This window comes from Lepisma saccharinum, chromosome 15 (genome assembly GCF_977018435.1).
Source record: "Lepisma saccharinum chromosome 15, izLepSacc3.1, whole genome shotgun sequence".
NCBI classification, from domain to species: Eukaryota; Metazoa; Arthropoda; class Insecta; order Zygentoma; family Lepismatidae; genus Lepisma; species Lepisma saccharinum.
Genome location: NC_139243.1, coordinates 62671616 through 62743704, shown reverse-complemented (window position 1 = coordinate 62743704; position 72089 = coordinate 62671616). Strand labels below are relative to the sequence as shown.

Genomic DNA, 72089 nt, shown 5'->3' with positions numbered 1-72089 from the left:
TAGACAGCTATTTGTCTCAGTCTTTGTCGAAAAGCGAATGAATCATCATGAATTCGCAGACCGAATATTACAGTAACCAAATCCGTGGAGGAATTGGCCCCATCTACCGTTCAACTAGAAATCAAAAAGGGAGAGGATTGGGGTCACTTTTCGCAGGACTGTTTAGAATGGTGAAACCTCTACTCTGGAGCGGTGCAAAGGCGATCGGAAGAGAAGCTTTAAAAACAGGCGCTAACATTATCACCGACATTGCAACAAACCAACAAACTCCGAAAACTATTGTTCGTCAACGGGTACGTGAAGCGGGTCAAAATCTTCAAAGTAAAGCACAACGGAAAATCGACTCTCTGGTAGGTTCTGGTATAAGAACAAAACCTGCAACAAGAATTGCTCAGTTGATGTTAAAACGTTCAGCCACCCGTATTAGAACATCTACGATCCGTAAAAAACGAGCATCCAAAAAACGAAGGAAAACATCAGCAAAATCTAGGAGAACACGTAAAAGAAAAATCAAACAGAAGGTCTCAGGGAAAGATATTTTTGGATAATGATGGAGGATAACATGTGCATGATCTCGCAGTTCGACCTCTTCCGGAAAAAACCTATTCAGCAAAATGTGGAAAAAACGTACACAGCCACCTACAAACCTATCGCTTCCATCGATAATCAGAATATAATTCAGTTTGTCATACCGGGGGCAGGAACTGATTTTCTCGATCTTTCATCTGCCTATCTCCGTCTGCAAACGCAAATGGTTAAACAGGATGGAAGTCCCATGAGTGCTTCCCAAACAGAAAATGCCCTCACAAAAAACTGCGGGGTCGTGAATTATCTTCTCCATTCACTTTTTTCCCAATGTACAGTGACTCTCAACGGCATTGCTGTAACAACCGCCGATAACAATTACGCATATAAAGCGATCTTCGAAGCAGCTATCAATTACGGAAGCGATGCCGCAAACACGCATCTCACGAATGCCCTGTGGTATTTGGACACACCTGAACATCAAGATGAAATCACTGCCGACAACACAGGTTTCACCACAAGGAAAAAATGTTTCCAGTATGTTCCGACGACAGGCAATCCTACGGAAGTGACAGCCGTGGTCGACCTTATGGGAAAACTTCACATAGATTTCTTCCACCAGTCTAAATACCTGCTCAACGGTGTTGAAGTACGCATAGATCTAGCTAGATCACGTGACGCTTTTTACATCTGGGGAGACCAGACATCACCTACAGTCAGAATAAAAATTTTAAAGGCTGTTCTCGAAATAAATCACATCATTCCTACTCCTACCACCAGTTTGGCCATAGACAGAGCACTCACTTACGCTCCTGCTCATTATCCGTTCACCAGAAGCATCATCAAAGCTTATTCTTACGTCGCCGGAACGCAGCAGATTTCGATCGATAATGCTTTTCAAGGTCCTTTTCCGAATGTTGTTCTTTTTGCTATGGTATCCACCGCCAGCTTTCTCGGAGACAGTAAGAAAAATCCGTTTGACTTTAGAAGTTTTAACCTATCTTCTTTCCATCTTGTGAAAAATGGAGAACTCGTACCTTCCGAACCTTTACGAATCACCACAGGAGGAAACAGCGGATTGATAACACGTGCCTATCAAACTCTATTTTCCGGTACAGGCATTCACCACGCCAATTACGGACACCAGATCACACGGAAAATGTTCGAGAACGGATTCTTTTTCCTGATTTACGACATAACGCCAGACTCTTCAGGAAACGACACGCACACAAGTCTCCAGGAACAAGGCATCATCGGAGCCGAGATGCAGTTTTCTCCCCCGCTGTCGGAAAATATAACATGCCTTTTGTATGCTGAATTTGAATCTGCAGTAGATATACCTAAAGATAGAAGTGTCATCCTCCATCAGTGAGGCCGAATTTTCCATAAATATGTGTGCCTGTGTTTCTGACTCACAGTGTTACCGAAACAGCTCCGATGTAAACATTATACTGCTTGTGATGGAAAAACCCACCAAAGTGATAACCCGTACTATTAAGCATAGTAGTGTTTCTTCGAAAGTGACAACTTCAAAACCTGTGAACATACAATCGTTTCCCGAACTACTTGACAGCAGCCCTGGAAGCATAGAAATGACCAAAGACAGAAATATTATTATGAACATATGAAAACATATGTAACGTGAGATGGGAAAACTCATCGAACTGATAACCTGTGATGATATTTATAATAGTGATTCTTTGGAAGTACTGTCTGCCAAACCTGTTGATACGCAACCGTCCCCCCAATTATTAGAAGAATATCGTCTTGAGAGTATAGAAATAACAGAACGCTATACTCTCATTTTCCGTTTTCGAAAACATAGGCAGCATGAACACGTCGCAGATCAGGGAGATTCTATCTCGAAACTGTTCCACCAAGAACATTTTCTACGGTGTTTACTCGAGAGATCTTTTACCTCGGACGTTTCCTACCCCTGCCTTGATAATCGCAAACACCGATACTTCCAACTTCCAGGGTACACACTGGGTGGCCTTCTATTTTGGCAAAAACAATACGGCTGAATATTTCGATTCATACGGATTTCATCCTTTCTATCAAGAATTCGTAAATTTCCTGAACAGTCATTCCTCGGTATGGACTTACAACAACATTCCCTTACAGGGGATATTGGCCACAACATGCGGTCATTACTGTTGCGTGTATGCTTATTACAAAGCACGTCACGTTACAACCAAGGATTTCATCCACACATTTCCACCAGGTATCAGTAAAGATGGATATATCCTGCACCGTTTTCGTCAGATCTTCAAATGTTTACCACATTCCAAGTGTTCCAGAGGGGAACAAACGTGTTGTTCTATCCACACCATGCAGGCTCGCGTCATGAAGAAATCTATTTAAAATGTGTGCTGCCGTATCTTTCTCTCAGTGCCATCGAGACAGTTCTAGTGAACACACCATGGAACCTACTGCGGCTTCTATAATGGAGAAACACGACAAACTTGTGACACGCATGACCCATAAGGATGATGTTTCCAAACGTAAACCTCGCAAACGTGTGCAACCTATTAAATTAGAAACCGTTACTATCAAGAACGAGACGGCTGACGAGGGAATGGATGTGACTACGGACTGTGATTTCATAAAGAGACGTAGGGAAATTGGTTTTTCCACAGACAAAATCGAGTGTCCTAAACTACATGACGTAGATGCATGTTTAGATCTCTATCTTGCAAACACATATTTTCTGAACAAGGAAAAAAACAAGTACGTAGCCATAGGATTCGAAAAGGAATCCCCTTTCAATTTGGTGTGGGAGTTTTCGCAACAGGGGAGATCACCCGTACGCATCGATTCTAAACAGATTAGAGAACTGTGTGCTTTAAAATCTGACTTACTGAATTACGTCGACACTGGTCGACGATTCAATTATTTGGTTACTGGAAATATCACCGTTAGTGGTGTAAATTTTTTCGGGAAACGTTGCATCTCGATGTATCAACATCATTCACCGGATGCTTTCATTTTCACAGCCTCTGAACTACATTTATTTATGTGTAATCTTTTTAGACCTCTGCAAAAATTAATGAACGAACGTTATCATAAATTACAACCCGAAATGGAGGCTTTTGTATATTGTATAAAAAAGAATATGGTTTCAGAAAAAAAAGAAGTACCAGATGTATTGAACTATTTTTATGTACTTTGGTACAACGAACTGATGATTGAAATATATCTTGAGAACAATCTTGGACACACATTGATATTGTAAATAAGTTATGTTATGTATCTGATGCTGTAAAGTATCCATTGTAAATCTATTCCATATTGTATTCCATTGTTATTTTTATGTATTGTAAATCAGTCTTTGTTATTTTATGTATTGTAAATCAGTCTTTTTTATTTTATGTATTGTAATATAACCCTTCAGGTATTGTAAACCTTCCATATCATCAATTGGAAATAAAATATTTGTGTTATTCTATATCCATACTATCAATTATAAATAAAACATTTGTATATTTTGAACATTTCTTTTATTTATTACAATAAAAAGTGTACATTTTCCAGACATTTTCAACTGCACAGGTTTTTTCACCTTTACCATGTTCTTTACATTTTAAACTTTCTGAACTGTTTTTGACACTGCTTAACTTTGGACATTCAAGTTCTTCGATATTGCATACAGTCATCTTACCCTCACCTTTTTTCCCCACTAATGTTTTCACCCATTCCATTTTCTCCGTACCTTTAACATAAACTTGCTGATTCATAAGCACTAAATACAGAAGATCTTCTAATTTCTCGTACGGTAGCCATCCATCATTCCAATCCAGACCATGTTTGTTGGTACGGAGCCAGTAATTCACTCGGCGATACTTTTCACTCAACAAGTGTAAACCATATGGAGGTTTCACTAAACAGTCAAATGCACTGTCGAAAGGAAATTTTAAAATTCCTACTTCTTTACACACAAATTCTCCTTCGACTCCTCGAAAACCTTGAATGTCCAAAAAACAGGCATCCATTTTGTTCAACAGGTGAACACTGTCAATGTATCATCAATACTGCCCCGACATACCGCACACTTGTCCAATTGAGAGGCACAGAGACCACAGGCTACAAAATGTCGACACGGAAGAATTACCACACTGCGAGAGTTTTCAAAACATATTTTACAGAGTAGCACAGAATCCACACTCTTTTTATCGGATGTTTTTTCAGTAGTTTCCACACTGTCGCAATATTTGCAACTTTTCGAATCACTGTGTAACGCTGCAACACTCTGTATGTAACTACAGGCTGGTATTGCCTGGTAATGTTGTAGAATCGGGCAATCTTCGGATGTCCAATCACACACTCCGTACCCACAATGGAAACATATTACCCTATCACTGAATCCTGAATAATAAAAACCTGCAGTGACTAATTCTTCAGCAGTCTGACGTAATCCTATTGGCCACTTTCTGTAAGTCTTGTATCTCGCATTCACCGACATATAATCGGTGGTAAAAGGACCGCCTGCTATCAGACGAGTATGGTAAGTATACACTCTCATATGTCGAACAAAGAAAACTCGTCTGATACTGTAGGTGACGGGGTCCTTGGTATCGGCGATAAAGGTTCAGCCAGAATATCCTCAGGATCGTCGGGGAACAGCCGTCTGCGAAAATCGAAACCTTCGGGAGGAACCACAGGGAAACAAGGATGACCTTCTAAGTTAAGTAACAATGGACGATCACAGCCAGAACACCACACGGAATTTCTGTCTGCCAACAAAGAAAGCCACTCTTTCACTCTCTTCTTCAAAGCTTCGCCAAACTCTTCCTTCCTGCGACGTAGTTCGCACATACACCCGTGACTTGGAAATCCTGTTCTCTCGTCACTTCTTCTATTCCTCTCTTCTATCTCCTTCAAAGTCTCGCAGCGACGGTGAATTCCTTTTCCTAATCCGTTGACCAGGTAACATCCACACCAGGGAGATTCAGGTATCGCTACATACATAAACGGGAAATAACTCAGCAACCGATCCAGGGTCGTTCGATCGCTGTCCAGATCGCCGCAAGACCGAACAAGTTCCCAGAACTCTTCGTAGCTGATCTCGTAGAAATTCACACCATTATCAGACAAACGTGTACCGCTTACATCCATCCTCACATGATACTAAGATCCTCTTTCCTTTCTATTTATACCCTTTTCCCTCCTACGTCACCATTTCCGTTAAACAGACTTAAAACTACAAGGCTACGCCAAAAACATGTTCGGGCATGTTCACACAGAACCGTTACACCACCCAGAAATTGCAAATTCATCCAAACCTACGCCCAAAACATGTTCGGACATGTTCTATTCAGACAGAAAACCGTTACACCCATTTCCAGGAATCTCAGACTCATCAACGGTCTCAAACGGGAAACGCCCCCCAAAAATAGCCACCCATCTCATCAACAACCGGAAACCCATATCAATCACTCATTAACAACACATCAACGCCATCTGTTTTCAAACACCGGAAACACGTACTCCAATTTATATATGACGTGACACGCCAAAATAGCGTAACAAAAACAAAATGGCGTCACAGAAATTAAAACAATTCGTAATAATAATATAATAATATTTAAATTAATAATAATTTAATAATATAATCTGGTCACGTGACTTCCATTTTGTGACGTCACAGTCACGTGACTCCCAGAAATTGCAAATTCATCCAAACCTACGCCCAAAACATGTTCGGACATGTTCTATTCAGACAGAAAACCGTTACACCCATTTCCAGGAATCTCAGACTTATCAACGGTCTCAAACGGGAAACGCCCCCCCCCCAAAAAAAAAATACCCACCCATCTCATCAACAACCTAAAACCCTTATCAAGCCCTCATTAACAACAGGAAACACTTCCCGCAAACTTATCAAAGCCACCGAAAACGCCCCCCGTTTATCAACTCCAGACCGGAAACACTTATCAATCTCCTCAACACTTATCAATCTCCTCATTAACAACAGGAAGTCCATATCATTAAGCCCCGCCCCTTTTCCCCCATCAACCAATCAAAACGCTCAAAACACCCACCCTTGCTTGCCCACACTGCTTGGTCATCAATTGATCTTTGATCGATCTTTTCCAATCAATTGATTTATCGGACTCTACGCGGGTGCATAACTACTATGGCTCCTAACAATGAGCATACTTACTTGTCCTGCATTTAAAAAGTTTGGACACCCCTGTGTTGATTTTTTATAGTTCGGTACCTAGACGGCGGCGGCAGCACCATTCCACTTGCCCGTTCCTCATTGGCCAATTTGTTTCAAAATTTCTGACGTCATCTCAAGCCGTCTGCTAAAATGTTTCCATTGTAAGGATAGGGAGTTATTTCTCTCCCCTAATCTTATTCTCTTTGCTGAACACTCTAGCTGTTCCCTCAGAGAGATATTGCTGATTCGCTTTTCTTCCAGTTTTTGCTATGTGCTGAAGTTTAATCGCGTCACAAGTAATACATTTGAGTGTAGAAAGTCTATAACTTCCTAATCTCGTTGAGAACTTGCGTCTGACATTCATAACGAACTGGAAAAATCTTCTACAGTGTAAGCGTCTGCTAAATGCCTTAGCTAAACGCTGGGAAATAGCTTCCGAGGGAACAGCTCACATCCACCTGTTCCACCAACCCCAAGACCAAAGTTTCAAGGCATGCAGTGGCAGGACAAGAGGAAAATGTTGCGAGTGTTGTATGATCGACCGGCTGAGGACGAAAGCCTTTAGTTCATTCAACTTTGCAGAAAATACAACAAACCAACACACATCCTAACTGAATTAAAAACTAAAACGAAATCATACACAGAGCATTTTCAAACGAGTTACTACAACTCTGTAAATTATTAACTGAATATTCTTCCAGTGGCAAATTATATTGTTGTCCTTGTTTAATCCTGAGAAGGGAGTCTGGAACATGTCGGGTTTTGTCACATTAACAACTTCTACTAACAGGGTGGCTACTCACCGGGAATTTCTTGAATTCCGGGAATTATGCGTGAATTATTGGCTCCGGGAATTGTGTGTGAATTCTGCTTGAAATTTTCTCTGTAGACATGAAAAATTGCAACTTTTTAAAATCCCAATTCCATTGAATTTATACATATTTATTAATGACCTGAAACAAGTTTTTCACAGTTTAGGTTTTATTTTTATTGAGGAAGGTAAATAAAGCTGCGTGGAAAATAAAACAGAATTCTCTCAATCCATTTGCTTTGTTAGTGTTCTTTGAAGAACAATCCATCTGATAGACTGAAGATTATTGCAAGATAAAATATCTTGAAGTTGATTAGGTAAATTTAAAATTCTTATAGAATTAACAATTTTTCGTAGATTACTATTTCCCGTAACATATGTGACTTGTGTTTGTAGATGTATTTATAGTCCCGAGTAGCAGTGGCGTGCCCAAGATTTTTGTAAGGGAGGGGTTACCTATACTTTTTCTCGGTAGTCCGCCCTCATTTTGTCATATTTTCCTACCATTGATGTTCTTTTTTTTAGGAATATTGGGCCAAAGAGGGGGTATAACCCCTACCAACCCCTCCTTGGGCACGCCACTGCCGAGTAGCTATGTGAAATGACAAATGTAAACTCCGCACCTTAAATTATATATATGTACCGTCCAAGTGAATTAGAATTATTGGATTCATTGGAATCGCACAAACCATATATTGTTAATATAAGTATTTGTTTGTGTGTATGTGTGTGGGTGGTGAGAGACTGTAAAACCTTAGTTTGAAATAGAGAAAACATCTGCTTGAATTTTTGTAAAGTTCGCTTTGAAAACCGGGAATTATACTTGAATTTTACTATGGTCCTACAGTAGCCACCCTGACTAATCAAGCGAACGTCATGAAAAACTCAACCATCTGTGTGCCATTATTGGATTGAGAAAGTTTGAATTACAAGAATACTCAACTCTATGAAAAAACGTCAACTTAATCTACGAATAAAGAGATGAAACAGGTCACGACAAAATATTATTTTCTTTCTCTGATGACTCATAAATTTATATTATCAAATTTTTCTTTGTTGCCCATCAATAATTTTATTTTTAATGTTTTCTTTATATTATATCACATTTGCTTTAAAATTATTATTGTCATATAATTTTAAGCCTCATGTTTGTCACTTCTGACATTTCAATAAGGGTTGAATTTTACTTGATCTATTGTATTATATTAAGACACCCATGCGATGGGGAGCAAGTGCAGGTGACCTGTTCCCCTGCCTGATTTATCACCGCACGCCACTGATTTCACGGCATGGTCCACTGCGTTCTTTCACCTCGTGTCAGTTCAAATGTGTGTGATCTTCCTTTGAGACAAGTGTTTCGGAAAGCAGTGTCTGTCGAAGATTTGTAAACTGAAAAGTGGCGACGATATCAGCAGAAAGAGGAAACGGTGCTACTCCCGGCTCCCGAGAAAGAAATCCCGACAAGCTTCTGTACTTCGGGCATATTGGCAAACCCACAGGTAAGTGAACATTGTTAAACTTTTCTTTATTATAATTGTAGCATTTTAAGAATATGGCATGGTGCAATCACGTATCAGAATTACAATTATACTAAATTCATTCTGAGAATATACAGTCACCGCAAGAATTCCCAGCAATTAAAGAACAGAATATTTACAATAAAACTGAATTCTTTGATGGAACGTGTAACAGGATGAAAATTGAGAAATCCTGGGATTTGATTCTGTGTGTTCGTCCCTCATCTAATTCTTTAATTCACCATCACCAAGCGAAATGTGTCCTTGCAGTCCAGACTTTCCATTCCATTCGACACGTGTGAATATCTGTAATAAAAAAAAAAACGAAATCTTAGTATTTTTATAAAAAGAAAAATACAATTACAATCACAGTATATATTATAAAATAAATTCAATAACAGAGCAGCCTACGGCTGAACCTCGCCCGCTAAATAAAGGAATTATTATTATTATGTATTTAGTGAATTACCATCAAACCACTTTTAACAAGCTTGAATTTAAAAAAATAATAATAATTTGAGCAATAAAGGCAAAGAAAATAATTAAAGATATAGAAAGATTCAAAATAATACCAGCACTTTTAATTTTAGTACAAATATGTGGTCAATTTATCTAAATACCATGTGTGCGTTGTAATGTTTATTTGGTTTCCCCATTTCTTTCAATGATAAATTTGGTCTCACTTGTCTGTGCACACACATCATTTTATTTTCCACCCATGAAAGTATATATATATCCCCATTTCATACATTTGCTTAATTTGTTGTTACATAGGAATTAAATACACGTGAAGCAAGCAACTACACACACAGATACGTACCTCTCTCTTATATAGTATCCATAGCTTTTTTCCAGCATATTCGGTCAAACATCATTACAAACTGCTTCAAATAATTATCTATCTTCATAGTTTCAATTTTTGACAACATTAACCCGAACTCGAACGAATTATGATACTCTAGTTCGACGTCAACGGTAGCAGGCAGCCTGCACTCAACGAAACCAGGCCGGATCAACCGGACAATCGTTATTTCAAATTCGAGTACACTCACGCGATGCTGCAATCATTTGTTAATAGTAGAGCGCATGTTAGTTCACTAATGCCTTACGTAATAAATAGAATTGTCGTATTCGTAGATAAACGTATTCTTGCATAGACATGGACTAGGGCAAAAAAACTTCCAGGGGGTGAAAAATGAAGGTTACCAGTACGTCCTGAAGCATGAAACATATTTACGGATCATTTTGATTTCTTGTTATTTCGCGTCGCTTTTAATCCAGTTTTGGCTAATCGCGAAAATGAGGATGAGTGATGATATTGTGAAATTGATGAAGGCACAATCACAAAGAACATCCATGCTCAGGCCGGGATTCGAACCCAGGACCCATGGCGTCGTAGAGCGCTGTGCCAACCACTCCGCCACGGTTGCAGGCCAATAAGAGAAATATAAGTTAACACAGACATGCAGATACATAATACATAACACACTTATGGAGGTGCATGTATGTATGTGGAGTTAAAATAAATACAATTTTCGTATTTTATTTTCCACTTTACTGCTATTGTGTGATTATGCATACACGCGTATGTAATATTATTGTTAGTACGATATTTGGGGCATGAAAATCTGCTTTTAAACAAATTTTTCAGTGTTCCTCTTTTGAGAGTAATTTTTTTTAATTTAGTAAAACTATTTAGGTTTTGGCCTAAAGTTAGAATGTGTAACGAAACCATGCATATGCCATTTCTATTTAAATGCTTTGAGAAGGTAACACTGTTAATTCAAGCTAAACGTTATATTTTATGTGACTCAGATGTTTTATACTCTTGCGACCATGAAACATTGATTTAATTGCATTTTATGCATAGTAAAGCTAATCGGGACTGGGCCTACAGCTTAAAGTGGGATCCGAACTACTATGTGTCTCCACCGGTTATTAAACCAGGGACGCCTTGATTACAAGGCGATGAAGATAACAATGTGCCATCGGGGAGAATCCTCCACCACGGAACAAAACAATATATTGGTCGTTGTTGAAATATTTTTGAAATTGAAATTGATTTAGCGCAATTGATCTGTATCCTTGGGAATATGCCGCCGCCCGCAGCCCCTCCTTGCCGGAAGCACTGTTTGCAGCACAGTAATTTCATATTCCACACTAAACGAATATACACTATCTGCGATTATTCTGTTTCTATTCATCAAACGTTTGCTCCGAAACTTCCCGTCCACAATTTAGAAAAAGAAATACCAAGATTGATCTTGAGGGGTCTTTCCCCTGTTACATATATCCGAAACCCAGGGGGTGCTCGTTCGGCGGCGCAGATCGTATGCGCAGTTGTCCGTGGATGCATGACGTCACCATCGAAGCACTCGGCACGGAAAAGGCTGGTTCCTTATGCAAATATTGAGAAATTTGACAACGAATATCTTCTAAAATATAGTAGCAAGGGAAAAGGTACAACTTTTACTGTTAAGATTCATCCTTCCTAATCAATTTATCACAAAGTTGATTCAAATGTGTAAAATGGTTTTCAAGAAATCGTGTTACGAAGGAACCCCTGTTTTGTTCTCTCCAGGCTTCCAATGTAAGGGAGTTTTAACTTAAGCGCGTTGGATTTCTTTTTGCTCTATGTTTTGAAATACGATTATTTTGTTCTTGTCAACTGAAATCATGCCTAAATGCTATGGAAAGCTGTGAAAACTGTTATCAGAAAACTAATGGAAGCAATCTAAAATATCACAGCTTGATGGATATATAAAAAATGCGAGATTGCCCATTTTTGTGAAAAAGGCATTGTGCGAGATCTAAAAGAACTTTATAATATTGTATGTAAATGTAAGGGTGTAATAAACGTGACTGCTTCCCAGGCACGTATCCAAAGGGGGGCTTAGAGGGCTCAAGCCCCCTCCGAAAGTTTTCGGTTTACACTAGATAAAATGAGATTTTTTGTTTCTTGTGGTGTCAAATAAAATATGTAATGTGACGTTAATTTAAGGAGAGAAATAATTATCGAGGCAAGACGGAGAATATTCTATAACTCTGTTATTGGTAACAGCTCGTATCCAAGGTGGGAATCATGGGGCTCAAGCCCCCCTTCAGAAAATTTTCAGTTTACGCTAGATAAAATTAGGTTTTTGGCTTCTTGAACAATATGGTGATAATTTGAGAGAGATAATTATCTAGGCAAGACGGAGAATGTTCTATAAGCCTGTTATTGTTAATAGTGCGTATCCAAGGTGGGCATCAGGTGTCTCGAGCCCCCTTTCCCAGGAAATTTTTCAGTTTACACGAGATAAAATTAGGTTTTTGTCTTCTTGAATAATGTGACGATAATTTTAGGAGAGAAATACTTATCAAGGCTAGACGGAGAATGTTCTATAACCCTGCTGTTCATAATATTGCACGTAAACTTTTCTTACGCTTTCGGTGTTGTCGTAGCGAACTTGAACACTATGTAGAAGAGACTTGTCAGCATTTGCAAGCTGCACAACAAAGGTAGCGCCGCAGGTAGGGCGATTCGGATTCATTGTAATTTTTTAATCTCTGGAAAGCGCGAGAGGGAACGTTCTTGAAAAAGAGAAGGAGTCGAACTACTGGCAATATTTACGAATCGGGATATCTGCGAAACGTTCTAGAATATAATGAGGATATTAATACGCGGCTTCAATTTCCCGGTTGATCTGTACAACAGAATAGGTGGAGACTTCAGAGGTAAGTGTGACAATACATACAGTCGATTAGTGATCAGTCAGTGTCCATTTGTTGCTTTATAAGATCTAGTGATTCGAAAATGAAATGGACTAAATACCGTAAAGTAACGAAGTTTACCACTAGTTCCAGTTCGGTCCCAAAGCTAAAGGCATTGACGACAGCGGAACTTCGAGTAGTGCTACGAGTAGTTCGGGTCGAAAGACGAAGAGATCGAAGGTCTCTCTCTTTAAAGTGAATATTTTGGCAGTATCGGGCTGGGCATTGGAGCGATTTATTAAAAAAAGAAATAAGCTGCACAGATCAACTGAAAATCAAAGTTTTGAGTGATGATTTGGTTGTGCCAGGACCAAATTTTGTGTATGCAGTCCGAGAATTTCATGGCATAAAAAAATACTTTTGTTTAAGGCTACTGGGTTCGACACACACTCAACAGACAATTTTGAACACTTGCGAGTGCTTAGGCCTGAATATGAACAATTTGATGGGTTTCGGCTTTTATAAGAGATGCAAACATGGGAGGACAAGACACATTAGTGGTGTTCAGGGCTCGAATCAGAGAGAAATATTCGTGAACTGTCTGATTCCAGTTCCCAGCACACAGTTTGAATCATGTGTTGTCGAGTGGATTGTGCATTCCGTGCATGTGTAACACCTTCGAAAAAACACTTCTGGTACATAGATGTTTTGATGCCTGATGAGAAGAAATGGACAAACACACATACTGAGATGGTTCCAGCACACAATGTTAATGCATGGAAACGGAGGAGTTGAGTGGTAGAAAATGTCCCGATTTCACGTTCTGATTAAAATGACAGCCTTAAACAGTGGCGACGATTTAGGAGATAGTTACTCCCCATTCTTTTGCCTCCACACTATCACACTATGGCCTCTTAATGCTTGTCTCCTTGTACACCCCCCCCCCCCACACACACACACACACATTTTGGAACCCAATTGCCACCACTGGCCTTAAACATACAATTGTGATACCCCTTTAAAAAAAAAATGGTGTTCAGCCGCCGCCCCGAAAGGAATTCCTGGATACGTGCCTGCTGCTTCCAGTAAAATATCACTGCACTCTCCACGTTTCTCTTCTGTCTTTTCTTTGGCGCCGTCAATAGCTTCAACACGTTGTTTTTTTATATATATTTGTCACATATTTGTTTTAATTAGTATTCTGCTCGTTCCGCCACCTGAACGCAGCAGCTAGGGCTCAAAGGGCAGTGCAGTTACACCGGAAGAAGGTTCGGAAATGGTAGGCTTCAGAAGTTAACTCATCCAAATTAAATGTGCTCTCTCTAAATTTAAATCATAGTTCACAAATAATTTGATTAAAAGTTTTAAAATTATCTATTTTATTTAATAGCGTATTAATTTGTGCATTCTTCTCCAGCATAGCCATAGGCAGTGACCACACTACGGGGGGGGGGGGCAGGAACGCCCCCCAATTCTCGTTCGACAATTTCTCTCTCTCTCTTATCTGCCCCCAGTAAAACGACAAAATAAATAAATGAATGAATGCTCTTTTAGCCAAAATATGCATTTTTGTGTCGTATGTAACGGAATAATAAAAATGATTGCCCCGGGAAAATATGATTTACCCCTCCATCTTTACTATTGCGCTGTTACCAGCTACAACATATTTTGATTTCTATTGTTCCCACATATTTATTTTAATTTTAGTATTGTGAATCATATTCCACTGTGTTACCTCACGTAGCCACCCCCCCCCCCCACACACACACACAAACACGTACGACTTCAGTTGTAAGTTTTAGACTAAGCTTGTCAAATATCCACTTATATCTTTGTATTCTTGAGCCATTTAAAAAAAAATCATTTCGCCCCTTCTTCTGGACTATTTCATAGGAATGTTTTCCCACTGGAAGCTTTGCAGATCGAGATCCGGGGCTATAGCCTTCCCAAGCCAGCGTCCCCTCCAAATACTCTCTTGGCCTCATGAAAGACAAATATATGTATTGCTACGAAATATTAATTTGACTTGGCAGTTTCTCTTTTCGAACAGGAATAAGTTTTAAATTTTAATAGCTTATAAATTTACACTATCAATTTTGAGTAAAGGTTTTGCGTAACCCTAAAAGTACATTTAGAGACTGCAAGGTCAACTCTCGATATTTCAGATATATTAATAATTTTCATCACAACGTCTTGTAATAATTATTTGTTACTTCAATAACCTCCTCGCAAATGTTTCTCGCATATTAAAACATACATGCCAATTTCTGTTTATTTCCTTGTAATGCTGACCTCCGTGGCGAAGTGGTTAGCACAACGCTTTACGATGCCAAGGGCCCCCAGGTTCGAATCCCCGCCCGGGCATGGGTATACTTTCCTTTCTTCAATTTCATCATATCATCACACATCCTCATCTTTGCGATTAGCCATATGTGACAGATAAGCGAAGTAAAATAAACTAAGTCTATAAATCAATTATTTTTAAACTCTTTAATTCTTCTTTAGCATGCCACGTTTTTGTTAAAATTATATTACTATTTGTAAAATGACGAAATTCTAAAGGAGAGCACGCAACTTCTTTGTAGCGCATCGGTCAGAAAGTTTCAGGAATATGAATTTTCAAAATACATTTTTTCACATGTACTTTGCCCCCTTTTAAATGTAGCGCGTTTTCAATTATGTTACTAATCATTAAAAGGATGCCTCAATACCATCTTGGAGGATGAAAATTAATATTTTCCCCCTCCTAGAAGTAATAATATACTTTCGCTATCTAAATCTCCCATATAAATGCTAGGGGCCGTCTGCTTCAGCCGAGCACACTGCTTCTCCGGTGACGTCACGCGTTCGTGCAAGATCGGCAATCTTCGGATGGCTTTACCTAATCTCTATATTCCTTGCCCGAAACCGGTTGCATGCAGGTCGAGTGCATCTGGGTTTTATTCTATTGGGTCTCCCCCTCCTCCCGGATTATTAGGCGCTTCGCGCGTGAGGGGATAATGACGCAGACCGCCCCATCTAAATTCTTGGTGAGGAATATTTTTCCTTTCACTATCATAAAATTCAATATATTTTTCTAAAATATATGTATAAAAAGGACATCGTTGTGCAATGTGTGCGATGAGGCGGAGAGGAACATACTTGATTAGCAATTAATTCAACTCACTATAATTGGTTCCAAGATGAAGGAAAGGAATAATTTGGAGAAGGGGCAGATCAAGTAAATTATTCAGTAAATCTTAAAAAATGACTTTTAGTATTAGGAGAGTGTCGCAATAAAATACTTTATGGGAATTATGGCATGATCTAAGGGGGGGACGCGCTATTGGTCATGGATGGGGTGGGAGACTGATCTATACAATTGTTAGAAGTTCATTATCCAGATATTCATGAACTACTTGACCTGCGCTTTATTTTTGCCGAAATATTCTTGAAATGGACATTGTGTAATTTATTTCTCTTCTTGACATCTGCGATACTGGGGAATATGCTGCCCTCAACCCCTCCTTGAGAACAGCAATGCTTTACAGCATACTTTCGCCATCCCGGTACTTCGAGAAATTTCATACTCCAGACTAAGTGAATATATATCTGTGCTGATTCTATTCGCATTCCTGAACACTTTCTTTTGTCCATTTTCAAGTTAGCCCTATAATTTAAAAAATAGTCAGTTAAATCTTCCGAGAGCTTTCCTCCCCGGATATTTATACCTGAAGCAGATTTCTACAGCTGGAAAACATCTGGTGAGTTATCCTCGGGCCTCCCTCCCTTCTCCTCCAGGCTCATTAGTCGTGAACGAGGGTCCGTGAAGAGCCAGGCGACTGGGCTCTGCAGGGTTGCTGTGTCAAATAAAGTGAAAATAGAGTAAAATGAAATAATTAATTTTCGGGACGTTGATGCAAAAAATGAAAATATTAATCAGTGGGTCTCTAGAAACATCCTTTCTCAGTGTTCAATCAAAATTTGGAAAATTTTTGTCGACTGGTTCTCGAGATAATCGTGACCAAAATACCAAAAACATCCCATAAGCTTACATAGAAAATGCTCAGACCTTCGCCGGGGTAGGAGATCGCCTTAAGAGTAAATATGTCACAACATATGCACGGTCCATCTACTGGACAACTACCGACATGTTCATTGTGGAAATTGTAGTAACTACACTTTCTTCAAGAAAATTCCCAAAGGCTTAACACTTATAGTAGACACACTTTTCTTCCTTTTTCGCCGAAAATTCATCTACTATATCATCGAAGTCCAATTCACGAATAAGTTCATGTTCAATGCTTAATAAACAAAGATTGGATAAGCGATCCTGTCCCATGGTAGCACGAAGCCTGTTTTTCACTAATTTCATTTTTGAGAAAGCGCTAGTATCTCCACATTTTTTCCCCTTGAAAAACTCACAGTTCTAATACGATGTTATTAACGAAAGAAAGTTATGTACTTCGTAGGATTATTTATTATCTTAATCGTATCTGAGAATTGGTTGTTTGAATAAGTGTGCCATATTTCCACACCACAGCCAAGTCAATCCATGGTATAAAGTATAGCGAGCTTCAGATATCTACAAACAGATCGACTGAGAGCTGTGCTACAATTGGATCCAGAAGAGAGTAGACATACGACAATATTGAAGTTTTATTTTTATTTTTAAAATACAACTTCTTATGTAATTTTTCACAAGCATAGCCATCTGGATAAAATATTTTTTTTTGGTGGAGGCCCTTCACAGCTTCCTCTTGGTGGGGGTCCCGGGGCAATTGACCCAGTTTCCCATAGGTTAATCCAGCCCTGCTGATGCATGTTTTTATGCTTTCAGTGTACCTACCCGCACGCGGAAAGAAATTGGTATTCATACTTCGCTTAACTTTGCCCTCCTAATATCGCTAGAAATCGGCACCTATGTTTTCCGGTGCTGCTTTGCTTGCTTGATTACTTGTTTTCATTTTTTCCCTCTAAGTTCTACCTAAATTAAACTTTTTTACAAACATATTTTTGATTTGGTTACATTTTCCATTTTACCATCCAATTCTTGTCTCGTGACGACCCTCCGCGATTTAGTGGTTAGCACATCGCGCTACGAGGCCAGGGGCCCCGGGTTCGAATCCCAGCCCGGGCATGATTGTTCTTTGTAAATGTTCATCAATTTCATCATATCAACACTCACCCGTCCTCGTTGTCTAGATTAGCCTAAACAGGAAGAAAGCAACGTAAAATAACAATTGCACAACCAGTCTTGTCTCGTGTATTCTTCCCTCTCCGCTCTTTTTACAATGTGCTGTAGTAGGTCTACTGTGCTTTCTACATCCCCGTTTCAAGATAATATGATGGTTCGCAGCTCGACTAAAGAGACACTCTGTGGAGATCGCTGGGAAGCCAGCCAGGTTCATTCTGGAACTTCTAATACGTCTATTGTCTCTCAGGGGTCATTGAAGGTCATGTACCTAGTTCTTTGCTCAATAATATGCCCCACGTTGCACTATTCATTGACATGTCCGATATTACAAATGCATTGCACAAATATGATGAAAATAAATCAAATCACACATCATGAATGCAGTTACTTGGAGGAGAGCGGAGGGGGAAGGGGGTTATTGGCCATTGAAATGAGTCTGACTGATAACAAATATTAGCAAAAAGAAGAGTATCTGGGTATGACGTGGCGTTAGTCAACATGAAGTATCAAAAGAGTAGTTTGCAGAGCCGCTGGAAAGGATGGTAGAGGAAGATTATTTCCGCAACATCTTTGGCTGTTATGCATTTGAAACTTCGGAACGAGTCACAACTCTGGAAGCAGCCAATCAACCAAGCGAGCCGCTGACGTCATCTCAACCCAGAACCTATCGCTAAGCCCCTTGCTCAAGCTCTGCACACCCACTAGGCTCGCTAGACAGACTCGCTCAGTCTGCTGGAGATGTTCCGAAAGTAATTGGACTCTAGAACGAAGTTACATTAAACTGTAAATCCAGTCCCAATTAGCCTATCTGTGCATAAAATAATTTTAAAAAAACAACAACTCAAAACTCAATGAGATACTTTCTTTCCTAATAATTAGTCCCAGATTTAGTTAAAATCAAATGGTACATGCCGGGTTCGATACCCGGTAGAGGCAGAAGTGGTTCGGATCCCACTTTAAACTGTAGGTCCAGTCCCGATTAGCCTTACTGTGCATAAAGTGGACTCCCAACTCAACTCAACTCACATGGTGCATGCATTTTAGGAGCGGAATGAAAGAAAGTTCATTGTTTACTTAATTTTTATTAAAGCTGGCTTCCGTGGCGCAGTGGTCGACCCATGAGTGTTTTTGAGTGTCCCTTCATCAATTTCATCATATTACTCACCCTCGTCTTCGCAATTAGCCAAAAGTGGCAGAAAAGCGAAGTAAAATAAACGAAATCAATCAATATTACAGAACGGAAATCATGTCACCCTAAACTTTGGCTTCCTAGGAGAGACGGACCACTTTCTTACGCATGACAAAGAGAGAGAGAGAGAGAGAGAGAGAGAGAGAGAGAGAGAGAGAGAGAGAGAGAGAGAGAGAGAGAGAAGAAAGGAGCTCATTACGCCTTCGACCTTAGTTTCGCCATCTTGAATCATGTGTTCTCTCGTTGCGGCTTGTACACGCCCACATTTTGTTACGCATCATATGATTGGCCTGGCTTCTTCTTCTTCTTTTGAGATCCTAGCGGAAAAAGAACGTGGCAGCAGACAGTTGCCTTATTTTATTACAAAAGATCGGATACAAAATGGATCACTTGAAATTTTTGAGTGATATAGAGAAACAAAGGTACCTAGAAAAGATTGGCAATTTCCCGGATCCTTTGGATGAAGATTTACAGAAAAATAGTAGTATTTTCCAGGACAATGTTGATCTTCTACAGTTTCGTGTTAAGACTTCTGCAGGTTGAAATAAAGCTTACATAAATTATAAACATTGAAATACTTCAATTCCACCTATGCTATTAGTACTCATTTTTCAAAATTGTTCCAAATATATTTTACAAAAAAATTAAAAAGCAGGGAAAAACACTCGCAAATACACTCAAACACACGCTCAAAAGTACACTGAAAGACTCACGCACAAAGAATTAAAATCATACACACGAACAACGCATTTTTCGCCGCGGGAGACGGCTTCCGAAATGGTAAGATGCCGACCGAACCGAACAAATTATGCAGATAGTTAAAGCGGTGGCGTACGCAAGGGGGTGTTACGGGGTTTAACCCCCCCCCCCTTGAGCTTATGAAATATTATGAAAAATGTTGAAAAAAAATTAAATGGCCAATTTTTCACAGTCAAAGATCTGGGACAATAATATTACTATTACTACTTCTAGTACTACTACTACTAATAATAATATAATAATAATAATAACTTGAATTATTATTTCCATGCAGCATGGAGAAAAACACAGCATTCCAAACACACGCGTCTTTCAGAGTGATGTCTTGAAAATAACCACGAGTTTATGAGGTTAGGTTAGGGTAACTATGATTTAAAAGAGAAAAATGATTGATTGATTGATTAAAAATTTTTGGGTGCGTCAGCACTAAGGCTATTTTGCACCCGTCACATTATACGGGGTCCAGCCCCTTATCGTTACAAATCACAACTCTAACGTTGCAGAATTAAAATCATAAAATATTAAAATATTCTGACTTTCGTTAAAAGCTGAGGCTGCAAAGGGGCACTCAGCACACATAAAGACAAAAGAACAGGACAATACAAACAAAATTATACTGGCCATGGGGCCAGTCGCCAGAGCCTCGTTAGTCTTCAGTCCAGGGTGTACTAACGTGGAAGTGAGGTTGACATTTGGGTGTACTATGTGGAAGGGCACCCCTTACACCCCTAAAAGAGAAAAAAAATGTTTTCTATCTCAGTTGAAACAATGTTCAACACACTGGCGTACGCAGGATTATTTTTTCGGGAGGGCTGGAATAGTAAATGTGGATAGCAAATGGCTTCGATTTGGAGGGCAGGATGCATAATAAAATATTTCGTATTTTTGGAGCTTTTCAGTCTATTAAAATTGTATTCAAAGACAAAAATGGTAATCGGGATTCACTTTAAAAGAGGTTTCGCATTTACACATTTTGATTTTCTTAAAGTTCTTAACGGATTTTTATTTGAAAATTCTGATTTTATCAAAATTTCGGTAGGGGCTGGAACACCATCGGCCATCCCTCTACGTACGCCAGTGTTCAACGAACATGTATTTTTTTTGTGTGTGAACAATGAGAATTAACTAACCCTTAAAAGGGCAATTCTGTTTTGAAATTGGAATTTTGAAAATTTTGACAAATAACCACTGGTTTAGATACACTTTGATGGAAAATGGTGATTTTTTAATAATAAATAATGCACAATAATTTTTATGAGGTGGCGTTATATTTCCCACAGCCCAAATACACTCCTCTACAATGTGGGAATATTTTTTCCACTGCCCAATTAGGCGAAATTATTTTAAGCCAATGGTTGAATATAAACATGTAATATGATTCATTATCACTATTTCCTATGAAAATTTGCAAAGCAGGGAACTGCACACAATGGCACTTTACAATACACACATGAATTTTTTTTCTTTTTTTCTTTGTTGAGCATAGTCTGCATATTCTGAATTTTTCCAGTCCTTCTGGCAAATGCTGCCCTACATTACAGAATCTCACTTCTTCTGGAACTCCCAATGTTTTGCCACTCAGATGCTTGTTTTTATTAAAGAAGTTTGGATAAACAGCATATTTCCTTTATGTGAAATCCTTTACAAGATATCTAGATACTGCTAGATTGAAAGAGAGATGAGTATGCGCATTTGTATTTCCTTGCTCAGCACATTTGTACATAATATAACTTTCACAAGAGCAGCATCTAACAGAAATGAATAGCAGAGGGAAAGCCTTCTTCAACAGCAACAGCTTCATCAATATCTAAATCTCCTTCAGCCTCTGAATCACTGGGACAATCTGGGAGCGAAAACAGGATACCCAGAAGCTCTTCATTATTGTAGCATTTGGCCGACATCTGGAAAAAAAAATGATTTATGCCATTAGTAACATGATATAATTATTATCAACTAATACATTTATGTATTCATAAACATATTCATAAATCAGAGCAGTGATGTGCTAAAGAGTAAGGGGGGGTCACAACACCATTGGTCTCGGGTTCGATACCCTGTGGAGGCACATAGTGCTTCGGATCCCACTTTAAACTGTAGGTCTAGTCTCGATTAGCCTTACTGTGCATAAAGTGGTCTTAAAACACCAATTTAATCAATCAATCAATCATAACACACCATTAGCCAGAAATCCTAATAATCAAGATATCTGGGGGATTTTGTATTCTGTGACTTGTCTACGTGTGTCATTGCCTCCTCATTATTATTATCATCCTCACCTTCGCGATTAGACAAAAGTGTCTAAAACGATGTAAAGTACACTAAATAAAATTTAATTACTTTATACTGTCTATATTTTTTTATCTGTTATAGGCAAACATAGTAAAACATGTATATGTGACGCAGTTGTATCTGTAGTAGACTTGATTTTCCGCCACTAATAAAAAAAACATTGACTTAAAGTCTAAAATCACTTCCCGCCTGGGCAGCAGGAAGGGAAAGGGGGGTTCATAATACACCATTTGCTAGAAATTCTAATAATCAAGATATCTGGGGATTTTGTGTCCTGTGTCTTGTCTACGTGTGTCATTGCCCCCTCATTATGATCCTCACAATCGCGATTATCCAACTGTGTCAAAAAATTACGCAAAGTACGCTAAATAAAATTTAATTACTTTATACTGTCTATATTTTTTTATCTGTTATAGGCAAATATAGTAAAACATGTAGCTATATGTGACGCAGTTGTATCTGTAGTACACTTTACTTGATTTTCCGCCACTAATCTAAAGAAAAAACATTGACTGACTTCAATTGTAAAATCACTTCCCCCGTGGGCAGCGGGAAGCATTCTCCCACCAGCATGTGCTTCGCAAAACGAAATTTCTGGAAGCACATTCCACTCAATTTGAGAAACATTACCCAAACATCTAACTGAAAGATCACACCTACATGTAACAATCTAAGAAGAATTCAACATATGAACATACCTTGAAAAATAAGATCTTCTCCCTGAAGGCTCTATGTGATTGGCATAGAGCAATATCTGATGCATTCACTGCTGCAGGCATCAAACAAAGCAACAAAGCAAGAACGCACGGCAGGATCAGTTTCTTAGAAGTTCCAGCAGATGGCAGCACATAGCACAATATGGGAAATATTTTCCCACTACCCTTTGTAGACGAAGAAAACTGGTGGGAACTATATTCCCTTTGCCCGTTAAAGGGCTAAATAAAGTTCTTGGTTCGTTGTAAGAGGCTAATGTATAGACAAAGGCTAGGCGGACAAGAATACAGTCACCAGTCCGCCTTCCCATTGTATTGTTTACGGCAGCACGTTTGAATGTCTCTCTTTAAAATGTCTCACCTTGTTGATTAGACAATTATTAAAACGACAATAAGCTTAACTATTGTAAAATGTTTTGTTGGTCAGAACAGCGAGATAATCCAGATGTGAATTATCGAGGACATTCATGCGGGGAAAAAGCCGGAAAAATTTCAACCAATTTCGGGAATCGAATCCGGATCTCCAGCGTGATTGTCACTTGTCAGACACTCTACCGACCAGACCACCGCATCTCCTTGGATGAGTTCCATACTTTGATTATTTCAATTTATTTTAATATATTTTCTTGTATTTATGGATCTTCTTCACCATTGAAATGTCTCACCTCGTTGACCAGACAATTATTTCGTAACAAAAAAACAAAAAAATGCTCCCAGGATTTGATAAATATCGAATGACTAGAAAGTAATTTCGTTCTATTGTTTTCATAAATACTATATTTATGTATATCTCTACTACTTAATAGTAGTAGTAGTGGTATTTGTAGTATTATTAGTATTAATTCAGCTAATTAATTAATTATAAGTATTATTAATTAATTGGAATTATTATTATTTAATTAAAGTATAATAAAACAATGGTAATGTGAATTTGGAAAAAAGTTTTAGAAATAACACCCCCCTTGATGAAATCCTGCGTACGCTACTGAGTTAAAGGAAAGAATGACTGGACATTGATAAACCGGCCCTCCGGATTGCATCTGACTTTCGACCCGACGTCATATCATGGTCATATCCAGAAGGAAGAACGAACTTTTTTTATTTTGATCTGGCAACTCTGCAGCCGTTTTAGCGCTTTGGTTACTGTTTTGTTTCTACATCTTTCTTGTTTATCTTTACCTCGAACACAACACATGAAGGTGTATAAGGCTGGTTATTTTGTTCCCATGTAAGAAAATTAGTACCTTCAGTGGTATATACTTTGGGTGTAATGTAATTCCACTGCCTATCAGTGCCAGGGGTTTATGAAGAATTGTTCATCTATGTGTGTTGTTTAGAGGCATGAAAGTAACATTGAATTCAAGCTGGAAGAGAGCGGAGCCTAAAACCGAAGGGGCCCAAGTTCCTTTTGTTTTATTGCGATTTAATTGCTACGAATGCAATTTGGAGCGAATGAAGAATACAGAGAATGTATCCAATTTCGTTAATATTTGTTATAGTAACTAAATTTTTCTTTCTAATCACGAATCTGGGTACTTATCCGATATGGCCCGAACACTTCTCACTCGTTTATTTCCTTAATTTTAGCATTGATACTTACCTATTCTGCATTGCGGAAGGTTCTTTAAGGTGTAGTTATGACTTTTTCCATAAAATAATGTAAACTTTTCATATTACGAGTCATTATTTGTCTTCCTTGTTATGCTTGGGTAACAGACAATGTGGCGTGCACTCGTCATGGATCATGCTTGTGCTTGTGTTTTTTCGATTTGGAGTTGGTATGCAGTGTTTCAATCTTCTTAACTGAAAAATACCTACTTTCGTGTTCATTATGTCATCACAAACCATTGATGGATAGCCCCAAAAACCATCCACAATAGCCCCACGAACCATTGACGGATAGCCCCAAAAAAACATTCACGATAGCCCCATGGACCATTTCCGGCAAGGTTAGGTTAGGTTAGGTAAGCATAGTTGAAAAAACAATGGTAAATATGCGATAACACCCGGACACCTTTCACTCATTTATTTCCTTAATTTTACCACTGTTACTTATCTATTTTGCCTTGCGGAACATTCTTTAAGGTAAAGTTATGCCTTTTTCCATAAAATACTGTCAACTTTTCATATTACGATTGATTATTTGTCTTACTTGTTCCCCTTCTGTAATAGACAATATGGCATGCACTCGTAATGGATCATCGCGCGTCATGATGCGCCAGCTTGTGTTTTGTCGATTTTCAGTGCGCAAGCAGTGTTTGAAACCTTCATGACGGAAAATTACGTACTATTTTTTTTTTTTTTTAATGTTTACCTCCACATATCATGCACGTTAGCCCCAAAATCCTTCCACGGGTAGCCCCACAAACCATTGACGTTAGCCCCAAAATCCATCTTTGGGTAGCCCCACAAACCACTGACATTAGCCTAAAAAACCATCCACAGCTAGCCCCACAAACCATTCACACAAGGTTAGGTTCAGTTCCATTAGCACTTATTTCACCCCTAAATTCATCGAAAAAAGAAAGTGCGGCAAACATAGTTAAAAATAGAAATTTTCGTAATAAGAAGGCACGTTTGGAAACACTGCAGAGATCGCGTGACTTTTTACGCTCTCACCATCTGGACGCACTCAGTGGAAACAACGGCATAATGTGGCAGGCAATGCCAATTTCTTACGTAAAAAGTGATTAATTCTTGTTCGGCAGCATTAAACTCTGAAGTTTTTACTTTCCGTGAAAGAAAATACCTCCAAGAACGCCCAGAATGCTAAAGAAACTCATTTCAGTAAGTACTTTCTCCTGTAAAATTGAAGAAATCCGTCTGGGCGAATTCGCATATTTACCAAAATCATTTTTAAAAAATCTAGTAATAAAAGGCACGTTTGAAATCACTGGCAAGACCGCGTGACTTTCGACGCTTGCGCCATCTGCATGTACATAATGGAAACAATGGCCTTATGTTACAGAAGATGCAAATTCCTTACGTAACAAGTGATTATTTCTTGTTCTACAGCATTCTATGGTGAAGTTTTCAGTTTCCACGAAAGAAAATACTTCCAAGAACTTAAACAATACTGCAGAAACTGATTTCAGTAAGTTGTTTCTCCTGTAAATTTGAATAAATCTGTTCGGGCGATATCGGATAGTTACCCAAATCTGTTGTTGAATGCTGCGGTCACGTCTGAAAATCATGAAAAAGCGGATTTGATTTGATTTTATTTTTAATATCTGTAACGCATTGTTTTACGAACAAAATTATAAGGTAACACTTGCATATAGGTGAGACGGAATTCTTACTTTTTACAGGTGAAAGTACTTATGCAAATAATTTTCTGTAGCATTGTGGAAGTTCGTTAATGTAGTTTTGTTCCATTTTAATTTGAATGCATGTTGTTTTCTGCGAAAATCTCTGCCCCACACGCTGTTGCTGCTGCCGCCATTTGCTTTCCGCATGAAAGCACAATGTTCCGTGTGTTAGATTACGTAAACCCCATAGTCAGTGTTTCAAACCATGCCGTGTTATCGCTACAAGATGATGCATCAAGGAAGCGCCGTGAAGTTGTTGCCAGGTGTGGAAGATGCCGTTGAATTTTTAATTCAACACTGAATCGTGAAGAAAGTAGTGGAATGCAGGACGTGGAAAGTTAAAATTCAAAATAATTCCGTGTATTTTCTTTCATCGAGAAAAAAAACCAATGTTGTCCATATATGTTAATTGAACAATATGAGTGCTAATGAAACCTAACCTAACCTCGTAGGCATACCTCATTCCCGTGATGGTTCGTGGGCTACCCGTGGATGGTTTTTGGGGCTAACGTCAATGGTTTGTAGGGCTAACGTCGTTGGTTTTTGGGGCTGATGCCAATGGTTTAATAATTACTCTTTATGTCAAATATTGAACTTTTTTCATGAAAAAATCCAGGCACGAAAGTAGGTATTCGTCAGTGAACATGGTTGCAACACTGCATGCACACTGGAAATTGACAAAACACTGGCACAGCGTGTGATGAATGGGTATGCTATCACCATATTGTGTGTGGAAATAATGAAGAACAGTAAGTACTCGGTAATGTAAGAAATATACATTATTTTCGGTAGAAATTCATTACATCACCTAAATAAATGTTCCGCAATACATAGTAGGCCTAGTATGATATCAATGTAAGAGAGTGGGAAATAAATGTTTTGAAAGTGTCTCACCTATTTGAAAGTAGTACCAATTATAACTGATCAGAAGGCAAATAGTAGTTAATATACCAAATACTAATGAAATTCAAGATAGTTATTTACTCTAAGCTTCGAAAAAGTTTCGTGGCAACATCAGTTAAATCTTTTCCCATTGGGTAAAACACCGAAATCCATCCATTTCGTAATTAGCCCACTTCAATCCTCCTCCGCACTCCACTTAAGTAAGTCTTGCATATTATCAATTTTATAACTCCTCTGCTCCGCCATGCTTTAACGAATAATGTTCTACAAGTGCAATACAACAACTAATGCTCTGCAAGTAAGGAAGGAACAGTGTGGCAATGCTGTAGACAGCACAACGAATGTTGAATGTCACATTCTCATATCATCAAAGATGGCTGTTATGTTTACGTATGGAGAATGAATGTGGTAATGAAGAATGTAATTTTGCAATATATATAGACATAAGTAAACAATTTTTACATGTGACCGCAGCATTTCAACAACAGATTCGTTATTAGAAGGCCAAATGTAGTTAGTATACCAAATATTAACAAAATTGGAGACATTCTCTATATTCTTCATTCATACCAGCAATTGTTACATGGTTCGATTTAATTGAGATTTACGTCTGTTAACATCAGTGAGGTGCCGTGACCTTGACACTTGGTGTAGCAATCCGAGGGTGCCAAAGGGTGGTTGGTGTGGGTGATAGCCCCCCCCCCCCCCACACACACGCACGCACACACACTTTAGTGCCCAGTATTTGTAAAGAAAGTACACGTAACTCCCACCACCTTTCGAAAATATAAAACAATTTCATTTGACTACTAAACCAGAGATCCCTGCTTGCCATGGGTGTTCTTTGTGTGTGTCCCTTCATCAATTTATTATCTTCGCGATTAGCCAAAAGTGGCAGGAAAGTGAAGTAAAATAAACAAAATCTAACATTGAATCAATTATTTGATTTGATTTTTGTTACTTAGCGTCAATTTTTTGTCACATTAGGTTATTCGCGAAGATGATACGATATAATTAAGGACTGGCTAAAAACAAAGAACACCCATCCCCAGGTGGGGGTTCGAACATGGAACTCCTGGTTTCATGGTGCACTGTGATAACCTCTCCCCCACAGTTGGTTGATTTGGTGTATTAAGCCCACTTTATGTACAGAAAGGCTAATCGGGACTGGCCGTACAGTTTAAAGTGGTAACTGAACCACTATGTGCCTCCACTGGGTACCGCTGGCCCTCGTAGCACATTGCGCTAAGACATTTGGGGCCCCAGATTCAAATCCCGGCAAGGGCATGGATGTTTGTGAGTGTCCATTCATCAATTTCATCATGTCTTCACTCATCCCCATTTTCGCAAATTAATCAAAAGTGGCAGAAGAAGCAAAGTTTAATAAAGGAAATAAAAAATCCACTGGCTTGCATTCCCTAGAGGAAAGGGCTAACCATTCAGATACGTGGGTATCGGTAAAGCAAACTGCATTTTGCCCCAGTGATAATTTTCAATTGGTTTTTGAAACACCATCTTTGTGTATGATTAACTTTTTTCCAAAAGTTTGCATTGCTTGATTTCCCTTATTTCTCCATCTCACGATCTCATTACTGAAAGATCAGAGTTGAAGCCCTAGTCTGTGCATGAGTGTCTCTTTGTATCCACCCTTCACCCATTAAATTTAATCAACATTCAATTGTCATTACAGAAATTAGGTAAAGTTATGGAAGAGCAATGCTAACAAAAAGAGGTACTATTATAGTATGGGTGTGACACCTATAAATCATTTATTTCACTCTTTTTTACATTGCTAACATACTATTTTGCAATGCGGAACATTTCCTAAGGTGAAATAATGCATTTCTAACTAAGATAATGTCTATTTCTTACATTTATGAGTACTTACTGTTACTTGTTATTTTGATTCTGTAACACACATTATGGCGATAGTGTACTGCTTCATCGCACGTTGTGCGAGTGTTTTGTCGATTTATGCAGTGTTGGAACATTGTTCACTGGAAAATACCTACTTTCGTGCCTGGATTTGAAATTATGCTAATACCTTGCATACCATTGACGTTAGCCCCACAAACCATTCATGTTAACCCCACAAACCATTCACGTTAACCCCAAAAACCATTCACGTTATCCCCACAAACCATTTTCCGTAAGATTAGGTTAGGCAAAAAGAATTTTAAAAAAATCAAAATTCTCATCACATCATGTTCTAGTGAGAACACGGCGAGTTTGAAACACAGAGTAAGGTGTTTACGTCATCTAACACATGGAACATTGTGCTCTCATGCAGATAGCAAATGGCGGCAGCAGAAACAGCGTGTCAGACAGAGATTTTTGCAGAAAACAACATGTATTCGCATTAAAATGGATCAAAACTAATTCACAAACTTCCACAACGCTACAGAAAATGATTTCCATAAGTACTTTCTCCTGTAAATTTGAAGAAATCTATCATCACCCATAGTAAACTATTACTCAAAAAGAAAATAGAAATACAAATAATTTTCTCCAAGTGCATCTGCAAGGCACTGTGAAATCTGGAGTCCAGAGTCCTCTGTTTATGATTGCCCTCATGACTTAAGTTCATTAGCTACTTATTGCAATTAAATCTATACATCTAGAAAAAGTGATGGGATTTGGCAAAAATACAATATATTTAAGGGGATAAACAGGTATCAATACACACCTTTTTGTAGTTTCTTCAATCATATTCATTTGGCTTTTTGAGTTTTGGAATAAATTTTTCACTTCATTATTCACAACAGAGTACAACACACAGGAACAAGAATACACGCTTGTCATGTGTTCGAATCCCGGCCTTTATCATTTCCATCATATATCACTCTCATCCTCATTTTCGCAATAACCAAGTGTGGCAGAAAAGCGAAGCAAAATAAACCTAATCAACAACAACAATAAGAACACTCATTCTCTTGCCCAAATAAATACATACTTACATAATTGTTTTCATCGGAGGCCAAGAGATACTATATTTAAATAAAACACTACTAATACGAGAGTGAGAGAGAGAACATGAGCAAATATTTTTTATGTAATCATTATATATTCCATATTTGGAAGAAAAAAAATGAAACCATAACTTTTTTGTCTGCATACAATAAGTTCCCATTTCATAAATAATGAAACTACATCCCATATTATACATACACATTGTACAACATGCAAAAATGTTGAAAAAAAATCATTCAGCATTCAAAACCATTACCCATGTAGGGCTGGTGGCCAAATGTACCCCTGTAAATTTATGTTGATTTTTTTTTTCAATTAATATATGTTCATGTTTTACATAAAATTTGTTCACAATCCAGAATCTCGAATATCTGATGTATTTAGTCATGATATGTTTCCCACGTAGTTCTATCGTGAAATACTTCCACAATTTTTATGTGTCTGAACCAGTTGCATGCACATTCAAAATGTGTAGAACCATGTGTAAATGCTAAGAAATGCAAAAATATGCAAATTTCAAGAATGTGTTTGCAATTGTGCATTGTGTAAATGCTCAAGGATCACGTATGAAATACAAACACAACCACGCAGGGGCCTACAGGGTAAATGGCAACAATATGCTGAATGATATTCCTGAATTATCAGCATCCTCATGACAAGCATGTTTCCAATTTGTATCGAAGGTCAATTTTGCTGACTCTGTGGCCAAGCATACCAATTGTTTGACTTTTAATCCCATCAACAAAATTTTCAGGTTCGAAACTTTGTCTGTACCTTTATCAATTTCATCTGACCATCACTCATCCTCATCATCATGATTAGTAAAGAGTGGCAGAAAATCAAGAGTGATGCAACCAAGAAATTGTCGAAATTCTAACAGAATTAAACCAACATGTGTACCTCGTCAAAGAAAAAGGTAGAATTATTTTCAGCACCAACAACTGAATTTCAGTCGCAGCAAGATCTTTATCATTATCAGCAACTGCCTGTCCAAGTGCCTATTGTTTAATTCCAATTCTTTCATGGCCACTGCATTTTTTATGTAGTAAGGTGAAAGGTAAAGCCCTATGCATAGCACCATGCCATGAAGGCACATTTAGGGGATGTTGGGGTAGGACCTCACACATTTTCGATCTTTGTTCTTTTGGAGGTGATGTGACCAGCACTATGCTCCATCTGCCTTTATCCCCCAATGTTGTGCTCCAGGCAAACCTGAACCACTTTTTGCATGGACAAGGCCAGAAAAATTCCAACCTTAGGTCACCCACCTTGGAAACTGAACCTGGGTCTCCCACGTGACAGTCAAATGCCCTACCAACTAGAGTGTGAGTGATTTGCTTTCTGTGCCATTTTTGGCTAATTTCCGAAGATGGGGATGAGTGATGATATGATGAAATTGATGAATGAACACTTACAAACATTCATGCCGAGACCTGAATTCAAAACCGGGGCCCCTGGCATTGTAGCACGATGTGCTAATCACTCCGTCACGGGGGGCTGCTGGTCCTTACCGACTAGACCGCTGTGGTATTTTACATCGTTTGATTTCTAATTGTGTCTGTTAACACATACTTCAGAGGTTTTGTGACTACTTACTACACTTTTTCTGGAGAACAATTTTCCCTCCCATGCACTTCTATCTGATTGTTTGCAAGCAGTCATTCATTTACTGTTGTCTTAGATACAGACTGCTGCTACCATCTTATTTCACATGCGTGGGATGTGAAGGAGTATTGTTTCACTCCTAAATGTTTTTGTTATTGTTAGTCAGGTTAGGTTTAGGGCTCTTGGTATTAATAAAATATTCTGAAATCCTTTGATTGTTAGATTAGGTGGGTCACCTTTAGGTCTCCTAGTAGTAGAATAATGCCCCTAAATTCTTTAAATACCTGATCACATCTTGATCTGGCCTTGAGCACAAAACTTCCTATGAGCCTCACATGATAATCTGCAAGTAATTGATGAAAGTTCAGCAGGGGAAAGAGAAACTACATTCCATCTTACTATTTCACAAATTTTGTATTACATCAAAAACAGGGGTGTTGCTAGTATGATTCCCAACAATACCATGCCTGTCTACATTTAGTGCAATTTTGCTTGTAATTATATAGTGTACATTTCATCAGTGGCGTAGCATGAGCATTTCGGATGGGAACGCCAAGTTAGAAGGAAGGGTAGGCCTTCTTTTTTTTGCTTAAGAGTTTACTTATGGAATTAGCCGACATATGTATTGTCTATTTAAAATCTCATTGTGTTTATTACATTAAGTCAGACGGGTTCCGATAAAACATGATCCATGCTTGTTTTATCTAGAAAATAAGATGCCTCAATGTGCAATAAATGCTTGGAGCACTGGTGTTTTATACCATTTTTAATTAGATTGCTCAAGTCAGAAACACCGTACACCATTCGGAGTATTTTGCTCCACACGTAACACATGTGTAGCAAAACAGTATTTTATAATCAAGGAAACCTTTCGGCATGACGCAAGTAATTAAAAAAAACTACCTGAATCACAAGCACCTCTAGAACAACAGTAGACTTCATTGTTGTGGATGATACAACTATTGATTGATTTGGTTTATTTTACTTCACTTTCTACCACTTTTGGCTAATCGCAAATATGAATATGAGTGATGTTATTGATGAAGAGAGACTCACAAAGAACATGCGTAGGCCAGGATTCGAACCGGAAACCTCTGGCGTCTTAGCGCGCTGTGCAAAACACTCTGACACGAAGGTGGGTGGATGATCCAACAATCGTACACTCTACTGACGTAACAGTGCCTATTGTAGTAATTCAGAGTTTCAGACCACTGTTTATTGTATCTTGAGAATGCTGATAAACATTTTAAAATAATTTTGTCAAGAGATCATACGATGTTAAGAGTTTTGAAACGAATGCTAAACATTTCCACTGGCACAATATTAGGCAGTTAGATACTAACGAAAAAATATATTTTTTTAAATAAATAGTTTTGTGGATTAGGTGGTAGAGCAGCCACAGGCTGAACTTCTACCACGAGGACTTTATCAACTTGTTTGACAAAAACTGTTTTGTTCTTTTAATTTTTAATCCACTTTACTGTTCTTGCGATAAATTACCCAATGCAGTGGTCATTAAAGATACGTCAGTCAATATTGCGTATTGTAGCATCACACAGCACGAGCAGAGGCACGAGCACGAAAAACCGCGTAGAAATTCTACTTCTGTCGTCTGCATCGGAAGTACAGCGCCTTGAATCGGAAGGCAGGAAAGGTCACATGGCCCCTAGAACCAATCAGGTGCTCCGCTCCGTACACCAGCGTATGGCGAGAGCATTTCGCCTGTGCTGTAGAGATCCAAGCCACAAGCTTTCCCTCCTTCTCTCTGCCTACAGGCAGGCATGGTCCTATATGCCAAACCTAGCCGGCGTCCGGCAAGCAAAGACATTAGAGAAATGCTACAAGGAGAGCTGTTAGTGGAGCGTTCTAGACGGATCGCGAAAAATAGCTTTTATAATGCCATTATGCTCAAACATGTATATAATTAGTCACGTTTTACTTTATATTTACGCATTTTTAAAATTTTAAATCAGGGAACGCTGGGCGTATTAGGACGCTACGCTACTGCATTTCATACTTCTGATGCAGAAATGTAACCCGTATTAAACATGTAAAGAAAACCAAACTAAACGTTTCACTACTCACATGGTTGCAAATTGACCAAACATATATGTACAAAAAAATCCTTTCCAAAATATTATATCAAATTGGCTTACAGGGGTGTCGCGAAATGTTCCAATATTTTCACTGAAATGACACTTCCAAATATGTGCTTATTTAGTACTTTTTACATGTAAAATGTTTCTGAATTTGAATTATGTGTTTATTTTTTCAACTTAAGGCAAGCAACCAAACTACACTAACTGAGCCTTGCAAGTGCTAATTAGCCTTACATTCTGACTTAGGTGCTGCAGAAGTATCTTGAAACACTAACGGTGACATGAAATGAAACAGTTTGAGAACCCCTGTTCCATCATATGGTGTTTATTCCATTTACTAGGTCACAGATACATTTGATCACATAAGAAGAATGCTCCCTCATTGCATGAAAATGTTTCGTCTTTCTTTTCAAGAGTATAGGACCCGTTCCGAAAGTTGCACGAGTTTAACACATTAAACGAGTTATGGTAACTGGCTGTCCCACAAGTGCTTCCATGCATTTCGTGAGATTCATTATGCTGTCCCAAAAGTCGCATTCCATACGTTTCGTACAAGAACGAGATTCACCAAATGCACGGGCCACGAGGCTGGTTTGTTCGGTGAGAATCATCTCCTGCTTGCAGACAACGTCTGTGCTTGATGGATTCAAACTGAACTACTTCGAAAATGTATTATAATTTTAACAGATAGCAACATGAAGCAACATGCACAAGATGAGTATGCCTCAACTGTTCTTAGAATGTGATTAAAATGAGTAACAGTGTCCCCAGTAGTGTTTATATTTGCCATTAAGAACATTCCTTCCGCTGGACACCATGTGGAAACGTTCTCTAAAGAAAAAGCTATGCCTGCTCTTTTGCCAAGATAATCCCATAAGTCTGCAAAATAACTGGTTTCACCAAATTCACGAGCCCAGTTATTTTCATTGAATGTGTTTGTTTCGTTAAGACTTTTGGAATGCACCCATAATATTGTGCTTATATTAACTTGCAATCGGTCATGGGTGCATGCCACACTCACAATTTAATAAAGTGTCATTTTAATAATATTTAAAATATTGGCCTGCTGCACACACTACCAACGTTTAGAGTACCACTGGAAATACAACAACTTAATTTCAAAAAATTAAAATTTGAATTTTAAATTCTTATACAATTAACATTTTTTTTGTTGATTAATGTATTCCTTAACATTTGTGACGTGTGTTTGTAGATGTATGTATTCTGAGCATGAACAAGTGAAATGGCAAATGTAAACTACTCCGCACTTGAAATTAAATATTATGTATGTATAAATATATATATGTGAGTGTGTACATATGCCATATAATTGAATTAGTATTTTGTGGATACATTGTATTGGTCGAAACACATATCTCTGCTGCGATCAGTGCAGCGCAATGTGAGAACCAGAGATGTGTGTGTTGGCCTTTAATCACACAGACTCTTTAGATTGTTAATTATATTTGTGGAAGGGTGAGAGGTGCTAATATGTAAGGTTGAAATAGAGAAAACATTTACTGAGTAAGAGATGTGAATGTAGCTAGGAAAGTGAGGATATGCAATATACCGTGCGTCCATTTCGATCTGCAGCCGAGAGATCGGGAGAAGCGTGGCGGGCGGCGCTGGCGGAGATGCCGACATTTGCGGCCTGTAATGCCCGCTTATTTTTATGGACATATGCAGACATTTATATAAATATTGCAAAACGAGCACTAACCTGTGTTATAAGAGTATGGTTTTAATTTTAGTAGCTTAGTGGCTGTATGTGCTGATGATTTTGACACTCCCATCTCCTGTGAAACACGGCGTAGAGGTTTGTTTGGATAACTTTCTAACGCTGCCCCAATTTCATCGAGTTCATCGAGGAAGCTCACGAAAACCATTGACTTTTAATGGTTTCGTCGGCAGCGTAATCTTGATACAGTGTTGCACATTCGGAACCTCCAAACGATCCCCATCGACACAAAACTCTTTCAAGGATATAAACTTAAGCAGGACGTTGCTGGTCAAAACTATGATTAAAATGTTTTATTATCTGTGACTCTTATCGTCACTTCTAAAGCGTATTTTTTTGTGTATATAATTGCAGAACTTGGATGAATTACAGATGATGAATTATAACCCAGGTTAGTGCTCGTTTTGCAATATTTATATAAATGTCTGGATATGTCCCTAAAAATAAGCGAGCATTACAGGCCGCAAATGTCGGCATCTCCGCCAGCGCCGCCCGCCACGCTTCTCCCGATCTCTCGGCTGCAGATCGAAATGGACGCACGGTATAACTGAAATGACCGAAATATAATAGGAATAGAAATATACAAAGCTTTGTATAATTTAAAAATGCAGTTTACAATAAATTTTACATGTTTGGTAGGGAATCCAGATGTTCAACTGTAACAATTGCAAAGAGGAATGTTTATATTTTTGTCTCAAGACAAAATATAAAGGGAACACTTAATTTGTAATAAAAATCTACTTTTGAGGTAGGTAACTAAAAAAAAAAAAGGCCAAGGTATCCCTGTGTGTTGTGCACACATGATGTGAAGGCACATGGGGTGTGTGGAGGTATAGAGCTCCACATATTGTTGATCATAGCCATAGTTGTGATGTTGATTAGCATCCTGCCTTTACCCTACAGGTACTGATTTATATGAGTCTGGGTGAACCTCAGAGCCATGCAGAAACAGGGAAAATTTTCCCTTGTGCAGATCACCTGCCCCGGGATGAGCTTAGGTCTTCCGAGTGATAGCCAGATGCTCTACAAACTGAGCTATGGTGGTTCTTGGTAGATGACTATAATTTTCATAAATACCCTGCATTTACCCAAATTTTATTTAGCTACCCAGTGTTTAAATACCCATGTCCCAACCCTACCCTACTTATGACCTCAGTTTTCTTCATTCTAGGTTTGAGAGGTTGACAGTTTTTCCAAAGTTTGTGTGCTATCCATGCATAGACAAGCCAGACAATCTTGCAGGACTTCCATAACATGTCTTCTGAATCAGAAAACCTTCTGAATGAAAACCCATCATCTGCAGACGAGAAGCCGAGAAGGGAGATGAGCTTTGAGGTAAAGTTACTATTTTTTACTTGAAGGAGTTGTGATGTACTTAAAAATACAGTCAACCCTTATTTGCTCTTGGGGTGGTAATAGATGTATTTCTAAGAAATGAAAAAGTATTATTTTTACACCTGCTGTTACTATAATAATAATAATGTAATCATGTATACTTTCTTGAAGAACCACTGTGAAAGGGATATGTAAGTATCAGGGTTCTTGTGAATAAAATTGTGTTTCATATTACACTATTCTCTCCTGTTTGGCACAGCAAATCAATTTTGTGTGTGGCATGGACCTCATTGTAAAACTATTTTGAAATACATGAGGAGTGGAATATATCTACAGAACAAGATATTGCCATTTTTAAAAATATATTTAAATTTCAATTGAGTTATGTAATGTGCAAGAGTTGCATGTGTTCATTATATTTTACCATACATTCTTGATAAATGTCTATGTTAATGCACTCATCATAATAAAATACTAGTAATGGAAGATGTACCTAGAGTGGGTAATAATAAACACGTAGTTTTTTTTATATATACAGTGTGTCCAAAAAGTCACGCAACCCGGTGTTTACGACCTTATAACGTAGTAGCGAAATGGAATGAGAAGAAACGCTTTCTGCCAAGAGAATGCCCTGTATATTGGGAAAATTTAGAGAGACAAACATATGTAAGGACATGCATGTTTTAATAACAAATAAGCAAAGTGTTGCCAAAGGCGGAAAAAAAATATTTGCAAATCGTGTATATTGATGCACAGAACTCACTGAGGTAAATTATTGCAATATTTCACAATACCAATGAACAATTTGGATGGCCATCTATTGAATTTGACAGAAAAAGAACTTTGACGAAGTTTCAAAAACATTGCAGAAGGGAATAAATGGGCTGTTCCAAAAATCGATGTTTTCACAATATTACGAGGGACACTGGCAACACTGTTGGTGTCACGTGTCACTAACAAACGTGTTTCACCTCAGGCTATCACACTAAGGCACTTTTAATGACAAAGGAGAAAGTTGGTTATTCTCGAACATATGCAATAAATTACATACACCTTGCAACCCTGAAATGTGGGTTTCACTACAAATTAAAGCAAATGTTTGAAGTGTCCACCATTTTCTTGGATACATAAGTTGGTTCGCTTGATCATGTTCTCAGATACCTTCCTGAGGGTTGCAGCACCGATATTATTGATTTCCTGTGTAATGTTTCGTTTCAGCTCCTCCAATGTTCTGGGTCCCGTTTGGTATACTTTCCCCTTTAAGTAACCCCACAGAAATAATCTCCAGATGTTAAATCGGGCGAGCGACTGAGCCATTAATCCTTGGATATTGGATGATCACCAAAAAATTCTCTCAGCATACGAAGAGATTCATTAGATGTATGGCAAGTTGTTGTAGAAAAACATCACGTTCGTCTTCTTTCAGGAGAGCAACGAATTGCATTATGAGATCCCCGTACACAGCAGTATCCACTGTTGTCTCAAAGAATAACAGTCCCACAATACGACGTCGTGATATTCCACACCATATACCGATTTTCGGAGAGTGCAAAGGTAGTTCATGCTACCGATGTGGGTTTTCTGTCGACCAATGCCTGGAATTTTGGCTGTTGACATACCCATCCAATTGAAACCAGGCTTCGTCGCTAAAAAAAAAATATTCAGTACATTGACACCATTTTGTCGAATGATTAAAACCAATGACAGTAACGCAACCATGCCGGGACATCCACCGCTTTCAATTCATGAACAACACAAATTCTATACGGGTAAAATTTCAATTGCCGTATAGCCTTGTGAGCAGTTGACTTGCGTAAGTCCAATTCTGAGGCGAGCTTCTGAACAGACTTTTGTGGCGACGTCACCATTCTTTGTTTAACACACTGCAGAACAACAGCTCCTAACACAGAAGGGTGCCCTTAACGTTGCCTGTCATGTACTGACCCAGTTTGGCGAAACCTTTGCACAAATTGACGACATATCTGGAGAGGGAGTAGTCAGAAACTTGGCACGAAATGCTTCTCTTATGCAAGAATATGACGATGTTCGGATATATTCTTCAACAATAAACACTCTTTCCTGTGTAGAATATGGCATTTTAAAAACACACACACGACGTCAGCATAAGTAGACACAATCTGGAATGCCATTCGCGGCAAACAGCAACCACCTAAGGATCAGAAAACATAACAATTGATACACGTTCTTCTGTACCCACATTTCAGGGTTGCAAGGTGTATGTAATTTATTGTATATGTTCGAGAATAACCAACTTTCTCCTTTGTCGTTAAAAGTGCCTTAGTGTGATAGCCTGAGGTGAAACACATCTGTTAGTGACACGTGCCAGGAACAGTGTTACCAGTGTCCTGCGTAATATTGTGAAAACATCGATTTTTGGAACAGCCCATTTATTCCCTTCTGCAATGTTTTTGAAACTTCGTCAAAGTTCTTTTTCTGTCAAATTCAATAGATGGCCATCCAAATTGTTCGTTGGTATTGTGAAATGTTGCAATAATTTACCTCAATGAGTTCTGTGCATCAATACACACGATTTGCAAATATTTTTTTTCCGCCTTTGGCAACACTTTGCTTATTTGTTATTAAAACATGCATGTTCTTACATATGTTTGTCTCTCTAAATTTTCCCAATATACAGGGCATTCTCTTGGCAGAAAGCATTTCTTCTCATTCCGTTTCGCTATTCCGTTATACGGTCGTAAACACCGGTTTATGTGACTTTTCGGACACTCTGTATAACATCCCTGATGGAAACCTTTGTTCAGAAGATCAAAACACTGCATTTTATCATTTAATAACCAGTCATAGAATAAATTTCTTAGCTATTGTATATTTTACATAACAAAATCGGATCACACATACACTGGAACCCCAAGTTCAAGTTTAGTTTAGTTTACCTCTTTAGCTACTACCTTCTGAGGAATATTTATTCTAAGTTACACTGTAAATGCATAGCTTGTAATGATTTTCTTAATTGGAGCAGCATTCAGATACAGCATGGACAAAATGGACCAAAGAATTATTTACCACTGTTATATTAGATTGCTCCATTGGAACATGCTGACTGTGTTCTGTATTATTTCAAGTATTCTGCCTGTCTATTCAAGTCTCTGCCCATGTGTCTTTTTACTGAAACCATAGAGCATATCTCATGCCAAGGTGAGTGATCTGAGGTCAGGTCACCCCGACTCAAATATATAGGTACCCGGGCGTAAAGGCAGGTGGAGAATGGTGCTGATCACATCACCTACATTGTGAACCAAGATCGAGAATGTGTGTAGCTCTATCCCCCACATCTCGTTCCCCTAAATGTGTCTTAATGACAGTCTTAATGGCAGAATGCCATATGCATGTGGGACTATACTATAGTGTACGCCACAATTGACATTCAAAAGAGTTGCTACATCTGGTTATAGCTAATTTTCTTTGTCCCTGTATCCACTAGGGTGTATCAAACCTCACATCCCCTTTGTTTTAGAAAGTCTTAAGACATGCAGTGTGCAGAAGTTTGTGTGTGTTTTTTTTTTTAACAACCTGTGATTTTTTAGGCTCCGTCAATAAATAATGAGGCAGAGGATATTACACTAAAACTATGGTAGTTAGAAATGGGTTGATGGGCCTGAAATGAAAGTGCAGGTGTGACAAAACTGATTCACACATGTATTCCCGCAGGATGGCGTTACGTGTCTGGCAAGGTATGCGCAAATGCTGCTAACTGAGCAGCGGCCATGTCCAGTAATTCCATGTTTGACTGTGATGCGTAATGGAGGCATCCAAAGAGGAGCAATGTGGGTGTTGTGTGTTTCTTGACAGCGGAAGGTGTAGGGGGTCGTGAAATCCATTGACGAATGGAAATAATATATGGGTATATGGGTTGCACTGTATGTCCCATGCAGGAGTGGAACAAACTCTTTGGCGAAGGACATGTGGAGTGGGGCACCAAAGTGTGTCACAGACCACCATGTTATGCAGGTGGATGAACTCATCAAGACAGACCGTCATGTATGAGTGGATGACATTTTGGCATCATGATACTGCCCACACAATCATCAAGGACACCTTGATGTTCTGTAAAGTGTGCACTCAATGGGTCTCACAGTGTCCAATTGCCAGGGTTGGCCCAGGTGGGCCCATCCCAGTTTTCCCCATGCATTTTTTTTTTTTTTTAGAAAAACCCACCAAAAAAGACAGACAAAATGTGTAGTTTTTTTAAGAAAATGTTGTAAATTATTGCTTTAAATACTTGTGAGGTTCTACAATTGTCAAATTTTTTTCGAAAACTTGTAAAGAAAAGGCTTAGCAGAGCTTTAAATACTAAAAATGATGAATGTAGTACAAGTCACACTGAGTTTTTTCAGGCTATTTTCCTCAAATCATGCTAGAAATGGACTTTTATATATCTAAGAAACAAAATAGAAAAAGTATCACAAATTTTTAGATAAAACCTTTGCATTTATTGATGTAGCATAGTTTAATAAAGCTTATAATTTTTAAATGTGGGAACATTTTGGTTATCAGTTACTTCCTTATGTGAGTGGAAACGATAGTGGCAGATCATAGTTTCAACTGTGACAATCAATTGATACAATCAATTTTTGCATGTATAAACATTACAAGGGAGAATTGAGTACATTTTATTGAAATGTCGTTAATTGTGGCATAATTAACTTGGAACACACTTTAAATGATTTTTGTCATTTCTCATCCTAATGGGTTGCTTGCCTATGCAGTAAAATGTTATTTATGTCTGGTTAGGAGCTCTATACCCATGTAAGTCATGCATCTTCATAATACTGTATGATAGTAATACCTATCATAATTGGAGGATTTGGAAATTGATTAGTACCTCTAATAATTGGGGCCCCCGACATAGCATTCCCATGATTAAATAATATAAGATTTTTACTACTACCACCATCATTAACTCTGCTATTATCAGGAAGAGGTGTAGAAAGTGGTGCAGGAACTGGTTGAACAGTGTGTCCTCCCCTATCTGCAGGAATTGCACATGCTGGAGCCTCTGTAGATCTATCAATTTTTTCATTACATTTAGCAGGAGTTTTTCTTGTATGTACGCATTGCTTGCATTATAGAATTATTTTCCTGTAGTTTACGGTTATTACAAGCATAAGAAAACAGTTTTTCTTTGTGACGTTTCAGGAGAACACACGCTCCTTTCATCAGACATTTATTTTCATTTTGATTAAAGATACAGTTATAACAATGGTTAGTAATTTTTTAAACAAAAAGAATCTGTTATATAATGGATGTAATCTGTAAAAATCTGAAATAAAAATAAAACACACTGCTTTTTTCACAGTTAAGTTGCTATATTACAACAATGTAACATTGACAACATCCATTATATAACAGATTCTTTTTGTTTAAAAAATTACTAACCATTGTTATAACTGTATCTTTAATCAAAATGAAAATAAATGTCTGAGGAAAGGAGCGTGTGTTCTCCTGAAACGTCACAAAGAAAAACTGTTTTCTTATGCTTGTAATAACCATAAACTACAGGAAAATAATTTAGCAGGAGTCTCCTCTATTCTAGGGGCAGTAAATTTTATTACAACAGTGATTAATATACGAACTATAGAAATATCTATAGGACGAGTGCCATTATTTGTATGATCAGTAGTAATTACTGCAGTTCTCCTATTATTATCACTACCAGTTCTAGCAGGAGCAATCACCATACTATTAACAGATCGAAATTTAAACACCTCATTTTTTGATCCATCTGGTGGTGGAGATCCTATCTTATATCAACGTCTATTCTGATTCTTTGGACATCCAGAAGTATATATTCTAATTTTACCAGGATTTGGAATAATTTCACATATTGTAACTCAAGAAAGAGGTAAAAAAGAAACATTTGGAGTTCTTGGAATAATTTATGCAATAATAGCAATCGGATTTCTAGGATTTATTGTATGGGCACATCATATATTTACTGTAGGAATAGATGTTGACACGCGAGCATACTTTACTGCAGCTACAATAATCATTGCCGTACCAACAGGAATTAAAGTATTTAGATGAATTGCCACACTCCACGGAACACAAATTAATTACTCCCCATCAATATTATGAGCATTAGGATTTATTTTCTTATTTACAATAGGAGGATTGACAGGAGTAGTACTAGCAAATTCATCATTAGACATTGTACTACACGATACATATCATGTTGTAGCACATTTTCATTATGTATTATCTATAGGAGTAGTATTTGCTATTATAGCAGGACTAGTACATTGGTTTCCACTATTTACAGGAGTAATAATAAACCCAGACTGATTTAAAATTCAATTTATCTCCATATTTATTGGACTCAACTTAACATTTTTTCCACAACCTTTTCTAGGATTAAGAGGAATACCACGACGATACTCGGATTATCCAGATGCATATACAATATGAAATATTGTATCAAGATTAGGATCAATCTTATCATTTACAGCAGTAATTATTATAATTTTTATTACCTGATAGGGTATAACAAGTGCTCGACCAACATTATTTAACCTACAACAAGCATCATCAATTGAATGATATCAAATATCACCTCCTTCCGAGCATACATAAGAACTTCCGATACTACTTATTAACAACTAATTTTTAAGGTGGCAGAGAAGTGCATTGAATTTAAGCTTCAAATATAAGGATTACCCTTACTTAAAAGTGGCAACCTGAAATCAAATAGGACTACAAGATAGATCCTCTCCACTAATAGAACAAATAATATTCTTCCATGACCACACAATATTAATTTTAATTATAATTACAGTATTATTTAATAATAAATTAACAAACCGAATACTTTTAGAAGGACAAGTGCTAGAAACAATATGAACAATTATGCCAGCAATTACCCTAGTTTTTATTGCACTACCCTCACTACATTTATTATACTTATTAGATGAAATTAATCAACCTTCATTAACCCTAAAAACTATTGGGCATCAATGATACTGAAGCTATGAATACTCCGATTTTATAAAAGCAGAATTTGATTCATACATGACCCCGACAAATGAAATAACAATAGTCTCATTTTGATTATTAGATGTGGATAACCGAACAGTATTACCAATTAATATAGATATTCGAGTACTAACTACATCTGCAGATGTATTACATTCATGAGCCATGCCATCCATAGGAATTAAAATAGATGCCACTCCTGGACGGCTTAACCAAGCAGGAGTAAACATTAGTTGAATTGGTCTATTTTTTGGACAATGTTCAGAAATTTGTGGATCTAATCATAGATTTATACCAATTATTATTGAAACTACAACTCACAAATCTTTTATTAATTAATAAAAATTATACAAGAATCATTAGATGACTGAAAAGTAAGTAATGGTCTCTTAAACCACAAAATAGTAATATAACAACTACTTCTAATGAAAAGAGTTAGTTAATACATAACGTAGGAGTGTCAAACCTAAATTATCTTTATGGATACTTTTTTATCCCACAAATATATCCGTTAAACTGAATTATTCTATTTACAACATTTATATTAATTCATTTGCTATTTATAATTATTAACTACTATAATTATAATAAATTATTAAATAATAACAATTTTAAAATAGAAAATAAACCAAAAATTAAATACTGAAAATGATAACAAGATTATTCTCGTCACTCGACCCAGCATCATCAATTATACATTTATCACTAAATTGAATAAGAACATTCTTGGGATTATTAATAATCCCAACTCCATTTTGATTAATACAGTCACGGACCTCTATGTTATATAACACAATAATAGTAAAATTACATGAAGAATTCAAAACATTTTTAGGAATAATTAATCACCAAGGAAGAACTCTAATATTAGTATATTTTCAATAATCTTATTTAATAATTCAATAGGAATACTCCCCTATGTATTTACTAGATCAAGTCACTTAGTTTTTACCCTAACCTTAGCCTTACCAATATGATTATCATTTATACTATTTGGGTGAATTAAAAATAGATCATGAGAATTGCCATTCTTATAGCATTTGAAAGCTTATTGTGGAGTAGTTGGAATAAAGCCAACTTATGGAAGGTGTTCACATTTTGGTATGATTGCATTTGCAAGTTCTCTCGATCAAGCAGGAGTAATTACTCGTTCCCTTTCTTATTCAGCATTAATGCTAGCCAGATATTTGGAAGATGTATAAATTATTCCATTTGGATGAAATCAGCCAGACAATTAAAAACGACAAACTTATAATTTGGCATGGTTAATACATGGAGGAGGTATTTATGCTTGAAAAGTCCAAAAAATAATGGGAAAACACAATTGTGAACAAACTGTTTTGAAGCAGATTTAAAACATTGTATTACATAGTATTTTTGGATTATTTTATGGTCTGTGGCATATGAAATAAATTAGAAAAACTGTGTTTGTAGCATAATTCATTCCAACATATGTACAACACTGCATTCGCAAAATAATTTGTTTCATAAACTGAAGTTCAGAATGCATTTGATTGATTGATTTGGTTTATTTTACTTTGCTTTTTGTGCAACTTTTGGCTAATTTGCAAAGATAGGGATGAGTGATGATGTGATGAAATTGATGAATGGAAACTCACAAACATCCATGCCCAGACTGGGATTTGAACCCAGGACCCTTGGCATTGTAGCACAATGTTCTAACTACTCCACCACAGGGACCGGCGAAGTTCAGAATGAAATATTCACTAATGGTATTAACTGAAAATGTGCATAACCTTGAAAAACATGTAACTTAACATCTAAATTTGAGTATCATTATGGAGGAAGAAGGTAGCAAACCTAATTAAGAAAAGTCCTGCATTATTCAAGTTGTTATGTTATGTTACCGTGTTGTTTGTTAATGTGTTCATCGAAACAACTACTCAAATTTGTGTCATGTTCATAAACGATGATGCATCCAAGTACACACACACACACACACACATATACATACATGTGGATTTCTCTTGTTTGTTGTTTCACTGGTTGATCAATTGATTTGCTTTATTTTACTCCTCTTTTCTGCCACATTTGGCTAATTGCAAAGATGAAAACTAGTGATACAATGAAATTGATGAAGGAACATACAAAGAATATCCATGCCCAGGCTGGGATTCGAACCCAGGACCTCTGGCATCGTAGGCATTTCTCATCTTAGAGTAAAATGTTATTAGTCCTCACCTATAATCAGGTGGCAGAGTAGAGTACCGTTGTTGACTACCAGAAAGAAAGAAAACACTGGTAATGACATATTTTGTACCCCCCACCCCCGTTAATTTGATTATTGGATACACCAAAGTATGTGCCTCCTCTGGGAATGCGACCCTGAAAACTGATCACAAAGCAACAGCATTAACTATTACACCATCCAGGAAGAGTTGAATCAAGTTGTTGGACAAATATTTTAGAACAGAAATATTAAATAACTATTCCCTCTGGAGCAAGGGTGTGCTTAGCATCAGAAAAGGGAAGGAAATAGAGTGGGCAGAGCAAAGCAGTACATGCTGCTGTGAAGGTTGGTAACTGCAGTCGCTTACTCCTTTCCAGGCAATCCATTTCTCTCTCTCCCATGTTCATTGATGGAGCCATCTAACTTTACTACTTGTGCAGAGACTTGTTTTTGTTTGCTTGCTCCAGAGAGAGTTGGGGCAGGGTGTAAAGCAATACAAATTGAATGTTATGATACATTACTACTAGGGGAAAAATGTATTTTATTTTTTTATATATTTTAAATATAACCTTAAAAAAATAATAAAACCCAGTTTTGCCTGGGTTTTATCTGAAAAAAATAATAATGAAAAACCCACCTGGAAAAAACCTGGGCAAAATACCAATCTTGCCTATTGCATGACAATGCTAAACCACACACAACCAACACAACAAATAATAATAATAATATTTTTTTTTGTCATTAAGCTTGTACAGGAATAGACAACATCAAGAACAAAATACATGTAAAATATATTAATTATAACCCCTTTTATGTTTAAGTTGCACTAGAATACAATATTTTTAATTTCAAAAAATTCTTGAGTACAATGGTGTAGCAACTAACCAGGCATACACTTATGCTTAAATACATTCATAGGCATATTTGTCACATCAAGAGGTAGCTTATTAAATAGCATAACTGTTTAAATAAAAATGTATAAATAACTTACGTGAGTGAGTACTCACTCACGTGAGTTATTTTTATATTTTTATTTGAATTGATAGTGAGTAAAATGCACCATTGTAATATGTTTTATAACTGTTCAGGGATTTTGAGAGTCTAGGATAGGGTATATTTATATGCCTGCTGTTTCTTGTAGTATATGAATGTGCATGTTTTCTACTTTGTAGTTGTGGCAATTTTTTTTTACATACAACAACACTGTGTAAATATATAGATTTATCACAGTCATAAATTTTAACTTAATGAACAGTGGTTTACAATGAACTAATTTGTGTGAGTTGGTAATTATTCTCATGTCTTTTTTCTGCAGTATTAAAATTTCTTGTACATAACTGCAGTTCCCCCAAAGTAAAATTCCATATGAAATAATGCTTTGATAGAAAGCAAAGTAAGCTGATCTTACGTAATCTTTAGGTACATGACTGTTTAGATTCCTTAACAAATATATGACCCTGGAGAGCTTGGCAGTTATGTATTTAATATGTGGCTCCCATGATAATTTATTATCAATGACAATACCTAGAAATTTCACATTGTCTGAGCTATTATCAATCGGGATGTCTCTAAGACTGAAAAACATGTGCTGGGTTTTACTTTCATTCCTCAAAAACCATTAGCTCTGAACCATAAAGAAGATTGATACAGGGTATTATCAGTTATGGCTTTAATAGTGTTAAAGTCGGAGCTGGCATTAAAGAAGGTAGTATCATCTGCATACAGTATTGTGTGAGCAGTGACACAAAATTGTAAATCATTCATCATGAGAGCAAACAATAAAGGTCCAAGAACCGAACCTTGAGGTACACCACATTTGACCTCTCCATTCCTATGTAGACAATTTGTTTACAGTTCTGAAGGTATGAATGAAATAGTTTAAGATCTGTACCACCAATGCCGTAGTATGTGATCTTTTTTAAAAGTGAAGTGTTCTCTACACAAAAAAGCCCTGCTCAGGTCACAGAAAGAAGCCTGAGCAAAATCCTTAGTTTTGAAAGCCTTAAGTACATTTTTGACTAAAGAGTCCATGGCATCAACTGTTAACTTACCCTTCCTGAAACCAAACTTTGATTTGCAAATTAAGTTATTATGGTCCAAGTAATTGCATAATTGAGAATGCATAATTGATTCTAAAACTTTTGAAAATGCTGGAGTCAGTGAGATGGGAGGGTAGCTGGCTAAACAATTTTTCTCACCTTTTTTATAAATTGGTACAACACTTGATAATTTCAACACATTTGGAAAAGTTCCTTCCCTAAGACACATATTTATACAAAAGGTCAGTGGAAGAATTATACAATGTATGATTTTTTTCACAAGATTACTGGATATATCATAGATATCTACACTATCTGATGGTGTCCGCAACATCTATAATTATCTCTGGAGTTATTTCAGAAAAAACAAATGTTATTTCAGATTGTCTTACTCTATACTGTTCAAGTAAGTTGGATACTGTTTCCGAGGGTCGTACAATGTTGTTACGAATTTCCTCAATAGAATTAATACAAAACTTATTAAAGTCATTAGGGGAGATTTCTATAACATCTTTTTTGCTGTATTTGGCAATCAAATTAATTAATTTCCAGGCAGTCTTGCATTTATTCCTGGATGCCTTAATATTAGTTAGATTATACAATTTCTTTGATTCATTTATAGCCCATTTGTATTCCTTTCTTGCCCTCAGGTAGATTGATTAAGCCAGATCTGTCTTATCCCTCTTAAACAAATCTAAGTATAATAAAACCCTACATTTCATACTGCCTAACTTAGGAGTGTACCAAACCAGCATTATTTTTGGTATTTTCTTCTTATTAACTTTGAGACTAACTTTACACTTTTTGTGGGGAATACCCCTATCATCAATATCTAACAATACTGTTAGAAACTTTTCAAATGTTACATCAGCCAATGTGTGTTCTGTATTCAAGGACTAGAGGTTTACTTAACAGATGTAGCCAGTTTATATTACAGAGCAAGTTCCTGAAGTTTAATATTTTATCATCCGTTATTGGTCTTGAGATCTCTAGTTTAGATTCCTTACAGTTACAATCACATGGTTTTAAGTTATGTATTTTTAGCCAAGGAGAATCATGATCTGAGTATGCAAATGCAGTTACATCACATGTTCTACGAGATGTTTTTATATTTGTAAATATATTATCCAGTCATGCTGAACCCCTAGTGTGTTTATTATTCATATAGTTAAAAGTTAAACTGCCTGAGCAGATTTTTAAATCCAGTCATACTTTGTTTATCTTCTGTTACATCAAAATGAGAGTTTAGATCACCACCAATTACGATACTAGAGTGTTTCCATTGAGACTTACTGATAAATGTAACATTTCCTCAAGTTTTTAAAGAAAAAGAGTAGGATTCTCATTTGGTGATCTACTAGTTTCAGGTCTCTAATAAATGAACATGTGGCTTCTAAGTTTAATTCACTACAGAGGAATTCAAAACCTAACTTATGACTAGCATGTACAAATACATTTTTTATATATATAGACACTCCACCTTGTTGAATTTTTCCCTACTATAACTGTTAAACAGATAGAAGTCATCTAGTGTTTCGAAGGAAATTTCACTTTTATAACACAAATCCTCACTTAGACACAAATCCTCACTATTTCCATTAGCAAAATCATTAATAAATTTCATGTTCTTTGCCGAATCCCTGTATATTGAGATAACGTATCTTTAAATCCAATGGAGTGTGAGAGTTAGAACAACATGCTCTAACTTCCCCATGAGCATTCTCAAAACCAAAATTAACACCTGATTGTTAAGAATATGAAGAAGTGATACATTTGGGTTTACTGATGATATTGTTAGGCATATATAAGTTAGATTGGTTTGTAGATATAGATATAGGCCAAGTTTCACTAGTATTACACTTGGCCACTATTACAGGTTTCCCTGCTCCATATGATCAGTTACAACAATATTCATATGTTGTCTAACAATTAGCATATCCTGAATAATCCTGTGTATAATTTTACACAATTCCAATTTTCCATTTGCATTCAAATGTTGGCCATGCCTGGTATGCAATAACCGTTACATTTTCAAAATTTTTACATACATTACTGTACATGCTATTAGCTTTCTCTACTTCTTTATTGACAATAGACCAGCTTCTGAGATCATGGCAGTGTGGAACATTTACTACAATCACATTTGTGCGAGTCAGCCTCCCCAAAGTCTTTCGCAGTGTAGCTACAGCATCAAATGTTTGATCTTTGCTTACGTCATTTTATCCACCAATTAATATGGCAAAGTCATCAGATGATAATTCTGAATATTCTTTGTTCCCTACCACCTGTTCAAAAGTTGCACCTGGTTTCACAACACTTTCAATTTTTAGATTATCAGCACATTTTGAAGAAGTTAGGATTGAAGATAAACCACGCCCATGACTATCAGAGTATATCTTGATCCTACCCATTCTTTTATTCTTATTTCTTTGTAGGTTAGGTTGCACTTCACCTATTTCAACTTTCCCAGTGAGCCCTGGTTTACCAACCTGGTCCCCACATGTATCCTCCTCTCTGCCAAAGACTGCATATCTATTATCACTAATAACAACACCATCACCCATTATGCGATTCCTCTTCTGGCTCATAGAGTGTATTCTCTTCCCATGTGAAACAATTTGCCACACAGTTCAGCCCTCGATACCACTTCACCACAAGATAATCCCTTGCCCAACTGCAGGTCACATGCCTCCAGGTTTTTATTTAACTGCGCATTCTCACCCTGCAATGTTTCAATATCAGCACAGATATTATCTCCAGAAGAGTGCCTTCTTCCCCCTTACCACCACCACTCTGTGCACTCGCCACATGTGTAACGGCCATATTGGACTGTAGACCTACACACCTCGGACACATCCATTCAGTTCCCTCACTTGGCAACTCGTTGTCACTTATGCCTACTCATCTAAAAATAGTTCCACAAATTGCATAAGATAACATTTTGAACAGTTCTTCTACATTTAACACACCTAATATCGGTGATCACACGATTTTTTGAAAGAGCTACACAGGATTCGACCGACTCAACTGGTGCCATCTTGTTTCCTCTCATTCCTCCTCAAAGGAATGTCAGAAAAAATTCAAGTGGGAAGTCCAGATCTGTCCCCGTGCGATTTCCACATCTTCGGTGAGCTCAAAAAAGAAAACGCTGTGTAGACAACAGTTTCAATTCGATGATGACGTCAAGGAGTACGTGTCCAGTTGGTTCCAACAGCAGCCAAAGGAGTTCTACGAGCATGCCATTTTATGACTGGTGTAACAATGGGATAAATGCGTAACAGTGGCAGACAATACTTCTGAGGGACGTTACGTAAGTACTGTGAAATAACCTCTGCCTCGTTATTTATTGACTGAGCCTCATAAATAAAAAAAATCTGATTATTTTTTTATAAGAAGTAAAAAAGACATTTAAATTAAATATCATAATTTTTAATCCACACTGCTTGTGATTGTCTTTCAGAAGGTTTCTGCATCCTGGTCTGATGATTGTGAAGACAGTTTGGCTGTTCAAGTGTCTGACAGAAGTTTCTCTCCTGTGAAAGTGCTCATAAAGTCTGAATCAGAAAGTGCTGATCCATTCGTTTGTGAACAAACATCTCTGGAGAATGTGTGGCTTCCGGATGAGTCATGTGTCAAGACTGAAACAGAATCATTCAAGGAGCCTCCTGATGTTGATATATCTGTTGACATCAAACCATCTAATCAGTGCATACAGGATGCTTTTGTTGACATCAAACAATCTAATGAGTGCATAGAGGATGCTTCTGTTGACAGCAAACTATCGAGTGAGTACATGAAAGAAACTTCAGATTGTAAAGTGGAAAGTGTAAGTGGTGATAGTTGGATTCAATTTGAAGGCAGAAATCGGGAATTTCGTAGTGGGCAAAATGTACATAAAAGTGAAGGATTTTATCCATGTTATCATGGACAACTTGTTAAAAAAATGCCATCTGAGGACAGTGACAATGGTGAATTAATTTTAAGTGAAGATCAAGACATGAAGTATTCTGTAGAGAATGCTGATGAGGTGGAAGGCGAAATGGCAGATCCTGCAGATAGGTAGGTGAAGAAAATTTTAGTACAAGGATTGAAAATGAGCATGGCAGTACTAAGGTTCAAAATTGGACCTTATTGCTTGTAGATTATGATTCATGTAATTTCAATTTCTGTATTGTGCCACCAGTGCTGCAGGGTTACTGGTCATTCAATATAAGATTTTCCAAAAGTGTCCATCCCACCATGTCAGATTGGGATAAAATTTGTTACATGATATCCTTAGACATATATTCCTCGAATTCTGGGAATTATGCATGAATTATTGGCTCCAGGAATTATGCGTGAATTCTACTTGAATTTTTTTCCATAGACGTGAAAAATTACAATTTTTATTACCGCCCACAACTTCACCTTTTATGCAAATAAAAATATTTGCATAAAATTTTCTTAGTCTTCTGAACCGCTGTCCCATGTGCCTCCACTGGGTATCGAACCCGGGACCCTTTCATCACAATTCAACGATGTTACCACTATACCATCGGGGTGCACAAAAGTTGTAAAAGAGAGAATGCGTTTGCATCCCTTGAAATTAGTTGCAACATATTAAATCAATATTGATTTCAGGCTGCAAAAAATTAAATCATTGGAAATTGGTCTAAAGTGGCACAAGAAGCAAAGCAAAATAAAGCAAATCAATAATAATAATAATGTTATAATAATAACATTATTATTAACACTATTATTATTATTAGTTTATTCTGGTACTTGCCCCCCAACAAAAATTCGTTGTTTTGCCTCTGATAGTAAATAGAAGCTCAACACCTTAAATTAAATATTTTAATTATATTGCGTGTACCGTTTAATTGAATCAGAATTTTTGTATGTTGGATTCACATAGACCCTTTATATTATTAAGATATTTGTGTGTGGAGGTTGAGAGGTGCTAATATATGTAAGGTTGAAATTGAAAAATAAAATCTGCTTGAATTTTTGGCAAGTTCGCCTTGAAAACTGGGAATTATACTTGAATTTTATCATGCTTCTAAAGTAGCCACGCTGTATAAGAACCCATATATTTATTTTTGCTTTTGGAATATGAACTCTAGTTTTGAATTTATAGTCCTCTGAAATTTCCTTCCATTTGATGCCTTTTTTTATGAGATCAAGCCATGTGTAGAGTGGTGTATCCAGGATTTTTGGAAGGAGGAGGGGGGGTTATATATACTTTTTTGATAGTCAGCCCTCATTTTGTCATCCTTTCCTGCCTTTAATTTTTTTTAGAAATACAGGGCTAAAGGGGAGTTATGTCCCCTGCCTTTTACACAGCATGTAAATATTTTGGGTCCAAGTTCTTTATGTTTTATTGCGATTTCATCATGTGGTACAAATGCAATAATTACATGGTTTGTTTTAAATTTATGTTTGTTAACACATACTGGGGAGTTTTAGCATTAAAATAAAGTCCCCAAATGCATTCTACTAAGGTTCTGATTTGCTTCTATATTCATTCCCACAAGTCTACAATGCTAACTGTCGCTTGTCAATGAAGAATACCTTGTCCATGGGAAGCATGCATGCTTGTGTAAGGTAATTTTTAAGTTTTATTTTTCAACATAAATAAAGGGCCTCCCCTATGGTGTGGTGGCAACATCGTCTCCTTGTGGTCAAGGTGTCCCGGTGAAGGCACATAGTGGTTTGGATCCCACTTTAAATTGAAGGTTCAGTCCCGATTAGCTTACTGTGCTTAAAGTGGACTTAAAACAACAATTCAATCAATCAATCTACATAAATAACTTTTTTTTAGAATCCAAACAGTTCTTCTTTAAGAAAGTTTCAAATTTCGAGTGACAATGATTTCCAAAATTCTACGATAATTAGTCTTTCTGCTAGGAGAATTTTTTTTAAAAAAATCATAAAACAGTCGGAACCATTACCATATTTTGGTTGCCTGACAGCAGAATTATACACTTGCATGATGATATGTTATGTGGCGTTTCCCCTTATACTATTTAAAATAGTAAAAAAAATTAGTTTGATGCAGCATGCATATCACCATGCCAAACAACATAAATGTTGTTGTCAATGTTTTAAGCAAAACTGTGCACACTTGAGATGAGATACGACATTGTGGCATTACGTGCGTAGTAGGGGTGTTCAGAAAGAAGAATTGTGGTGGAATTTCATATAGTGGCTTATTTTGTTGCTTTCACATTAAAGAATATACCTACCAAAATTCAAGAAGATGGTTTGTGTTTAGAGGTTGCTCAGCGACCTTGAAATAATACTACTAAATTGATTTACGGAACTTGTATTTTTTCTATATCTCAACTGCTTTTAGACACTAAGAAATACAATAATTAGTCTAGAATATTGAAGTAAGAGTTTGTAGATGTGTTGTTCATGAAAGAAATTAATAACATTTCTTTAAACTTCCTGATGAACAAATTAAGAAATATGAAGGAAGGCATAATTTTTAAGATAAGTAACTAAAAACGTCAATTACACTAATGATTATGTGTCTTATAAGTAACTTTTTGTAATTTCAGGGATCTCTTTGTAGCAGCAGGGATTTTCTTCCTGTTTTCTTCTACAACTTGAATCAGTCTCTGCATTTCAGATTCCTTTTTAGTAATGGCTTCATTAAAACTACTCATGAGGGCAACGGACCGTTCTGCTGCATCATTGATGACCTTTAATGAATTTACTATCTTTTTTGCTTCCTTGTATTCTTCAATATCATTCCACAATTGAGGGTCTATATTAAAAATGAAATCAATATTGACTTTCGAAGAGTTTAAGGCAGAAGTAGAGGCAGAGTCTATCAGATCATGTAGGTTCTTGCTTTCTAGTCCATCTGCAGTTGTGAGCTTAACTCCCCATCTTTTCCAATCTTCTCCACTGCTTTTCATCCTTGTAATAACCATTTTTTTTCTCTTCAGGAGACAGCTTATGTGAAAATAAACACAGTGGTACCAGTTTTGAACCTAAATACCATAGGTGTGATTTCAATTTCTTTGACGATGCTAGAACCCCAGATTTGTTGACTGCTTCATAGTATTTCGGTTCCTTGTAAAGATGCAAATCACTTACTGCAGCATCACTTGGTATGGGAGAACATAGCCAAGCTTTTACATAAATGATACTGGCAAAAAAGCAAAACTCATTGAGATAGTTTTCCTCGTTGACTGTTAAATTCAGTTGCTCATGGAACAGGTAGAGCTCATGGATTAGAAAGAGAATTGAAATCATTTTGGTTGATTTCTGGCCATTTCAGTTTGAATCGTTGAAACAGAGCTATATTTGGATCACTAGTTGGCCCAAACAATACCGAAAAAAATGCAGCTAATACAATTTCATGGATATCCCTCGATTAAGGATAAGATCTACATTAGGAATAAGGATATTAATTAGGCACCTGGAATGTTCTGAGCCTTTACCAGCCTGGGGCATTTCAGTGTACAGTTAATGAGATAGTTAAGTATAAATTAGATGTAGTAGCTGTCCATAAAGTTAGGTGGCCAGGAGAAGGGAATTGTAAAACTAAAAATTATACTTTTTCCTATGGTGGTACTGAAAATCATAATTTTGGAACAGGCTTTTTCATAAATAATAGAATTATCTCGGCTCTTAAAACAGTAGAATTTAATAATTATAGGATATCATATGCAGTTTTACAGGGTAGGTGGTGTAAAATTATTTTAATAAACATACATGCACCAACGGAAGATAAAGATGATTTTTATGAAGTGTTAGAACAGGTCTTTGATAAATTTTCTCAGTATGATATGAAAATTCTGTTAGGTGACTGTAATCACAGATTGGCAAAGAAGATACATTTAATCCCACGATTGGTAAAGAAAGTCTTTATGAATTAAGTAATGACAATGGTATAAGATTGATTACTGAATTTAATTGTGAGATGTACCACTTTTAAACATAAAGATATCCATAAATATACCTGGTCTTCTCCAGATGGTAAAATTCATAATCAGATAGATCATATTCTCATTGATAAGAGAAGACATACTAGTATAATTGACGTCCGTACACATAGAGGTGCTGACTGTGCCAGTGACCATTATCTAGTAATTGCTAAATCAAGAGAAAGACTCGCAGTGATAAATCATAAGCAACAAGATCTAAAAGTTCTAAAATTTAATACAGTAAAATTTTCTGATGAAAGAATTAAGAAAGATTACCAAATTAAACTGTCAAATAGATTCAGTGTTTTGCAGGATTTAAATGATGATGAAAATATAAATGAAGCAGACGTAAATAAGAATTGGGAGCACATACGTAATGCAATAGAATCAGCAGCTAAAGAAAGTATAGGATACCATAAACCAAGAAAAAGTAAGCCATGGTTTGATAATGAATGTCATAATCTAATAGAAATAAGAAATCAGGCTAGACTTAGGTTGTTAAATAACTCTGATGATACAAATCTAAGCAATTATAATAGAATAAATCAAGAAGTTAACCACACGTTTAGAAGTAAAAAAAAGAGATGACTGGAAAAGCAAAATTAACGAAATTGAAACAAACAGCAAAAACAAAAATATCAAAGATTTATATAAAGGTGTAAATGAATTTAGAAAGGGGTGGCAACCTAAAGTAAACTTGATAAAAGATAAAGATGGTGATTTTCTAGCTGATCCAAGCGATATTCTAAATAGATGGAAGAACTACTTTAATGACCTTTTAAATCTTCATGTAGGAGATAAATCAGAAGTAAATGAAGTACACACAGCAGAACCTTTAGTTCCAGAACCTAACTTGACTGAAGTTAAAGATGCTATTAAAAGGCTAAAGAATAACAAAGCACCTGGCATCGATTTAATACCAGCTGAGTTAATTAAATATGGTGGAAATTCGTTAATATGTCAAATTCATAAATTAATTTGTTTAATATGGAATAAAGAAGAAATCCCTCAACAGTGGAAAGAAACAATAATTGTTCCTGTGTTTAAAAAAGGTGATAAAATGAACTGCAATAATTACCATGGAATTTCTCTACTCTCAACAACATATAAAATATTATCTAACATTCTCATAACAAGATTGACCCCATAAACAAAACAGATCAATTACAGATCAAATTTTTCACATCAGACAGACACTTGAAAAAAAGTGGGAATATAATCAAAATGTCGATCAGCTATTCATTAACTTCAAAAAAGCATATGATTCGGTGAAAAGAGATAAATTATATAATATATTAGTAGAGTTTGGAATACCTAAGAAGCTTGTTAGTATGATAAAAGTATGCACCAGTGAAACAGAAAGTAAAATTCGTGTGGGTATTAATGTGTCAACAAAATTACAATTCATGATGGGTTAAAACCAGGAGATGCATTATCTCCATTGTACTTTAATTTTGCGTTAGAATATGCTGTTAGGAAGGTAAGAGAAACTAAAGAAGGACTAAAATTAAATGGTGTGACTCAGTTGTTAGCATATGCAGGTGATGGAGACTTTTTAGGGGATGATATAAATACAATTAAGAATAATGCTAAAATATTTTTCAAAACTGCTAAAGAGATAGGTTTGGAAGTTAACAAAGAGAAAACTAAACATTTGCTTACAGGCCGAAACCAAGTGTTAGGTAATAATCAAAATCTAATTATTGATAACAATTCGTTTGAACCAGTTTCTAAATTCAATTACTTAGGAGTAATACTAACAAATGAAAATGTTATTAAAGAGGAAATAAAAAGTAGGCTTAATTCAGGAAATACATGTTACTTCTCTCTTTATAAACTTTTGTCTCCTCAATTAATATCTAAGAAACTAAAAGTTAAAATATACAAAATAATAATTTTGCCTGTAGTATTATATGGGTGTGAAACTTGGTCCCTTACATTGAAAGAGGAACATAAATTGAGAGTATTTGAAAATAAGATCCTTAGGAAAATCTTTGGACCTAAAAGGGATGAGGAGACAGGTGAGTGGAGAAGGTTACATAATTTAGAACTACATAATTTGTATTCATGTCCAGATATTATTAGAATAATTAAATCAAGAAGACTTAGGTGGGCAGGCCATGTGCATGAATGGGAGAGGAAAGAGGAGTTCACAGGATTTTTGTTGGGAAACTTGATGATAAGAGACCTGTAGGAAGGCCAAGATGAAGATGGAGGATCAACGTTGAGATAGACCTAAGGGAAATTGGTAGGGATGGAAAAGAGTATATAGGTCTTGCTCAAGAGAGGGACAGATGGAAGGCCTGTGTTGCTGCAGCCATGAACCTTCAGGTTTAAGAAGACTAGAGAGTTTGTTAGTTGTATATGGTGACGACAAGCAAAATATAGCAAGTTACGATCGACGTTATTTTCGAGAAGTGAACAAGCACCTTTTCTTAGTCCTGTATTTGATGCAGTAGTGTGGAAACTCATCCCTACAATGTCATCACACACTTCCTACAATTGAAGCAGCTCATAAGTAGCTTTGCTTCTCCTGTTCCAGATGGTATTTTGGCAATTCCAAGTATTTTTTCCAAGTTATGGCTAGTGACAATGACAGCCAGTCTCTCTAAACTAGTTGTTCTGGTAGCAGTTTCATCAGCTGTACTGTTTTTCATAATTCTTCCATCCCAGTGAACAGTAAGGTGTGGTTTCGTTGCTTGTGTGAAATGTGCTTTTATTTTGCCTGTGGTTTTGGCACTATGAGCTGACCTTCTACATTGCACAGTTAGCGTCTGCAAGATCCTGACAATCTGCTTTTGCTATAGCTGCAGCTAAAATTGTAAATTTGGTGTCTGACAAATTAATACGATCTTCTGGAGAACTGAGCATGTTTTGTAAAATTCGGGACTTCTTGGAGGTACTTGGGCCAGGACCATCAGATTCAGCCCGAGATATGTCACTTTTTTTTATATATAATACAGTGGTATCTGAATCTGATAAGCGTCATCATCACTATTTGCATCATCACCATTGTCTTCCTCACTGCTAGTGGAAATTCCAACTGCTGCAATGGGCGTCATTTCCTTTTTTCTTCATTTCTGACATTCCATTCACTTATCTTCTGCTTCTTTCCGTAATTTTGCCCTTTCTTCCTGTTTTGCCAAATGCACATCTACACCAGCCATTCACATCTTTCTGTCTTCACGCTGATCCTTCAGGAACTGTCTGTCTTCTTCAATCTTGATGAAAGTCATTGCTTCTTTATGAGCAATGTCAAAAAATTTTGACATTCTCTTTGAAAATACTTCCTCCCTGTTTCTCTGTGCTTGTGACTCTCATGATTTGTTTTCTTGATCAAATTATATTCATCTACAACACCCTTCATCTTCGAGATAATGTTCGGCTCAAGAGCAGTAGGGATACTGGCTTTTCCCCATATGGTCACCAGCTCCACACAAATGCTCTTCAAACTGACAGGAACTGTCTCTTTCAGTGAAATATGGTAATGGAAGAAGGTTCAAAGAACATCTCCTGTTGTAGGTAACACATAATCCGGTAGATGAGGCTCTTGATGTCCAATAAGCCATACAGCGGTCTTGTTTCTAGTGGTGAGGTGTTTGGACTCCATTGCTCAAAACAGCTCAGTAACCTGGAAAAGTAATATTATTTCAGTAACACTGTCAACATTTTCAACAGTACAACTGCATGCACAAATATTCATTTCTTCTCAGTACAGAGACTTTCATAGTGTAAGAAAGCTATACAAAAGTATACAATACCACAGTCAAAATATATGTGCCTTGAGCAACCTCTGAAAAGAAATTCAGACATTAGTTTATTGGACAAAGTGGAACAAATTGAGCAACTATGCAAAAAGATTTTTTAACCCATATGAGTATGAGCAGCCCTAGTTTTGAATGCAGAAAGGGCGTTGCTGGTGTAGTCTTGTGCATTCTTTCAAGTTTAATTTTGTGGACATTATGCCTATATGTACAGTGGGATCCATGAGTATTACCATGCAAATTGTTCATCACCATATTCATGCCCTCTATTTGACCCAATAAGAGCTTCAAGAATGAAGAGAAAACTCAAAACAAGCTGTTGACAACTTCTGCACAAGCATACATAAAAATACATTGCTTAAAATCACACAGGTTGAAAGAGAAATATTAATGAAAATAGTCGTGGACAATTTGCACAGTAATACTCATGGATCCCACTGTACTGTCTAGATTATAATTTTACCTCATGAAACTAACCTGTTTTCTTCTCTCTTCATGTGATGGTTATAACCAAAATCTCATCAGATAACTCAACCCACCTTAACTATAGGACTCAATTTTTGCACTTCATTTTGATTTATTTATCCAATTCTCAAACAAGCTTGAGTTTTTGCATATTTATTGTGCAAATGAAATATGAAACTTATTTTTAGTAAAAACTCCTGTAACCAAACTGAAGCATATAACTTGACTTTACAATTTTGACCAGTATTTTCCCCTCCCATCCAAAAATTACTGAAGCAAGTATGGACCCAGTCACTAAAGCCCGCATCACACGGAACTGGATTTCCAGTAGGTATGCCCTAGTTGGCGCTGGACTGACTACCAATCTACTAGTTTTCGCCTCACACAATACTTATCAGCGTACTTGTCGATAGACTTTTGTTCCCATACGAGGGAAGTTGTAATGGCAGCTGCGTGAGATGTAAACAATGTATCCATATGAGGGAAGTTGTAATGGCAGCTGCGTGAGATGTAAACAATGTATCACTTCACATTTTTAAAAGCTGATAACTATTCAACCAAACGTTATTATATACAAAACAATGGCGCTGCTTAAATACATACTTTACAACTTTTACTGTACACATATGGAAGAATATTTTACTCGTTTCAAATGTAAACACTGTGAACTCAGCATAGATGGTGTAACTCAACGTGCCTTTTATTCTGTATATGTTATACAATGCTGGATTAACACTCGGAAACCACAGACAAAAGTGCTCCTTTGGACACTCACAGATTATCTTCACATGGCAAAACTTTGCTCTGATTGGCTGTTCCACAGAATCCAGTCGAGGAAAGCAAGTAACAATTAGAACATGTCCTATTCCTCCAAACCAGTGAAGCAGTCAGCCAGGCGTCCATGATTGCTACCTAGAAAGTTAGTTCAGCACCAACTAGGGCATTCCTACTAGAAATCCAGTCCCGTGTGATAGGGGCTTTACATATGTGTGTGTGTGTGTGTTAAACAAGGGAAGTACTGCATGAATGACAGAGCACACTGACCAATATCATGCACAATTTTCGTTTTCGCACTTCAGTCTTGTTTTTTAATAATAATAATGTTTAATCTTCCAGTACATTTTATTGCCATGTTCTTATAGCACGGATTGTTGTAATCACTGAATGTTAGCAGTAACACAATAAAGAAACTACGGTCCAGATTCAAAATTGAAATTGAGTAACTGTTACAAGCAATGAATGTGTAATTATGTTGATAATGAACACAAACAAAGCATATGGCCACAGTATTGAGTTAGCAGTGAAATATTTTACAGTGCACCCAGTTGGCAAGGAGGAAAACTGTTTCTTTGACCATTTGGGGAATCAAGACTTAGTTTTAGTACTTATACACAACACTACAGAGCCGAAGTTTTGTCAACATACAGAAGCGTCATGTGCCTAATATTGGCCTTATATTTATATAACCCATGGTGCAACAACCCAATGAAGGCCCAGGCCTACCACCAACTGTCGGCCTCACTCCCACCTGATCCTACTCACTCACTTGCCCGAGGTGGCAGATCATCCAACCAGTTACTGTGTTTCGTGTGGTCAGCACGACGAACCCCCAGTCTTTGCTGTAGGTTTCCATGGCCGGGTTACGCTACTCAATTGTAGCTCCCCAATTTTCTCGCAATGGTGGGTGGCCACCGGTCCCACACATAGGCCGAAATCTCTTGTTGCGCTTTCCCTAGAAGACTCAAACCTGTGCACGTCTCGTAGCGTGAGCGCAAAGCATGGCACCTTAGACTGCACAGCCTTGGTGTGGGACCATATATTTACAAGGAAAATCATAAAAGAGAAGCGTTTCAATTGCTCAATTTGCAACAAGGATTTCCCTGTAAATGAGATGTTAGTAAACACATGAGGGTTCACACAAAAAAGAGAAGCCTTTCAATTGTTCAATTTGCAACAAGGATTTTGCTCGTAAATGGGAGCTTAAGGTACATGTGAGGGTTCATACCAATGAGAAGCTTTTCGGTTGTTTAATTTGCAAGATAGACTTTACTCATAAAGGAGTTCTCAGTATACATGTGATGGTTTACTCAAAAAAGAAGCTTTTTAATTGTTCAATTTGCAACAAAGATTTTGCCTGAAAAGAAGATCTTAGTGTACATTAGGGATGGCCAGATCAGGATTCTAGCGGATCCAAAATCCGGATCTGGTTGGTTCCGGTTCCTAAGGATCCAGATCCTAAAATTTTTCGGATCCGGAATTTTCAGATCCGGATCCAAATCCGGTACTTCAGGATCCGGATTCAGAACTTTCGGATCCAGATCCAGAACTTTCGGATCTTGATCCAGAATTTTTGGATATGGATCCGGATCCTTGACACACCTGCCAAGTTTCATGGAAATCGGAGGGGGACACAGGAGTCAGATCCCCACTTCAATTTGTCCCCATCTTGACAATTGAGTAGGTTTCACCCTGTAAAACGGTTTTTTAGCTGAAACAAAAAAAAAACATGTATTTCTTCCTTTGGGTCCCACTATACACCTGCCAAGTTTCATGGAAATCGGAGGAGGACACATAAATTTGTCCTCATATTGACATTTGAGGGGGGGGATTGCCCCCTAAAACAGTTTTTTAGCCGAAACAAAAAAACACGTATTTCTTCATTTGGGCCCGTTTATACACACACCTGCCAAGTATAATGGAAATCGGAGGGGGACACAGGGATCCGATCCTCACTTCAATTTGTCCTCATCTTGACATTTGAGGGGGTTTTGCCCCCTAAACCCGTTTTTTAGCTGAAACAAAAAACACGTATTTCTTTCATTGGTCCCCACTATACACCTGCCAAGTATCATGGAAATCGGAGGGGGACACAGGGGTCCAATCCTCACTTCAATTTGTCCTCATCTTGACATTTGAGGGGGTTTTGCCCCCTAAACGCGTTTTTTAGCTGAAACAAAAAAACATGTATTTCTTCCATTGGGCCCCACTATACACCTGCCAAGTTTTATGGAAACCGGAGGGACACAGGGGTCAGATCCTCACTTCAATTTGTCTTCATCTTGACATTTGAGGGTATTTTGCCCCCTAAACCCGTTTTTTAGCTGAAACAAAAAAACACATAATTCTTCCTTTGAGCCCCACTATACTGCCAAGTTTCATGGAAATCGGAGGGGGATACTCAGATAACCTCCCTTGTTAGTCTTACACTTTGTAATTATTTAACACTGCATATATTATAATGTTTTATTTTAATTTGTAGAACTGTAACTGTAGAACAATTGTATAATTTTTGTATAACATTTCTATCTTGTTATATGTGTTAAAGGTTTCATCCTGGAATGGAATGTCTCACATTTATGTGTGTTTTCATTTCCAATACATTCGAATGAATACATATTCGTTTCAATGGTATTTACAAAATCACCTCTGACATGTGTGTTAGCCGAGGCGTAGCAAAGTATTTTAGGAACAACACTTGAAAAAAATTCTTGTAGGACTAACGAAAAATTTCTTTGTAATCGAAGATCATAATACCTTTTAAGGTGTGGTAATAATATAATGGGATTGAGATACGAAACTCTCGGATCCGGATTTTCGGATCCGAAACTTTCAGACCTGGATCTGGATCCGCGGATCCGGAACTCTCATATCCGGATCCAGATCCGGAACTTTCAGATTTGAATTTGAATTTGAATTTAAAATTTTGGGAGCGTCAGCACTTAGGCTATTTTGCTCCCGTCACATTATACGGGGGCCAGCCCCTTACCATAACAAGTAACAACTCTAACGTTGCAGAACTAAAAATTTTAAAATGTTCTGACTTCTGTTAAAAGCTGAGGCTGTAAAGGGGCACTCAGCACACATAAGGACAAAAGAACAGGACAATACAAACAAAATTATACTGGCCATGTGGCCAGTCGCCAGAGCCTCGTTAGTCTTCAGTCCAGGGTGTACTGATGTGGAAGTGAGGTTGACATTTGGGTGTACTAGGTGGAAGGTCACCCCTTACACCCCGAGAAAATTTCAATTATAAAATTTGCAGCAAATGTTTGGCTGGAGACATAAATTGAATAGACATTTGAGGAAGTTTCCCATCAAAGAGAAACATCTTAAATGTTGGTTTGTGACAAGGAATTTTCTGTAAAGGTATCTTCAGTGTACATATGATGAGACACACAAAAAATAAGCTTTGTAATGGTTCAATTTCAATAAAATATTTTGTCTGTAAATATAAATTATAATGCATGTGAGGAGATTACACATCAAACAGAAGTCATTAAAGCTGTATGGATGCGAAAAGTAGTGATTTGCCAAACAGTGATCTCTTGACTCTCAACACATCTTACTTGCTTTAGAATCTAAACATCTGTTTTATCAAAATCAATTGCTGTCTACACATCAGGAGGAATGTTTTTATTATCCAGCAGTGATCTCACTTGTACTTTCACAGAGGTCACCAGTAGTTGCAAGCCATTTCGTGTGCCCATTCTTTAACCAAGATACCAAAGAAACAATGATGCTGCCACAGCAGGCACTCTCACCTGTACATATTGGTTGTTGTGGTCAACGATGGTATGGCCTTGAGCTGCGTGTAATGTATCTTTATGTACACATGGTTGTAGTTCTTATGTGACACATGGTTCATAGAGCTTATTACATAATACAGCATGTTAAAATGGTGTTTTGAAAACCACTGATATTTCTCTCACCACAAAGAACTCAAGCTGTACTTCTTCCTCTACTGACACACTGAGATAAATTTATATTATATAATTTAATTTGAATTTAGAATTGATAATCTTAAATTTCGTCTTTTGACTTTTTCCTCAAGTGTGCCTATAAATATCAACAAAATCAGCATTGCTATAGAACTTTGTAGATAATTTATGTTGCGAGAGATACAAATCATAATTTTTAGTTTGTATTCTTGGTTTCACACACTGATGCTTGGGAAATTTTCTTGTGACATTATAAATGTTCATGCACAGAAATATTCCAATGGGTTGTTTTTACAATTTTTAATGTTGATAAAATTTAATAAGCTGATGTAGATACTTGTTCCTTGTTTTCAAATAGTGTCCATATTCATAGTTTGCTCTAATGTAGTGCAGTAAAATTAGATTTTTTAACAAAACACTAAGTCCAATGGTGGAGTGCCACCTTTCCAACATTGTAAGCCTAGCATCAGTGATTTATCCACACCTTCCTTAAGATTTTTTACCGAGGCTAATTTATGATCATTTTGGCTCTAAATTTACCATTACACCCCTCCCCCTAAATTCTAACTTTTACTCCATCAGATGAAAATTTTTGGATAAGCCTCTGCCTACAGTCCCGTGCGAATTAATCGGAACAAGATATGTTTATGCATGATAGAGTCTCAAACTTGACTATGGTTTCATGATGATGAATCTATGACAAATCGTGTAATACAATTTATATAACAGAAAGAAGAACATATTAGCTATTAAGAAATACTACGAATATGTAATTTATTGTTTCTGAATAGTGTAATTGATGAATTAGGTTATAAGTACAAAAAAATACATAACGTGTGTAGTTATTGTAATATTTCAATCAATTGGCACGGACTGTAGACCTCATTTCTGATTGGCCTACTTCATTTGAAATATTTTCTCAATGTTCATACATTTATTAGTGGGCGAATTCACACACACACACACACACACACACACATACAGTCATGTGTGAATTAATTGAAATACGACAATAACTACACACCTTATGTATTTTTTTGTACTTATACCCTAATTCATCAATTACACTAATCAGAAACAATATATTACATATTCGTAATATTTATTAATAGCTAATATGTTCTTCTTTCTGTTATATAATTTGTATACACGATTTGTCATAGATTCATTATCATGAAACTATAGTCAAGTTTGAGACTCTATCATGCATAAAAATATCTTGTTCTGATTAATTCACATGGGCCTGTAGCATTTTGCCTGTTGTACTCATTTCTGGATTTTTGGACAGGCATGGTCAGTGATCTATCCCCATACTTCCGACCCCATATGTCCTATTTTTTTTTTCAAAACAGCTTCCTAGATTTTTTTTTACAAATGTTCACTTTTTTTGTTTTCACTAAATTTACCCTTACACCACTTATGCAAAAGTTTAACACATTAATATTATTATAACTAATAGTATTGTTATATCTAACAATAATTAGTATTTCTGATTTTCCCGTTACTTGCTCATTTTTATATGTTTCATCTTTTTCCTCTTTTTGTAATTTTTCGGCTTCAATATTCCCTGTTTCTGGAAAAGATCCTTCAGGAAACAACACTGGCTCAAACCAAAAGAATGGACTGACTTGACATTCAAGTCTTTTTGGCTCAAACCTCTGTTCCCACCCAGATGCTGCAGTTCCAACAGACAGAAAGTCATCTGCTATTCTTTGTTTAAGAATTTTGACTATATATGTACAGTTCTTGAAATGAGGAGGGGAAGGGGTTGCTATCCCTGATCTTATAATTTCCTTATTGGTGTTTGTCATGTGTGGTCTTGAACTACATTATTTGTTAAAATGCCACGAATGCCAAGATCGCCTTGCTAAAGAATGCACTCTAGCATTTTCCTCTTCTTTACTGACATCAGTGGAACAAGGAACTTCCCCTGCTTGTGGGCAATTTGTGTCACTTGCACGTGAACACTGTTTAGGAGCAATGCCAACCCCAACATAATGGTGCTAAGTCTCGCACAAGCTTTAACTTTGTTGGCATGTTCAGTATGAGGAGATATCTGGAATCAGCAAGTTACCATTGTCAAGCTCTTGACCGCTGTGTATGCCATATTCCGCACCACACTATGACTTTCGGTATGCCTCGAATCATTTCTAATGTAGTCCAATGTTGATTGATGTTGATCCAGTTGCATGTGTTGTAGGGATTGTCCTCCCCATCCAAATAAGTTGGCTGTGTTCTGGATCATCCTTACTCATATCATGTATCATTGGCAGTTTATAATGATGCCATTTGCGTTGTGATAGACACATGGAGATTTATCTGGGGTCACCTTATTGTGCCAAGTGTCAAGTGATCATTATTAGTTTTTTTCACAAGCACTTCCAAAACCGCAGTTTAGTGTACTGCATTGAGGCTTTTTTACTCGATTGTATCATTGTTCGCACAGATGACACTAGATGGCTTACGGAATCGACTGTTTCTTCGCTCAAGCGAATAACGCTTGAGTAAGTAAACCATGAGTATATGCTTGAAGCCCAGTAGTTCACAGACAACCATAATTTGTCTGTAGTGGTGGGGCTTCAAATAAGCTTTGTGAAGTGAAAGATGCAGTGAAATTGAAACTAAAGTGAACATAGTCAAGTTGAAGTGTAATTTAGTCTTACCAATCCATAGCAATATATGAAAATGAATAGATGATCATGGGCTGAAACTAGCAACACAAATTTTACACATATATTTGTAGGATTATTGTCACATTGAAATGATATTTCATGTTCTATATATTCAAGCGAATCATGCTCGAGCGTGGGACATTCGATCGAGTTAGAGCGAGCAAAAGTGGTCCAATGCATTACTCTAACGTGGTTGCTTCATTGTAGTAACCACACACACTTTCCCTTTGCTTCAATTTCTAAACGAGTTTCACCACTGTGCCACAGATTTACAAGATCGTTTACTTCCTATCTCTTCTTTGTAATCTATGCGTATACCAAAAAGGGCATGTGGAGTCACCTTAGCGTTGTCATAGCAACCTCTCCACCAAACACATCTTACTCTTTGCAGTGACAGTTGAATGCATCTCAGCGCAATGATCCGCTCACCCCAACCTTCCATTCCTGCTTTTATTTTACGTTTGAATGATTTCTACATCTAAGTTACGACATATACAGAATTAATAGCCCAGAAGCACAACATAGGAAAATAATTACAAATTCCTGAAATTCCTGCACGTAAATTATTCCGTTATGCATGAAAAATGGTCCGTGCATTATCTGTGCTAATAAGTATTTTTATTTCGTATTTTTCCTATTATGCATTGCTCTTCTGACATTTTGGGCAAATTGCGATTGTATTTTGTGTAAACTCTACAGCAATTACTTTGTTTGTAGATCAATGCGTTTTACCCCCTCCCTCGTCGTTGTTTATTATTTAGTGTCACATTTTTCACTTTTAGGCTAATTGCGACGATGGTATGAAAAATTGATGGCACAAAGAAAGCTCTAACTGGGATTCGAACCCAGGATGCCTGCATTAACTGAACAATGGTATTTATCCTTGTAGAATATTTTTATGTACTTAAATAAAATAAATAATACGACCTTACGAGATATGTCTGAAATATTAGCAGAAAATAAGAGCAGGAATGGAAGGGTGGGGTGAGGGTATCATTGTGCTACCCAAAGTGTTCTAAAGGGCGTTAGAGCCATCTTGCAACATTTCCCAAATTGTCTCTTTCTCTTCATAACAATATCTGCCACGTGGGTGGCAATCTGCAGGATACAGCACACTTAATATCAACACCTGTTTCTGGTGCCATCACTGAATGTCTAGTATTATAGAGGGGTCGGCTGTAATTTTCTCCCTTGTGTACCATATTCAATCGCAAGATATAGACACTTGTGATTTACCAACGTAGAAAAGTCCATTCATCTGTCTATGGACTCATAAAACAAAAGACAAATGCATTCACTTTCTCTGCAATTGATATCAATGAAGTACCCATTTGATGCTGAAAATGCCAGGGAAACAAAAGACAGGATTTGGAAGGTTTTGTCTCAGTAAATAAGAATAAAACATAAAACGTATTATTAAAAACTACTGATTGAACATTAGCACTATTCATCTAACGCAACAATTACAAATTGGCTGGGGGCTTGTAGGTATGAAATATACTGGAATAAAAGATATGTATATATAGCCAGTACTTGTTTTCCAAACATAAAATGTGATGTAATATATTAACAGGACTTTCATCACACATTTTTTTATGGGCTTGAGTCCACCTGGGTTCAGTCTCTGGGTTTTCAGCCTGTGTAGAGGACTGTTGGCAACCCACCATCCTGAGAAAATTGGGGCCTACAAGTGAGTATCGTAACCCTGTCTGGGAAATCTCCCATAACAGCTGAGGGTTCGATGTGCTGACCCCACGTCATCCCATTACTGGTTGAAGATCTCCACACCTCTGGGTAGGGTTGTTGGAGGCTGACAGGCAGTCAGAAGATAGGCCAAGGCCCTTCGAGTGCTGTAGAGCAGTGGATCTCAACCTTCTTCAGTCGGGAACCCACCTTGAGGGATATTACACTTCATGGGATCCACAAGACGGGCACCAGCGGAATTACTTTGTAGGGGTGTGCACCCAGTTTATAATCATGTATTTGCTAATATCAAAGTCCTCTTTTACAACAACATGGCCTGAATTTAAATAGTTAAAACAATATATCTAAGTAATTGAATGTATTAGGTTTTTAAAACCCAGTAAACAAAGTTTCGAGCCCAACTTCCCGACCCACCAAATGTCCCCTCAGAACCCAGGAGTGCATCGCTCCCTATAGGTTGAGAAACGATGCTGTAGAACCATGGGTTATGTTATGTCCCCATCGGCAACCCTTTCGTGAAACTTAACACTGGCAACAATAGCAAACAATAGCCAAACCGCTCCCGATAAGCCCATGCACTCAGACATTGTTGCCACATTTTCTTTACATTTCTTGTAGTTGCAAGGTGCTTCTCATTATTTTTGCGCCATAACAACGTGCGGGGTTGATTTTTTTAACTAGTTGCGTTGTGTTATTTCTTTGTTGTGTTATGGTGTTGTTTTGTTGCTTTGCTATAGTGTTCTGCTTTTAGTTTTTTCCTTAGACTTTGCATAATGCAAGTTGTCACTCACAGCTGCTAGTGAAAATCCTAAGTATGAAGACAACATTGCTAACTAACTAACTAATTCTCTAGCCTTCTTAAACCCGAAGGTTCATGGCTGCAGCAACACAGGCCTTCCATCTGTCCCTATCTTGAGCAAGATCTATATACTCTTTTCCATCTCTACCGATTTCCTTTAGGTCCATCTCAACGTTGTCCCTCCATCTTCGTCTTGGCCTTCCTACAGGTCTCTTACCATCTGGTTTCCCAACAAGAATCCTGTAAACTCCTCTTTCCTCTCCCATTCGTGCCACATGGCCTACCCACCTAAGTCTTCTTGATTTAATTATTCTAATAATATCTGGACATGAATACAAATTATGTAGTTCTAAATTATGTAACCTTTTCCACTCACCTGTCTCCTCATCCCTTTTAGGTCCAAAGATTTTCCTAAGGATCTTATTTTCAAATACTCTCAATTTATGTTCCTCTTTCAATGGAAGGGACCAAGTTTCACACCCATATAATACTACAGGCAAAATTACTGTTTTGTATATTTTAACTTTTAGTTTCTTAGATATTAAACGAGAAGACAAAAGTTTATGAAGAGAGAAGTAACATGCATTTCCTGAATTAAGCCTACTTTTTATTTCCACTTTAATATAATTTTCATTTGTTAATATTACTCCTAAGTATTTGAATTTGGAAACTGGTTCAAACGAATTGTTATCAATAATTAGATTATTACCTAACACTTGGTTTCGGCCTGTAAGCATATATTTAATTTTCTCTTTGTTAACTTCCAAACCTATCTCTTTAGCAGTTTTGAAAAATATTTTAGCATTATTCTTAATTGTATTCCCATCATCCCCCAGTAAGTCTACATCATCTGCATATGCTAACAACTGAGTCACACCATTTAATTTTAGTCCTCTTTTAGTTTCTTTTACCTTCCTTACATCATATTCTAAGGCAAAATTAAAGAGCAATGGAGATAATGCATCTCCTTGTTTTAACCCATCATGAATTGTAAATTTGTCAGACATATTGTTACCCACACGAATTTTACTTTCTGTTTCACTGGTGCATATTTTTATCATACTAACAAGCTTCTTAGGTATTCCAAACTCTACTAATATATTATATAATTTATCTCTTTTGACCGAATCATATGCTTTTTTGAAATCAATGAATAGCTGATGGACATTTTGATTATATTCCCACTTTTTTTCAAGTGTCTGTCTGATGTGAAAAATTTGATCTGTAATTGATCTGTTTTGTTTATGGGGTCAATCTTGTTAAGAGAATGTTAGATAATATTTTGTATGTTGTTGAGAGTAGAGAAATTCCACGGTAATTACTGCAGTTCATTTTATCACCTTTTTTAAACACAGGAACAATTATGGATTCTTTCCACTGTTGAGGGATTTCTTCTTTATTCCATATTAAACAAATTAATTTATAAATCTGACATATTAATGAATTTCCACCATATTTAATTAACTCAGCTGGTATTAAATCAATGCCAGGTGCTTTGTTATTCTTTAGCCTTTTAATAGCATCTTTAACTTCAGTCAAGTTAGGTTCTGGAACTAAAGGTTCTGCTGTGTGTACTTCATTTACTTCTGATTTATCTCCTACATGAAGATTTAAAAGGTCATTAAAGTAGTTCTTCCATCTATTTAGAATATCGCTTGGGTCAGCTAGAAAATCACAGTCTTTATCTTTTATCAAGTTTACTTTAGGTTGCCACCCCTTTCTAAATTCATTTACACCTTTATATAAATCTCTGATATTTTTATTTTTGCTGTTTGTTTCAATTTCGTTAATTTTGCTTTTCAAGTAATCTCTTTTTTTACTTCTAAACGTGCGGTTAACTTCTCGCTTTATTCTATTATAATTGTTTAGATTTGTATCATCAGAGTTATTTAACCACCTAAGTCTAGCCTGATTTCTTATCTCTATTAGATTATAACATTCATTATCAAACCATGGCTTACTTTTTCTCGGTTTATGGTATCCTATACTTTCTTTAGCTGCTGATTCTATTGCA

At 37.0% G+C, this 72089-nt stretch overlaps 1 protein-coding gene across 1 annotated transcript; it reads left to right on the top strand.

The window, feature by feature from the left end:
* Positions 1-24016: 24016 nt before the first annotated feature.
* Positions 24017-52097, top strand: LOC145999288 (uncharacterized). Its single transcript, XM_083136226.1, has 3 exons — positions 24017-24063; positions 36630-36793; positions 51495-52097. Exons 2-3 carry the CDS (start codon positions 36713-36715, stop codon positions 52095-52097), a joined length of 684 nt encoding a protein of 227 aa, XP_082992352.1. The 5' UTR covers positions 24017-24063; positions 36630-36712.
* Positions 52098-72089: the final 19992 nt, after the last annotated feature.

Excerpts from the sequence above, each read along its gene's own strand:
- LOC145999288 (XM_083136226.1), top strand. The coding sequence starts at position 36,713 with ATGTCTTCTGAATCAGAAAACCTTCTGAATGAAAACCCATCATCTGCA. Across the intron at positions 36,794-51,494 it reads GAAGGGAGATGAGCTTTGAG|AAGGTTTCTGCATCCTGGTC; the intron begins GTAAAGTTACTA and ends ATTGTCTTTCAG.